The following is a 72089-nucleotide window of genomic DNA, read 5'->3' as shown; positions in this document are numbered from 1 at the left end:
GTTTTCACCAATTTCCTTCCATTTGGTTGCAATTCAGGCTCTGATTCCTACTGCCGCCTCAGCATTATGACGTCAACATTTCTGGTTTGTATCAATTGGAACAGCTTTTGACTGTAGTCTAGAGGCTATCCCGATCGGCACTCTTTGAAATGTTGCGACCACGGCGACGAGTCAAATAATTCTAATTCAAAATTCCGAAAACAACCGGATTTGCCCAAGTGGCAGCCACTTGGTTCTAAGTATACTACCACCTCGTAGCCGTGGACACAATATTTCTAAGATTGCCGATCGGGTATTACTGTAATGTTACTAAAAGCGTGTTTCTCGAATCTCATTTTAAGCAGGATGTCTCATTTATCCGAGCCGTACTAGTAGCGGAAACCTAAGGTACTTGAAATACGGTTGCTTTGTTATCGTTAGAGTCTCTAAATACCTTAAGAATAGTCATCCACAAATAATTCAAACCAAGTCCATACACCTTCGTTATGAGCTACAAACAGATCATTTGTCATTCGATCTTTACAATGTTGAAATTTCTACTCAATCTTCTTACCAACTCCATCCTTCATAACACAGCCTTTAAAAAATCATCTCCTCCTTTTTCTATGCGAACTCTTTGACAATTTGACAGAAGATTACAATTCCTTCCTTTAAAAACTCTCTTACCTGAGTTACAAGAAAGTGTTTGTACAATATTTGATATGATTTATTACTTACATACTAAGTCAGTACGAATATAAGTCAGTCTTAGTAAAAAGAATGTTTCTGTTTTGAGTTGAACACTCTCTTTTACATTCATGCTTCAGTGACATTGAAATTTTTCCTACCTTTTGCTGAAATGAAATCTGTCACTAAAGGGAATAACTTGTGTGATTGTTGATTATAAAGGCTTGAATTTTGATGATGAGATTTGTGGTACAATCAACTGTATTAAGGTGTAAGTGGAGGGAAGGGAAAGGTGTTGGGGGAATAGGAAGGTATTGGGGGAATGGGAGGGTTTTGAGGGAGTTTTGGGGGAATAAAAGGGTGTTAAGCGAATAGGAGGGTATTGGGGGAATAAGAGCGTGTTAAGGGAATAGGAGGGTTTTGGGGGAATAGGAGGGTATTGGGGGTATAAGAGCGTGTTAGAGGAATATGAAGGTTTTGGGGGAATATGAGGGTATTGGGGGAATAGGAGGGTTTTAAGGTAATAAGAGCATGTTAGGGGAATAGTATGGTGCTGGGGGAATTGGAGGGTGCTGAGGGAATAGGAGGGTGCTGAAGGAATAGGAGGGTATTTGGAAATTGAGAAATTAATGAAGAATTAGAGGATGTTGAGGTTCGATTCATTTTTGTATGAGATTATATCTATTTAACTTGTTCCGAACCAAAAAACCACTTCAAATTGATAGCATTGTTCGGGATTTTACAATAAAACTCAACTTTTTTTCAAAATTTCTATCAAATCCGATAAGCAAGAACAAATTCCCATACACAAAAAGATCGAAAACCAACATTAATTGATAGGAATTCTAATATACTATTTTTTTCATGTGTTTGCACATGGTTGAACTAATAAAAAAAAGTCTCTTATCTATCTATGTGGATTTTTATCTTTGACAGCACATGAAAAAAATATTCGACATTGAGTTAAGATGATTTAGTATTGAGAACGAATCACTTAGAGTAGAACGTGGATTTTGTGTGATTTTTTGGGAAATATTAAGAAATGGAAAGACGAAAAAGATTTAAAAAAAGACAAACAGTTTGTCTGTTCCTGCTCATCCTGATTACATCCTTAATTAGCATATTTTATATCTTATCCCATTTTGTATTTAATTGTGAACCTAAAATTGTGATAGCTGAGAATTTTAATGAAATTGAGCCGGAATTTTTAACAAATGGAACAATTTATTTTATGGAAACACACAATTCAATCGATCATCAGCTGACAGCACGAGAGGCTTGTGCTATAGAATCAGCAGGTAATTACTACGGCAGTGTTATCTAAATAGTGTGCAATTAGTGCAGTGGTGGGAAATGTTTACTTTTCACGTCATAATTTGATGGTAAGCCTAGCCGCCGGAAACCACACTCGGTTTATGGAATTTCCAGGTTACCCATGAATCGCAAGCCGGTCATAGCTTACCACCAAAGTGTGCACAAAAAAGACGACACTGTACTACGCAAATATTTAAAAAAATCAGTGTCTTATCATCAAATAAATAAACGGTTGCATGTTTTGTACAAATTGTACCTTTATATTAATCCCTAAAAAATGCGAATGTGAAGAAAGCAAAAGTCTAAGATTGAGTTGTGTTGGAACTAAATGATTCTATAACAAATGCACAAGAAAGGAATGACTAATTTTTAAAAAATATTTGTTATCAGATTCAGTGACTAACACAAATAATAATAAAACTAAGCCCTGGATAAATATTTTGACAATCAGTCAATAATACATATCTAAAGACGTAGACATGCATGAAATCTTCGAAAATTGTCATATCCAATGAATTGTTGAATGTGTTTACAGTCACAAATGCTGAATATATTTGTGATCCAGGATTAAACGCCCTTAAATTTCTTGGTATATTAGCTTAGATCAGTGCTTATCAAAGTATGCTCCATGGCACACTGTTGTGCAGTCAAAGGCTTCATCAAAAGAATGACAACCCGAAAAATTTACAATTTTCTGCATTCGAATTCAAAAAGTTTGAGAATCACTGGTGTAGATATAGGGGCCCATATAGATTTTTTTTTTTTTTTTGGTTGTTCGAATTATTTGAGGATTCTGACTTATTTATGTATATGTTGTGGAAGGTTATGTTTTGTTGAGAAAGGTCCTGATTTGTTGAGAAGGGTCCTGACTTGTTAGGGGAGGACTTCAACTTATTGGGGAGGAATCCGAATTGTCGGGAAGAGTTGCAATTTGTTAAGAAGGGTTTTGATTTGTTGGGAAGTTTTCCGACTTGTTGAGGATCGTTTTGACTGATTGCGGAGGGCAAGTTGGGAATTTCTACTTCTAGAGGACGGTTCCAAGTTGTTGAGTAGACTTCTGACTTCTCAAGATAAATTCTAACACTTTAAAGGCTTTTGAGGAATGCTCGGGTGGTTACTTTTATTTGAGGAGAGTTCGATACTCTCGAAGGAAGCTCTGAACTCCCCAAAATGATTCCATCCATCCCAAAAAGCTTCCATTATCTCAGAAATACTTCAGAATTTACTAATTTACATCTTAATTCAACTCATTTTAGCCTTCATGAATCCAAACGAGAAGATTGTCGTTCTATTCCTCACACCCGATGATCACATTCAATTGAGCAGCTGGAACGACTTCAAACCAATCCTCAGTTATAAAAATGTTCATCTTAAATACATCACAATGAAGGAATTCACAAAAGACACAAAAATTGAAAAATGGCTAGAAACAGAAGCACTAAAGACATCAAAATATATTGTCAGTCATACATCAGACATTCTTAGATATGTCTTACTATATAAATACTCAGGAGTCTACCTCGATCTTGATGTCATTACTGTTGATAGTTTGAATAATTTAGACTTACCCAACTATGCTTGCTATCATACAGATGGTGGTGTGATAAATAGTGGAATTATTAAGTTAAGTGGAGATGAAGGCAAGAAGTTTGCTGATATGATGATCAAGTAGGCATTGATAAATTCTATTATGTTTTAATTTCTAAACGTCCTACCTTATTTTAGTGAAATCGTCGACAATTATGACGGTTCCGAGTACAACAACCTTGGACCAGCTGTGATAACAAAAACAGTCAAAAAGTACTGCGAAGTCCTAAATTTCACTGAATTTTATGGATGTAAAGACTTTACAGTCCTTCATCAAAGCTCATGTTATGCTGTCGGATGGGATGAGTGGTACAAACTGTTCAAGGACCGATATGCTGATGAAGCTATGGACAAAATCAAAAAGTCTGTATTTGTCCATTTGTGGAACTCAACAAATAAGGGCAGGACGATATCGAAGTTTAATGATGCAGCTTTGAATAGAATAGCTGCAAAGTTCTGTCCAAAAGTTTTTGAATCTGCTGTGACAAGATTATAAATTGACTAATTAGACATTAAGTCTGTGATATTGAGGATGTTCGATTATTGGGGTTTAGGATGATTACTGAGTTTAGTATGACTATTATAGGTATATTTAGGTGGATTAGTGATCATTTACTCATTACGTAACTCGAAAATTTTCCGAATTGATCTCAATCTGTAAAAGTTTTATCATGCTACGGACATGTCGAAATTAGCCGTTATTTTTCGTTTGAATTTCAAAATAACCGCCAAATTTTTATTAATTTTAGTGAATTTTCATTGAATAACAAAGTTTAATTGAACATTTCTTATTCATAGATGAATCTTAAGCTTAAATAGATGATTAATACTGTTAAAATAAGACGGAATTATGCAAAAAATTCCAAATTCGACACAAAGTCGACTGGTTTCAAAAATGTCGACTTTTTTCGACACTGAAATGTCCGTAGCATGAGTTTTATATAGAATAGTGTCAGGGGTGGTTCTGACGTGTTAAGGCAGTAGTGACCAATCTGTGCGGTTCTGGTCCAGGTGGAATCAAGGTTTATCGCGAAAAATAAAAGTTGTCCCTCACTGGATTATGGTGTCGAAATTGGACATTATTGTAGTTACTTAGGGTTAAGTACAAGGTGCATGTGCGTATACAGGGGTTTTTTAGGGTCAACTCCCTTAAAAATGGGGGATACAAATTCAAATCCCTTAACCTATTAAAATATTTAATTCCCTGTTAAATACTATCCGAAGACCCTGGACTTGCTAAACCAGTGATGAGCAATCTTTTTTATGCCACGGTACACCTAAATGGTAAGCCTCGACTTGATTCGCACAGGACATGCAGTTCATAGCATTTAAAAGAATTTTTGATTGGACACTAGTATGTCAGGTTGCCCACCACTGAGCTAAACTATAGTCTGGAATCGGACCTAAGTCATTAGGATTAGTTGATCTTCAGTCTAACGACTAAACTACTACCTAAGTTCTGCTCAAGGGGAAAGCAAGTGGACCTAAATTTCTGCCCAAAAACCATTCCTCTTAACACTCCAATAACCCTATATCTTAACAAATAAGACTCAATAACCTTACAATCCTAAAGGCGTCGTTCATTTATTACATTCAGGGGGGAGTGGGGTCGGTAAATCTGATATAAACAATGGAAATTCCGAGAATTCCTTTTTTAAAATGAAATAAGTGAACAGCCCCAAATCTAAACACATAATATGACAAATCTAAACCAAATTCAAATAAGGAGGAACTGCCGTCCCTCCCAAAAGATATAAAATATTCAAATTTACTCATACAAAAAGTAAACAACAAAAATGTTTTTACTCAAACTTCAAGACAACACGATGCTGTTTCATCAATTCACACCTTTTTCGTGCTCAAGAATTTACTTGCTTTCATTTTCAGCTTCCGACGCCTTCCTTTTGTTATTACAGCTTCATTGTGCTTGTTTGAATAAAAGCTTTTTTTTCTTTTTTAATTCTTTAATAATTTTGTTGTTCCTTACGGCGATGGGAAAGGAATGAAAAAAATGAAATGAATACCAAAAAGCAGCATGAATTCTGATGAGAAATAAATGAATATCAAAGTAGACCCAGTGTTCAACTCAACTGTCTAGTTAGGATGGAAAAAAAAGAGCAAACAATAACTTAATTCTACTTTCTAGTCCCACGACGTCTGCTGTTCCTCTACAAATTGAATTTTGATGTCTATGTCCACATGCAAAAAAAAAAATCCTTTTTCTTGCTTTTACTTCCTCTTGTTCCATTGCCACAAAATACCCTTTTATGTACAATTGCATGTAATTTATTCCTTTGTTAACTATAATAAAGTACTGGGAGTTAAAAAAAATGTGAATGAAATTGAAAAAGACGTAATTTAAGGAAGTTTGGGATTATTGCTGTTGGCTTGGGAAATTTTTTCGTGGGTTTGTGGATTAGGAAATGGAAATGTAGATGGATTATTGCTTAGTTAGCTCTCATTCGAGCAAAACAAATGAAGAAGGTTCAACCCTGGAGCATTTAAGACTCCGCTAATGCATAACAAAGTAGCGCTCGACCAAGTATCACAGGCCTATAAATCCTACATTTTAGATGCGTCATCTTGCATATTTCGGCTTTACCTAATAGTTCGTCTAAGATTGCAGGTCTTTATTTTGCAAATTTTAAGCTTCGGACAAACCCTATAAAAGTGATACCACCAAATGGAAGCTGCCTCTATTTGACAGCTATATGGATACCTAACGGACTCGGCTTCCATTTGGATTTAATAAAAGAGCTTTAGCGGAGCCTTCCCCGATCGCCACTTAGCTTTAAGTATACTGCCACCTCGTCGCCGTGGTGGCAACATTTCAATATGTGCTGATCGGGTTCTTCTTTTTTGTTGCTCTAATTACGTACCTTAGTTATCGATCTTACTTACATCGCTGGCCATACAGATCATTTGTTAAGATAGCGTAGTTCTCTTAGCTTAATGTTAAGGATGGCGACTAGCTATGCCAACACTGTATTAACCAGAGCCTCGTTTGACTCAGCCCCACTGTGATACTTGAGATTGACGGTTTCCATCCCGATGAGGTGCGGTTGGTACATGGTGGAGTTAATAAGTGTGACATAGAGTCACATATATTGCTCGATCACCGTCTTTAGAAAACTATCACTTTCGTGATTTTTTTGATCACTTTGAATAATTCCAGCTGGATATTGAATAAATTGCTTTTCAGAACCAGGAAATCTTAAAAATGAAACATCAGCGAAAGTTTTAAGCAGTTTTAAGGTATATTGATGAAAATAAAGAGATTAGCAATCAAACCAGCGTAAATATGCCAAGTCGGGTTAAGTCTTATCAAAAATTACTCATAAGCCCCCGCTTCATGATAAATCAACCTCAACCTGTGCATCAAAAACAATAATATCACGAAAAGTTATTTATACAATACCACATTCATACTAAATTGTTATCCGCGTAGGCATTTATTGTTTTCACCGATGATGTATATCATAAAACGGAATCAAACAAACATATCCAAAATGTAGGAGTCGTCAACACATCCTACTCGTGAAAAACGCCATACCTGAACTTTACACAATAATCCACAAAGAGAAAGAGACATAAAAATAGTTATTTTCAAAAGAACTAAAAAATGAACAGCACACAACAAAAGCATGACATGTGCAAGAACACTGAAGTAAATTTCCTGAAATGAAAAGCTTGTAAATAACAAAACTAGTCGTAACATGTGCAACAACATTCTTCCCATAAATGAATGAATCTGAATGAATGAAAAAAAAAAGTTGTAACTAAAGTAATTTGTTAGGCATGCATGAATAAAATTCAATTTGTCGACAACTAACGTCCTATAAAGTGGAATGTTTATAAAGAGCAGGATAAACTGTGGGTGAGGATATAATGTGAAGCTGATGAAAGGCAAGTGTGCGTTATTATTAACAGCCGCAGGGGATCAACATGCATTAAACCTGAAAAGGGAAGCGTAACAGCGGTGGATGGAGCTTTTTTTAGGATTTTTTTCTCCCTTTTTATGCCGTCAACATATTCATTCAAAACAAGCACAAGAAAAGACACGTTTAGTGAAAGAGACGAGGAAAATTGGAGGGTAAGAAGAGATTACTTTATCATCATCAGCATCACAAAGAGGAATTTTTTAAAACAGGAAGTAAATTTAGCAATTTATTGTGTAAAAAGTGGATCAAGACGCCTTTTTAAGGAACAATAGCTAATTAATTTATGGACTGAGGTTTATGGAAGATAATTTATGGATTTTAAATTGTTTTCTTGCGTTTATTTATGTTTTGTTGATTTTAGAAGAATGGATTGTGCTGATTTAATTAATATTTATTGAATTATGCTTCATTTTAGGTATTTTTAGCTTTTAACGGAAATTTGATTTTTGAATTTTAAATGTTTAATAGGTTGAAGTCCCCTTACATAGTGATTTCCCCCTTAAAAAACAAAAAGTTACAAAATTTGGTACAATTTCAATTAAATAACAAATTTAAAAGAACTCCAGCAGAACTGAGCCTTAAAAATAGTTGCAGCAACTGTATATTAATCAATTTAACTCAATACATCTGGATTTTAACCAAAACAACAGCTTTACTTAGCATAAATCATCAAATTCATCTTTAAAACAAAAACAGACAGTCAATTAACAACAAACAGCCTTCCAACCACATTGTTCCAAGGAAGTGACAAAATAAAATTACATTTAAATACGTACACTCAACATAAAAGCACTTCTACCACTTACAAATGCGATATATTCATGATAAATAAATTTCCAGCTCTTGTACGGATAAATCAAAGAGCTGTACGCATCCTCTTTCATCCCTATTCACTTTTTGTGTCAGTGACATCCAACACAAGAACGTGTGTGCGTGTCAAGTGTGGTTTTATAGTCACATAAGCACAAAAAGTCAATAAAAATTGTCCCCCAATGAAGCACTTTCTTCATCCTTCAATGCTATTCAAGATCTATTCCTAAACAAAACATAGAAGTTGAAATTGAAACAAATAGAAGAGGATCTTAGTGTTTCTACTACGTAAACATCATGCACGGAGATAGATAGTGTTGATATCGGAAGTATATCGGAAACCGTAAATTGTCGAGACTTGGATAATTTTGCATTTTTGGCAAGAAGCTATATTGATCTGCAAAAGCCACGTACAATTTGTATTTGATTTGAAAGTGAAATTGCCATTCAATCTCTATGTTACCGCAAAGGATCCTGTTGATTGTTGTGGTTTCTTGGTAAACAATAAATTATCTTTTGACGGCTTGTGCCACATTCCTTTCTATTTTTATTCATGAATATGGATTAAATGAGCAATTTTTGTGAACATTGCAACATTAGTTGCCAATGAAGGTGGGATGTAGTCAGGAAGGTGGTTGGGGAAGGATATTGGGCTTCTGGAAGAATGAGTCAGGTTCGTTGAGAAGTGGACAACTTCAGCAAGTGCTCCACATATTCATTGAGGGGTACACAAATTCAGAAAAGGATGCACGGTTTCATTGAGAGGTATACAACTTCAGAGAGGGATGCACGGGTTCATTGAGGGGTACACAACTACATCAAGTGCTTTACAGGTTCGTTGAGGGGTACACAACTACAGCAAGTGCTTTACAGTTTCGTTGAGGAGTTCAAAACTTCAGCAAGTGATCCACAAGTTCATTGAGGGGTACACAACTACAGCAAGTGCTTTACATGTTAATTGAGGGGTACACAACTACAACAAGTGCTTTACAGGTTCGTTGAGGGGTACACAACTACAGCAAGTGCTTTACAGTTTCGTTGAGGAGTACACAATTTCAGCAAGTGATCCACAAGTTCATTGAGGGGTACACAACTACAGCAAGTGCTTTACAGTTTCGTTGAGGATTACACAACTTCAGCAAGTGCTCCAAAGGTTCATTGAGGGGTACACAACTTCAGCAGGGGATACACGGGTTCATTGAGGGGTAGACAACTTCAGCAAGGGCTCCACAGGTTCATTGAGTGGTACATAACTTCATAAAGCATTTCACAGCTTCATTGAGAGGTACACAACTTCAACAAGAGATGCAAAGGTTCATTGATCTGTAAAGTGGTTTAATAAGCTACAGTCTTTCAATATGACTCCCAAAAACGCTATCCTTAGTCCACCCACTCACATCACAATGTGAGATTCATTCCATAAGTGATAAATTAAAATGACAACTGTATCAAGTGTGGGAAATTGTAATTTATAGCCAAATAAATTGTCTTCTCTATAAACTGACAAATTGAATGACTAATGAAGTGCTTGCTATTATTTCGACTGTGATATGGATCCCATTTTTAGACAATTTTTTTTTGTGTGGAAGCTCCGTTTCATGTCTAATAAATTTACGAATCAATACGTCTGTCAGAAATTTCTTTTCTCTGTTACCACATGAGACATCGTTGTCATGTTCAATGCGAATTACCTTCTGGAAAGGCATAAAGATGACATTATTATGTTTGTATTTCTGTGGATAATAATACCACATGTATGTATACCCAAATGGTGATAAAGTGACAAAGAACATAATTTTTTGGAATTCATTCAAAATGTCTATTTATAAAGTTTGGTTATCGACTCGTTGCTTTGATGGCTTGAACCCATATCGGTATTGATTGGTCCTTATTCTTTCTGGATGGCTGGACAGGATGACTTGATTGCCTGACGTATAACCTTTGGAGCATGCTGAGTGAAATGCTCATTTTTGGGCATTTAATTGGTTGACAACAAACATCACGGCACCGACATGACTCACTTCCAACTTTATTGACGTCATGTCTTCAACACAGTGACGTAGTGGTACCCTAACAGCTAAAATGTGCAGTCCGGAGTAATAATCTTCACAGTATCAAGAACAACATCAGATTATTCTAAGAATTGTCATTGACGTTGGTCACTAGTCGTCCTTTGTAAGGATATTTATTGTTTATTCTTCCTTTACATGCTATTGACAACGTTGATTAAGATACCAAGAATTTTTACATGACTATTTGTGTACAGACATGCTATATTTAATTATATCTCACTACAATGTTGCTTAAAATATTGCTGTAAATCAGTGATGGGCAAACTGTGTAGCGGTAATGTACAGTCATGAACCGTATATCGTGTGCGGTTTTGATCGAGGTTTACCATTAATGGGGTGCTGTGAAAAATAGAAGATTGCCCACCACTGCCCCAAACGCTATACACAAAATTCCTTAAAGCAGCAAAATGTTACAGGTAATGTCCTTATATATACAGCATAGCTGTCATTCATTGAAAATATTCTATTTATAGACTTTAATATACTAAAAATTTCATAAATTTTCTTTTTAGACAACACAATTTTTCCTACTACCGTCACATAAATCATCAACGTAGAGTTCATTGAAACAACATAAATTTTACAACTGTGTAACATTGTGATAGCTATCTGTTTCCATAAAAAATGTATCTGATAATAAATAAAGGATATTTCTGTCTAACGGCTTGAAAAATATTTGAATTATGGAAAACATTTGTTTGACGAGAATTCACTGTACACGATTTGTGATAAGTGGGGATGATCAAAATTTTGCTGGGTTATTGACCTTAGATGTGATTAGAATTAGACATTCTAAAAGATTGATTGATATTTATTTTTTAACGGATTTTTCAAATTTGAACTTCTAACGGACTTTTGTAATTCAAATTTTTGCCGAAGTTTTTTCCCCTGCAAATCTTTAGTTTTTAGAAAATTGTGAATTTTTGTTGATTTTTGTTAATTTTAGTGATTTTAATTAGTTTTAAGCCTTAAAGTCTAATCCTTGAATGTTTATTGTTTACAAACAAACCTGTTATCAACGTAAGCCGAAAGTTGTAATCTAAAAAACGTGCTACCGCGTCAATATTAATCTTTAAATATAAATATTAATAAATATGATTATCGTCCGTACACAATAACAAGCTATACTCTTCATTGTATTGTATATTGATATGATAAGTGAGCTATAAAAATATTAAAAGTGCTTTCTACAGTCAATTCTGCTGCATTCGTTTTCAAGTTGTGAGAAAAATTAAACCTGTTAAGTGATTTTAATAATATTCATTAATAATGGCACCAAATGAGAATTTAACTGCTGTTCTACATGGAATTGAGGATCTAAGGATGGAGAATCAAGAGATTCCAAGCATTAAAGATAATGGTAATGCGTATTTATCGATATTTTGTGATTTTCATTACTGGATCTTTTCATTAATTTACAGAAGTCTTATTGGAAATGGATTGTGTTGGTATTTGTGGCAGTGACGTTCATTATCTGGTCCATGGAAGAATTGGAGATTTTGTTGTAAAGGATAAGATGATTATTGGACATGAAGCTAGCGGAATTGTAAGAAAACTTGGAAAAGACGTAAATAATCTCCAAGTTGGCGATAGAGTTGCAATTGAACCGGGCATCTCTTGCCGTTTATGTGAATTCTGTAAAACTGGAAGATATAATTTATGTCCTGACATGAAGTTCTGTGCAACACCTCCCTATGATGGAAATTTAAGACGTTTTTATGCTCATGCTGCTGATTTTTGCTTTAAACTTCCCGATCATGTCACGATGGAGGAAGGAGCTCTACTTGAACCACTCTCTGTCGGTGTCCATGCATGCAGAAAAGCTAATGTCCAACTTGGTGATAATGTCTTGATTTTTGGAGCTGGACCAATCGGTTTAGTGTCTTTAATTTGCGCAAAAGAAATGGGAGCATCAAAGGTCATCATTACTGACCTCCTGCAATCAAGACTTGATGTAGCAAAGGAACTTGGAGCTGATTTTACACTTACAATTACAAAAGGCGCAACTGAAGATGAACTTGCTAATAAAATTCATGAACTTCTCGGAAATGCACCAAATAAATCGATTGACTGTAGCGGTGCTGAAGCTACAAATCGATTGGGTTTGCAGGCTACAGCAAGCGGTGGATGTTTTGTTATTGTGAGTTGCTAATGACGAGGATTTGAGTTAATCAGATGGATTTTAATCCGAAGGATTTATTTTTAATCCATCGGATTTAAGTTTGATTTTCTGAAAATTAACGACATTTTCCATCATTATAGGTCGGTTGCGGTCCACCAGAAGTAAAACTTCCACTTGTCGCCGCCATGTCACGTGAGGTTGATATTCGTGGTGTTTTTCGGTACGCAAACGATTATCCAGCAGCATTAGCACTGGTGGCATCTGGAAAAGCCAATGTTAAGCGATTAATAACTCATCACTTTGATTTGACTGAAACACTCGATGCATTTGATACATCACGTTATGGAAAGGGTGGTGCCATAAAAGTAATGATTCATTGTCAACCACGCAATAAAAATAATCCAAAAGCATTTTGAGATCCTCAATGTGTAGTTGCAGTTCAGTAGATTTTTTTTTCACGACCAGTTGTGGGAAATGAATATTAATTTTTTAATATTATTTTTTTGTGGATATCCATATACTCACAGTTAAAGCTGTCGACCATAAATCATCTTCTGTGGCATGAATGTTGAACAAATAGCCAATAAAAAAAATTTTATTTTCTCGTGAATCCTTTTCGTTCATAAATTTAAATTATTTTTGTTTGTGCTTCTCTTTCCACAGTAAGAGTTATGTCCGCAATTTTTTTTGGGGTGAGCTGATTTTACAGGAATGTGGGTTTGAGGATGTTGCATCAGTTTGGATGTTGATTTTTTGATGAATTCTGAAAATTAAGTAAGCTTTGAATTTTTGAAAGTCGTTAAACTTTGAATCTTGAAAATCCGTTTGATTTTGAATTTTTAAATCCTGAAAATCCGTTTGATTTTGAATTTTTGAATCCTGAAAATCCGATAGATTTTGAATTTTTGAAAGCCGCTAATTTTTTGAATCCTGAGAAATCAAGTAAACTTTGAATTTTTGAAATTCGTTAATTTTTTGCATCTTGAAAATCCGATTGATTTTGAATTTTTGAAAGTCGTTAATTTTTAATCATGAAAATCTTTTAAATTTCGAATTTTTGAAATTCGTTATATTTTTGAATCCTGAAAATTCGTGTGATTTTGAATTTTTGACAACCCGTTAATTCTTTTGAATCCTGAAAATCCGTTAAATTTTGAATTTTTGAATCTTTAAATTACTCAAAGCCATTGATCCATGATTAAATATATCAGATTTTTTCATAAATCCTAAAATACTCTTCTGTCCACTCATCCATAAGTAATAGCTCTCCAACTTGCTCACTTTATTTATTTAATTCACTTCATCCTCATCAATTGAGATTTTTTTATTATATATTTTGCATTTTTTTGAAGTCATAAAAGAATCCACTTGAATCTGTAATAATTCCACACCCTCCATTGGCATCCTGCAGTTCAGGCTTTTATCCCATCCTCAAGTTAAAAAATGATCCCTTTTTTTTATTGTGATTTTATTTTTTAATGAATAATAAAATGTTGTTGTTGTTTTTTTGCAATAATAAACAAAGCGAGTAATGAATAGCATGTCTGCATTATTAACAAAGAGTATGAGCATGGAATCTCCACTCTTTTATTCTTTTGTGCAATTATGTTAGCATAACTTTTATTCTTTTTTTTCAGCATGCTTTCTACCTTACAATTTCAAATATATATAAATGAAATATGTCATGATATAAAATAAAAAAATTGGATATGATAAAAATAATTCAATGATTTCATTTTTTTGGAAGCTCCGAGGATTTAATTTAAAAATTGACGCAAAAAACGAATAAATTTTTTCATCCTTAATATCGAAAAATTCATAAATACAGGTTTGGAGATGGATAAAAAAATGTTAAAAAAGTAAATTTTGCCCCTTGTTGAGTTTCAATTTTCATTCCATTTAATAATTAGGCACTCGAAATATTATTCACTGGAATTATTGAATATGCTTGAAAATTTCATTTTTTTTCGATTTGAGTTTACGTCCTCTTACTTGATTATGGGGGTGGATGCAAGGTTGTAATTTTTATAACAGCATGAACGTGCTTTAATGTTTTAGTTGGATGAAGTGTTAACAAGAATTTAGGAACGGATTTGCACTTGTAATCCAAAAAGGTAGGGGAATTACAATTTAACATTACTACACATGAATTTGTTCAGATTTAAGAATAAATCAAAAACCAGAACAATTTCAAATTTGAAAAGTTCGTTAAAAATTCAAATTTTTCGTTCGTTCCTAATCTTAAATTCTTAGTTATTTTTAAACAGAATGGTTTAATTTCCAATAAATTTCAATTTCAGATTGACTCTAATACCTCGAATGTCGCGTTAAAACACACTTATCAAGCAGAGAACATTTTAAATCCTCATTCAAAAAATGACAAAATTTTCAAGCATCATTCAAAATTTCTTTTCAATATCCTCAATAACATTAATTTTTTTTGTCAAGAATATAATATCAAAAATTGCAATAACTTTTGCTTATAACATTAATTTCATTTTTTTAAAAAAGCACAATTCATTTCCTATAGAGCCATTCTAAGTAAATAATGATAGCTGACTATTTTGATAAAATTAAGTCTATTAATTTGCCAAATTCCAGATCTTGCTCATCGATCACTAGCTTTATAACTTCCAGAAGTGACATTAAATGGTAACTTTTTGTGACTTTTTTCAAATTTTTTGAATATTATTTGGTTGTTATTTTTTAAATGGTTTAAAACCGTTATTTTTTAACATTTTATGGCCATTTCTTACTAGCTTGATTTCAGTATTTTTATATCCTGACTAGCAATTAGACATTTATTTCATTTAGTCACTGGAAGTATTCATAATCTGATTCCAAATTTCAGCAAGTTTTGCTATAAAAGTTCAATAATTTCAGCACTTCGGCAATTCTTCTAGTCCAAAATTTCTTCATGATAGAATACTTAAAAATTCGCTATTAATACAGACATATTTATAAAAAATCAAATCTACATAATATGAGAAAAATGTGAGAGATTAGTACGTACATAAAGCGTTTAATGGTTAAAAATTAATGTTTTGTGTAAAAAAATTGTTTAACTTATCGTAAATATTTTTATAATTGGCTTGATTGCATGCAAATCCTTTCTTCGTCCGCATTATTTGTTACACGTATAAAAGCTTTTTTTTAAGTTATTTAAAAGAGAAATAAAGTTGTGCGATTCAATTCCAACATAAGTATGCTGCATTAGAACTTTCTTGTATGTGAATTTTTTTCAAAACATCCTGAGTCTTGAGGCTTTTACTTTAATTGAGATTTTTTTCCTGTTATTTTGTTGTAAATGCTTTAAAACTTTTTCATTATTGTTATTTTACTAGGTTGGCTAAATATTTTCTGTAGGAAGAAGAAACGCACAGCAATATGTTAGTGTTGAGGTGTTGAAGATGATTGAAGTTAAATAAAAAAATCTTAAAAAATTGTTTAATTTTTAACGGCTTTCAAAAATTTAAAATTTTTAACGGTTTTCAAAAATTCAAAATTTTTAACGGTTTTCAAAATTTCAAAAACTTTAAAAATTTTAGCACCTCCCAAAACTATCCCAAATATTGCACAAAACCTTCAATCATCTTCAATACCTCACAAAAATTATTATTTTTTTCATTCATTCATTAATCAACATCATAGAGCATCCACTTTAATCCATTGTTGGTGCGGTTGGTTGGTATGTATAAACAGGATAGCGTGGTGCAAATGTATTTTGATTGCCCATTAATCTTGTATGTTCAGTATCATTCTTATCTCTAATAGTTGTTGCATGGAAATCAGCTTCACTAAATGTTGGCAATGGAATATTTGGATAAAGTGAATTATCGCCCATATTCCATCCAACGGCACCTCCTGATGTTTCAGGTGAGACTGGTTGTGTAGGCATCATTGAAATGTCAATTGATTGTTGACCAGATGGTGGTTGTGGTGTGTAGTCCTTTAATGGAATTGTTCCGATTGCTAAAATTGTGAAAATTAGTTAAATTTGTCATTTTTAAGGAATAAGTCATGCTTACTGATAGGAATAACTCCATCCAAATTTGTGTGCATTCCAGAAACTTCACACACAACAAATAAGTCATAATGTAAGTCAATAATGCCACAGTTCATCATATTAGATGCCGGAAGTGGTGGAATTTCCAAGCTTTGTCTTATTGTTCGTTGTTCGCCTTTATTGAATGGACCTAATGCTAGTTCCCCGATCGACTTTACATCCTTTTTCGTCATTCTAGGAGAAGTTGTATGGAAAGCTGTATGCTTTCTAAACTGAAACTTGACTTTCTCAAGATCTACATTAGATTGATTGTCAATTTCCGCAACAATCGGAATTGATTGTCCAGAAACATATCCAGTCACTGGAACATTGACGATTACACTCAATGGCTGAGATGCACAGCACCAACAACAAAAAGTCTTCTCCATTTCAAGTTTGAATGGCTCACGAGCTTTCTCCATCATGTTCAAATCAACAGGTGAGATTACCGTGAATGCCATTTTCGTATCCTGATCAAATTTCCATGGTCGATCTAAAAAACATCAAAATTATTTAATTATATTTAATTAAATATTAGATATTAATCTTCACCTAGAGTAACCTTAATAGTATAACGGACATATCCGAATTCTCCTTCGAAGCTGCTTGGCAGTTGTTGAGGTAATGCACATGTGAATGGAAAGGAATGAGCTCCAGCCGGTAGCTCAGTTTCAGAAGCATTTACACTACCAAGTAAATAATAAGAAATTTGATAATATTCTTCATTTCCAGTTACTTCCTTGCGTTGCTCTTCCGTCTTTCCTGTTTGCTCATTTCGGACCGACTCTGATTCCGTCCATTCCGTTTTAGCTTCTCCTAAAAACTTTATCTTGATTCCTAAAATTAGAAGCGGAATTATGCGACTTAGTAAATTTTTAAGGTCAACATAGTTGTCATTATTTAGTAAATAACATTATAAACGCACATCACTTATTAGAAACAAAGTGGCATAAAAGATACAAAAATAAACATCGGATTACTTCATCGCATTGGAATGTCTTAATGATTACAGTAGAACCTCTGATCTTCTAAAGCGATAAATTCAATCAAATATAATTGAATTTAGTCTTTATTTGACGATGTTACGGTCCAATTTCAATTTAATTGGCTCGCACATGCTGTAAAAATCGTGAAGACGTGTCAAGGTCACATAGAAAAAGTTGCTTCATTGTATTACTCATACGCCATAAACTTGCCAACATTCTTTGTGCCAGAGAATTTACTGTATTTTCGGTGTTTTAATTTTCTCATCAAATGCCATCATACATGACATTAATATTCACGTCATTTAACTTACCTCGAACCTTTTTTGGCGAATCAAAAGTGTATGTGACAGTTCCATTAACAGTTTGCCTGCAAAATTGAATTAAATTTGTTGATGAAATTTTTTTCCATTGTAAATTTTTGTAAATAAAATGAATTTTGATATTTACCCAGCATAATACGTATTGATTGGTGAATCTAACTTAATTTCACACTCTTTAAGACCCATGCTGATTGTTTAATGTTAATAATTACTGTTGTAAACTGAGGAAATAAGTTTTTTTGATTGAATTAATTTTTAGGAGATTCCCAGAGATTCCGCAATTCAATGTAAAGGCACCTTTACTGGTTGAATTTTTTTGAATTTTGGATGGTCGTTGGGCATTTTGTAATTAAGGTGGAAATCTTTTGGTTGGACATTGGAATTGGATAAATAATTGAAATTTATGCAAGTTTGGTTGAATTGATCATTTAATTAATAAGAATTGAGCGAGAAAAAATGAAACGAAATTTTGTAAACAAACCTGAAGTTGGCTGCGATGATTTGGTAGAGCATTTTTGAGGGAAATATTGTGAAGGATACAAAGTTTGGTGGAAATTTGTTAAAAGTGAAATTTAAAAGAAATTGTGAATTAAAGTAGAATTAGTAATTGTGTTTTCATTTAAAAAGTGGTTTTCAATCAATCGAAGTAGGCAAATACGAAAAAAATACATTGTTTACATAAATTTTTTCAAGTGAAAATTTTTGAAACTTCCAGAATGTCAAAAACTTTCATATTTGAATTAAATTTGAATAGAATAGTTTAGATAGTGCTTGTAGTCATTCATTGTAGTTAATTCAACCAGCTTAAAACAATAAGTAGTGGATAATAGACAGAAATTCTTAAAATTTGCAAATTTCTGCTTTTTGAGCTCTAAAAATTTAATTGAAATTGAGTTTAAAGCATAATATTCATAATAATTAAAGAAATTCACAAACCGACACCTAATTTTCAAAATATTAAACATTAAAATAAGAAAAGAAACCTGTTACTTTATTTTTAAAAATAGGTAGATGCATTTCTTCAAAAACTTCATGTTCAAAAAATAACGGTTTTTAAAATTTCAAACTAAAGTTTATATCTACATTGCATCTACAATTTAAAAACAAAATATATCATTTCGGAATTAGACGAAAAGTGAAGCAGTCAGTCTATTACAAAAGTTGACTCGATAAAAACGTGCAAAAAAATTATCCGAATGAAAATTTCAAGATAAAGAAACAAATATTACATCAGTTTTGTTTAATTCATGTTGAATATGATTAGTTTTTGACATTCAGATTTGTGATTGAGTTTTTCAATTAATAATTAGTGTTCAAATAAGCATTTTCTGTTCAATTTTAATTAATAATAAGGTGAGTTTTTAACAAAAACATTTTTCTGTATTTTTTTTGCAAAAATTTTTTTTCTACTGTGTCTATAAAAATATGGAGCTTTGGAACTGCTTTCCGTCACTCATTTCCAAACAAAAACAATTATGAGTGATTATTAATGGCATTTCCATGACTAATAATGACTAGAAAATTTCCGCAATAATCATTTACTGTATTTTAAAGGAAATAACACGTTGTGGCTTACTATTTTTAAAATAAAATATAAGAAAAATTTCAAAATGTGCATGGCGAAGAGATTCTTCTTCTTTTTTTATAGTCGCTAGTTACACACATACTATTTCCGTATATATTTTTCCATTGTGCGTTTTCTCTTGCTCTGATCTACATTACGGCTGTAACAAAATAATACAAAAAAAAACAGAAGAAATTTATATGAAGAAGAAAACAGACAGCAATGGCAAGCAACAGCGTTTAGTGTCGTTGATCTATGTAATATAGAAAAATTCTTAAAATAAATCATTTTGTGATGTTAGAGAAGAGAAATTGCAAGGCAGAGGAATTAAATTCAAGTTTTGTTGAAAAACCAGTTTTTTATACTTTTTGTTATTGACCGGCAACAAGAGGCTTATTTTTCTGCGTTGCTCGTTGCCAAAACTCATTATAAGGAGAATAAAATAATAAAAAAACAGTCTAAATGTGAGAGGAGTGAAGTACTATTATTAATACACATATTATAAATATGATGTAGGCATCGTAACCAGTTTAAGTCAGTCAAGTGATTTTCTTTCTTTTCTACACACAACTATCTCCATTACATTATAATGCTGATAAAATACTTTTCATTTTCTTCATCCACATTCGATCGTTTTCGAGTAATTTACAGTGCATGCTACGCCATTTTGATGCATTTAAATAGCATATAAATGCGTCTATTATGCTTATTTTGACTCTGTGGCTTCATCTTGTTATTTCTTTTTAATCGTTCTTTAGACGATCTCAGCCATTTCATTTTATGGGAAATCATTGTTAAGCTGTTCAAAAATATCGGGGTCATGTATACGATTTCAAAGTGAAGAAAAAGTAAACAAAGTCGATTTCCCGCTGAACCTTTATTTGAAAATATTGAATACAAAAAAAAAGTTATTTTTGGAAGTTGTTTTATTAGGTAGGAAAAAAAATGGGATGAAGTTTCTGTATTGCCGGCATATTTTTAAAAACAATTAAAATTTAGGTAACGTAAATATTTTGGAAATAAACTTAAATAATGTGAATAAATTTTTATTTTGGGTATTTAGGTAATTTACATTTAAATTTACAAATTATTTGAGGATAAGATTCAAGGAATAAATTCAAAAAACTTGATAGTTTTTAAAAATAATTGAAATGAGGCCTTTCAGATAGAAATGCGAAAACCACAAATTTTAGAAATTGGACGATATTTCTAAGACTAGTAAATAAAAGTATGACATATTATATATTTTTGGAAAGGTCTTTCTTTTAGGTATCCAAAAAAATTAGTTATAGTTTATAAAATTGTCCAGGGTTGGAACACAAGAGCTTTGAATCATGACAAAACCATACTTTTTAATCACCCTAGTTCGGCATGTTCCAATAACTCAAAAATTTTGTTGTTATGCTTTTATAATAGAACATCCAGCATACTAAATTGCAGTGAAGAGATATTTTGAATACAACTCTGTACAACTGAAAAATCGGTATTTCAACTCTGCATATTTTTACATGACATTTTCACAAAAATCAGCATAATTAACCACAGGAAACGATTTTTTGAATGATCTAAACGGATTCTGGTAGACAATTTAAAGCATAATTTTATGAGCATAAAAGTTTTTTGATTACATACATTTTGAATTTATAAAATACGTTAAACACATTTTTTCAAGTAAATTTAAGTTTTCATTTATGTTTCACTTTTTATTATTATTAATTGATTAAAGCATACTTATTATGTTTATTTTATTACTATGATCTTAATTTTTATAAATTAGATAAGAATTTCAATAAATCTAAATTACGATAATATTTGGGTAAAAATGGAAAAATGCATAGAAATTACATTTAACGTATTTTATAAATTCAAAATGTTTGTAATCAAAAAACTTTTATGCTCATAAAATTATGCTTTAAATTGTCTACCAGAATCCGTTTAGATCATTCAAAAAATCGTTTCCTGTGATTAATTATGCTGATTTTTGTGAAAATGTCATGTAAAAATAGGCAGAGTTGAAATACCGATTTTTCAGTTATACAGAGTTTTATTCAAAATATCTCTTCACTGCAATTTAGTATGCTGAATGCTCTATTATAAAAGCATAACAACAAAATTTTTGAGTTATTGGAACATGCCGAACTAGGGTGATTAAAAAGTATGGTTTTGTCATGATTCAAAGCTCTTGTGTTCCAACCCTGGACAATTTTATAAACTATAACTAATTTTTTGGATACCTAAAAGAAAGACCTTTCCAAAAATATATAATATGTCATACTTTTATTTACTAGTCTTAGAAATATCGTCCAATTTCTAAAATTTGTGGTTTTCGCATTTCTATCTGAAAGGCCTCAAATTCTATCCAGAATTGCACTTGTCAATTAATCGTTTAGAAATTCGGTTCGGGATTTGCGTGACTCCGACTTGATGTTGGATTCGATTTAAATCAATTACGGCAAGTTAGAGTCACGTCGACCTTGAGGCCGGATTTTGAATGTCAATGGCATTGAATGCAGAAAGTTGGGTTCGGTCGAGAACAGCAAGTCTGCATTTTAGATACACAGAACTGTATTTTTGGGCAATACGTGAGTTCGTCCATTGCTACAAGTCTGCAATTTTAGACTAATTTACTTACTTACTTCACTGGTCGCACAGATCAATTGTGATCCATGTCTTCTCACAAGAATCGCCTGAAGCTGGCTCTATCGCTATTTTAGGCTAATTCTTGAACAAACCTGAATCCTTAATGTTCAAAAATCATAAATTTGCATCTAACCATGTAGATATTTAGTATCTTAAAAGGGAACTAAGCTTAAATAATATACACGAGCCTCCGTATTTCATCGTATATTATATTTACACATAGTAAAGTTCAAAGATGAAATAAATATTTTCTAAATAAATTTAATTAATATTGCTGACTTTATGAACTTGCTTCATTTGACTTACATGAATGTAGACCAAACAAACAAATTTCTCAATTAATTAAATATATAAGTCCAGTTAATAATTAAAAACTCAATTAATAGAATGTACAATTTCACTTTGTTTTGAGATTGATTGAATGTCAAGCACTCTTTTGGCAATTGTCAAGCACTTAAATTCGTGTTCTTCGCTCAAGATTCTATCGTCCTTGACGTTATCTTGATACGATACTTTTGAGAAATGTTAGAATTTTAAGTAAAAGAACATTTGAGCAATTAAGTGGTAAAATAGACATTTTCAATGTCATTTTTGTGAAAAGGTCTAACTTTCCACAGGTAGTCAGACCAGACATACTCAGTTTGGTTTGGATCTTAAATTTATGAATTTTTAAATAATCAGCATAAATGTACAAGTCTCTAAATGTTAGTACAAACCACAAAATACCAAATTATCAAGTTCCAAACGTGATCCAACAAATGATTCATTAAATTATAGCCATTAATATCATTAGAGCCTTAACAACTTTCAAGAATTAAAAATTAATATAACTTTATTAATCAATTCATCACGAAATGCGTTGCAGTCATTTACCTTTGAAGGAAAAAACGATCAAAAAACCAGCATTACTACTTCCATATCATTTTACATTGTTGCTTTTACAAGCCTCTCTTATTCTCCCATTTCTTTTATACACATAAACACTAATTTACATTCAGTGTCACTGAACCACTTGATATGATCAGCAGCATCATCATCAAATATAAATATACATGAGTCGAGACGTCTCTATGCGGACGAAGATTTTTTTTTGTTGTTTTTTTACTCTCTGTTGAATGTTAAATGGTGATTGGTTAAGATGAAAAACGTACTTGTTGTCCAAAACCGGCTGCATCTGGAACAGCTTCATTCATAAGAAATGACAAGTTTTTTGTACAAAATTAGCTATCATTTTGACTCTCTTTATGAAGGACATGAAGATACTGTTATCATATACTTGCGATAAAGTGCCTCGTCACCTGACTACCTCGTGATGAATCTTATCACTTTTTTTTGCTACTTTATTATTTTCGTGGTGGCAAATTTTGATTGAGTGATTGATAGGTGTTCACGTTATTTGTAATTGGACACGTGAAATGCTTACTTATAGATAATTACCGGGGACATTTTTTATCAAAAAATAATAGCCATAAATGGCAATTTCGCGTACACAAATTTTTGATTATTATTTGTGGGCTGTTTGTGGAACAAGAAAACTAGTTTCGATCAAAACAAACTCATTAGTCATTAGATTAATAGTTTGGATGGTGACATGAGTGGCTTTTTTATGAGGTCACATTGGATTTTCATAGAAATTGTCGATAATTTGAATATTTGTGTTAATATTAGATTGACCGGCTATTAAAATCTTGTCGTGTTCACTTAATGGTGTTATTATGTTTGGACTTTCTTATTCTTAGATTGCTGTGAGATGGAGGATATGGCCTAATGGACATTTTGAGCTTCTAAAGTAGTCGCTGTTCCATGAATGAGCTGCAAAAAGTAATTTCGAGTGATCTAGGCCTTAAAATATAAATTTCTAAATAAATTAGACAAAAAAGTAATTGTTTAACAGTGAACTCATAAATCTCTTATTTAATTAGATTCGAACTCACAACTCATTGAAAATTTTATCAATTCTTCTCAATTTCCATCAAATCCTTAAACAATTTCTGGCTTAAAGTCTTATTTTAACATTGTATATGAAGAATATTTTCTATAAAAATGCCAATAGCTTCCCCATTCAAGCATTCTAAGCGGAAGCCTCGAATTACATTTATTTATAAAAATGGCCTTTTTTTATTTCAATCTATTTATTGCTGATGGAGCAAAAAATCAATGAATAAGCTATCGATACGATGATTGATTTAAGTTATATTTGCGAAAGTATAAAGTTACCGTAAACAAGATTTGCAGATTTTTCTGATTAATATGTTCTGATACCAAGTTATTAAAAAGGTTGAAAAAACACATAAATTTAATTTTTTTAGCTCATTTGTTTGTTCGGTCAGTGATATTTTGTAATACTAGAGTCCAAGATGACCTAAATAAATATGAGATACTGATGAGTCTATAAATGAACGGAAAACATCATAATTTTATTATTGTCGTCAACAACGATTGCACAAATGTCAATATTCATCATGATAAAGAAATATTAATGCTTCTTTTAAAACTAATTTCCCCATAATTACTTCATTTTCATCATTTACTCTGATCAAAGATCAAATTTTTATTTTTCAAAACTTGCCACGTAAATTTCCAATTCTTTTCGCCTTTTTGGATGTCGCTTTTGTTTGTAACCTTCGTGACATATCACCGACTCGTACCGTCATCCAAAACACGGCTTGTGTTGTTTTTATTTTTTTCATTCTCCTTTTTTGGTTTTCTTTCTACCAACGACGACTAAAACGTACGAGAAGTTCCATTCAAAACAACAAAACAAAAATTGCATGAAAACTTTTTTCACTTTGAAGCAATTCCTCAATTGTTTATTGAGGAAAAAATAATGAAATGGCTTATCACTAGTTTTTTCTATGCCTTTCATAGTGCATTAGGGGTAGTATAGAGATGATGGATGTCAATCATGTGGATGATGCACTTGATGCAGTTTATAAACTTTATCTTGTGAAGATTAATGGAGTTTATTTTGAGATTTGAACCAGAGTTTGATGACATTTGTGAATGTAGCCTTCAAATGAAAGCTCTAAAGCTTCATAGTTAGTCTGTTGAGTCTCGAACACATAATCACTGTGTCGAGTTCATATAGTTAAGTTCCGAGCTACAAATCTTCCATCTGATATTCCAAACCATCCAAATAAGCCTCAAGAACGTCTAAAATATTCCAAAAATCCCATTCCATGATTAACGTCACTTATGAACGACTCCCTATTGACAATCTGAACTGAAAAGAAATTCTTCAATGTTATTAAATGAAACTTAAGTTTCATAATATTTTTTATCGTTGCTACGATACAGTTTATATTTTGCTATATTACGCCGTAGTGGGAACATTATGTTTATTATGCACAAATCTTTCATATCACTCAAAATGTTTACGTCATGCCAACTATAATTTCTTGCAGTAAATGCCTGTGTTTGTGCCTTCTTTTTAAAAAAAAGTAGCTTTGTTTTGTGAAATTAGCAGAAAAATATGGCAAAGAGCCGTCAAGTTTGCAACTAAATATGTTAATAAATATTTACGAATAAATAAATTTCTAGAATGTTTGACGAGGCGGAAATTCGAGAGGTTCTTTTTTTGGAATTTTCGAGAGCTAATAATCACCTGAATGAAATTAATTTTTAGTATGCGTGGACAATTTTGTGAAATTTTGTTTCACTGAGTATGGATTATTGAATTTTTGATGACTGCTGTTAAGTACTTTGAGATGTTTGACATTCTTAAGATCGAGGTCTTTAAGATGAGTTGCTTGTGATGTATTCAAGTGGGAATTGGTGGAATACTTGGGGAATTTCTAGATATATTTGTCCAAACATCACTTAAATATCTTTCAGCTTCCCCAAAAACATAATAAGAATCCTCATATGAAGCATCATTTCAAAACCGATTCTCTAAAATGTGGTTATGAGCCTCATGGATCAATATCAATATTTCCTTGCTAAACTTTTTCGAACCCTCATTTTTCTGCATCAAGCTTCATTTATTTTCAGTCCCAATCAATCGATCATGCTACCTTGAGCTCTATAATATTTTATTTTTTTATTTTCTTCTTGATTTTCTAAATTCAATCGGTTGTTTACTCCAGTTGCTAATAAGATTTCTAAAGCCTTGGCATGGCTGATTAGACCCATAGGATTGAAACCATATGAATCGATATTTATTATATTTATAGTGAATCATCTTTACTTGAAACTAGAGCTCAAAGTTGACTCCAATTTTATATTAAGTCAAGTCGAATTGAACCGACTTTTCCATACAAAATCCGAGTTGACTTCGAGGTTCAAACAGACCAGCAGTTAAAAAATTAGTTCCTACATATAAGTCTAGTTTTTAAAAACCCAAAATCCACACAGGCATCGCCATACTAAGTGGAAAAAAATTCAAAAACATTTCCATTCACAAGCTTTTGTTTAAAAACAAAATTTTAAAGTTTACAAGAATAGTAAGCACAAAAAAAGGTTTACATAGAAATGCTAATAATAAGAACAGATAATAGTCCAGTAGTTGCAACGCTCCCACGTGTCAAAAAAATACAAACATGCAATTATCATTTCAAAAAACAAACTATTTGTTGCTAATAAACAGAGTCGATGGGGTTAAATAAGAGGAACATAGTGCACAATCCATTCTATTGTCTATATAGACTGATAAGGAATATTAGCATTGCTAATAAACAATGCACAACAGTCGTAATAGGAAAAACTATAAAAAAACGTGCATTATTTAATTAAATTTACATGAATCATGCAGGAAAAACAAATTGCACGTAGCGTCTTTGTTTTCAATTTATTATGTAATCCCGTACGGTGCCTTACCTTGAAAATCTCAGTTGTGCTATCACATTCCAATATCTTTCGTCTGCTCTTCTTTACGTAATCAAAAGGAAAAGTGAATTTAATTGAATATGCATGAAAAAAATTAAAAAAATGTGTCATAAACACCGATGAGATTATGCAAATAATTTCCTTACCATATGCCTCCATCATCCACAAACGATTTTTTTTGTATGGCTTCACTCATAGCAACAAGGCTTCATGTACATATTTGACACGAGATATTTTTTCCTCATCGATAAAAAGGAATAAGGAAGTTCAAGGGAAAGAAAAAAATTGATGACCCGAGAGGCATACATATTTATAATTGAGGATGTTGATGCTGTTCTTCAACAACTATTGATACTGTGAAGTGAATTGCATTTATTAGAACAAGGATTATGCAATTTTCATTCTCATGCTGTGATGCCATGGTAATGTAAATGAAGCTTTAGAGAGAAATGCTTTGAAAAATAATTCCAGTATGATAAAGGTTAATATTGTCAGAAACAAGCAAAAAAACAATTGAAAAATAATCCCAGGAGGTTTTAAAATGGAATTTTCAATTTTGAGATGAAGCTTTGAATCAATGCTGGGGTTGATATTTGTTTGACTATACCTTTGTTAGTTATTAGCATGGAATTCAGTAAATGGACAGGCTAAAGCTCTTATTCTAGACCGATGGCTTGACCTTATTCTGTAGAACTATATAGTCCCCACTGATTTCTGGTTGACTGCCCTAATCGATTCCCTAGCTGACCAATTCACCAAATTTCATCATTTCTACTCAAATTCGACCATTTCGTGACTACATTTTGCCCCTCGGGCATCCAATCACTATGGACATTATGAATATTATCAGTACAGACTGAACCTTCAGGCATTGATTTGCACAGCCTTTCACATGTCTATTAATGACATTTACATTGATGTCAATATTAATATCTATTAGAATCATCTGACAACAATAATAATTCCATCAAAAAGCCAAATAATAAGTGAACAATTTTGACAAAATAAATGTCACATAAGTCTTGAAGATTCCTAAATTTGTCAACTACATCTTGAATGATGAATGATGACTTGAAAGAATAAATAATATCTCATAATCCAATTTGAGTAGCAAAAAATATTCTTTTTTATGTTCATAATGCGCGCGTGTAAGACAAATTGGAATGCAGAGCTTAGACATAAAGAGAGATAATTTAATATTAATAAAGTCGAAATGGAAAGCTCTTTTTTGGGGGCGGTTTTTACTCAAGATTTTTTGCTAAAAGTCATCAAATATTCTTTACTTTCTCGACATTTTTGACTGCTTGAGTGAGTCATTTTAAGCGAACATTTGTCAAAGTGCTCTTAAAGACCTTCTATTTAAGGAGAAGACTAATGGAATTATTTTTAAAACCCGATGAATTATAAATGTCAACCTTTTTATTTTGATTCGTAGTAATCATTTCTTTTATTAAAGATAAAAACTTATTACTCATTCTTTATCTAATCAAATGAAGATCAATCAAGGATAAATTACGATGCTTTTGCGTCAAAACGTGATAATAAGCTTAGATGATAAATGCATGTCTTGAGCCTTCAAAGTATAGATAAAAAAAGTACTTTGTTGGTGAATTTATGGCATGTTTTTAATCAACATTTGAGTCATTTCGTGACCCATTGATGCAGAATCATGCGTTAGTCACACCTTAATTTGTGAAAGGCATTGTAATTAATGAATTTATCAGTTGTGAATCATTTTTATAAAAGATTAGCGAAAATTGATAAGGAAATGCTGAGAAATTTCACTTTTATCAATTTTTTGCTAATTTTAGATTGAATAGATATCGGAATTAGATTTTAAACCTTTTGCTCACAGTGGTTTTAGGTGATGCAGTCATTTAATCAATGATTAATATAGAAACAATGTCAAATTTCGAATTCAAAATTGCGATGTGGACATTAAGAATTTCTTTACAAAGAACAATCAAATTAAGTAATTGATGTAAGTTTGAACTTTAACTGACATTTGTTCTCTTCATTAATAAATAATTTACAATAAAACATTTTGTTTTTGATGATTCCGACTTGCAAAGAACCTTTTTGTTCCATCAACCAATCCTCATTCCTTTCCAATCTCCGACCGCACATTATTATAGCTTCATTGTAATATTCTTCTTTACTGTCACGTGTAACCATCAACATAAGTTCTTCATTATACACGAAAAAATCCAATATTTCTTTTTGAAATGAATAAACAGAACCTATAAATAATTTATTAAAGATCAGATAAATTCAAGTCCATCTTTCGAAAGATATGAAGAGGAAAGCGAAAAAGTACACAAAAGTTTCAAAAGCTCACGAATGCATTCACTGCGAGAATAAACAACAAACAAAACAAGCTCCAAATTAATTGATGTGAATCATTTGTCAATAAATTGTTATTTTTGTTGATTAATTTCTTGCATGATTAAGTTCACACAAAAATAATCATTGTCAGCATTATGGCGGTCACTTTTGTTGTCTATCCGACCTTAGCGTCATTGATGATTTTCATCAAGTAACCAAATATATTGCAGACATGAATAATAAATTATACAAATTGACATTGACATTGTCGTGAATGAAATTATGAATTTTCACTCATAAAAGCTTCTTTTATCGATCGTATCTATGTCTAATGTCACCCTATACACAGTGTATTGTTCTCATAACTCTTTTATTAGACGTATACACTCACTTTATTGTCTCTATAAAAATCCAATCAAATCTAATTAGGCGAATATATATGGGGAAACTTTATCGAAACATGTGCAGCATACGCGCGAAGAATTATTATTAATAAAGTGAATAAGAAAACATGAACGGAGGCTCGTTTCGAGCGTATTTTTTTTCGTATGTATGTCATGAAGTTTCATCTTTTCATTTTCTTTTCTTTTACTTGAAATATTAAGAAAGAAATCTCATAAATATCTTACTTTTTCGAAATTTTTTGCGTATCTTCTTTTGGCTGTTGCTGCTGCTGATGGAAAAAATTGTGCTTTCATTATTTGATTGTAGTTTTTCTTTAATGATATTGCATTTGATTTTAAACAGAATTGAATATTGACGTAAATGTTCAACATTAAGTGGAAAAAAAATTTAATCTTTTTTTATTCTGTAAAGCAAAATTGTAAAATATTTTCAAAGTAAGTCATGGAATTGTGTATTCAATCTATATACTTCAAATAATTAGCAATGACGCACGTATAATAATTTAATTAGTGTAAACTTTTATTGATGTTTATAGTGTGAAATATGAAACTACAGTCATAACAATTTCAAGGATTACATGTTTGTGTATTAAATGGGAGTTATAATTGGAGTTCTAAGCGCCATTTGAATAGAAAGCAAGTCAATTGTAGGCAAATTTGTGCCAAATCCTAAGAATTATAGTTGTACTTTCTAGTGCTTAGATACTCAACTAGAACTTCAAAGTCCTTTCTCTTATGGTTGCCATTTAGCCAAATAGAGTTCGTTGTCTATTTGGACTCCATATGAAGAATATTCCTTCTTGTTTGCATCGCTCTTGCTAAGTCCGAGATTGTGTTCGTAAGTTCAACGTTACGGCGGAACTCGACCTATTTTTAAGGCTACCTAGATTACATTCTCACTTCCGTATATCAACTATAACCATAGAAATCACTTATCAAAGTCAATCTTCCTCTTAGCTACTCGCCGCTCTCAAAATCTGCCACTAATCCCTAGATTATCGTACAAAAATCGCAAAAAAAATCTTTTCATTATCTAATCCTTGAGATCAAGGCTCAATCTGTGTTATTGATATGATTCATGAAACATGGTTCATAAGGCATAAACAATTTAATTCACTTACTTACTTTAATCTGATACAAACTCTCGAAAATTCCTAACCTTAATTCCATTAAAAAATTAATTTACTCACCAACAAAGTATCTGTCTTGTCAGACTTCTTATCTAATTCTTCTTTCAAATTCAGGTTATCTTTCAAAATGAATAGGAAAAACGTGTCACAGCAAGTTACTTCAACGTGACCTAATACTTTCTCTTTGAACATAAATACTTTTTATAAGTCTCAGCTGTAATTAAAGACGATAATAAAGATTCCGTCATATTTTTTCATCTCATTTAATTTCTGCGTATTTGATGATAAATAGCTTGATACTGATACAACCGTCTGGTCAGTAATAAACACAATATAGCTCGTATAAACATTAGGAATTTCAATCAGTTCAGATTGCATACATTTTGTCTGTCTTTTTCTCTTCGCGCTCGAAAGCGTAGGTCAATCTCTATTGTCGATTGCTTAATTTTCTCTTTTTTTCATCATCCGAATAGAGTTTTGTAATAGGACAAAAAAAATATAAAAATAAAATGTTTCTATATTTATCAAAACTAAGTTTAAAATCTGTGAATTACAAAACGTGTCATGAAGATAAACTTATAGTTTATTGATTCTAGAGATCTTGGAAGCGTGACAAAGACTTGACTATTATGAAGAAGCAATTTTCACTTTTAAAGTAAATAAAGGATATTTGAAAATTTAATGAAACATGAGGAAAAAATTAATATTTCCACATTTTCAGTTAATTAAATTTTTCCGGATATCATTAAAATCATTCGTCGAGATTCAGATGTTTAGACAGATTTCCTGAAAAGTTTTGCGGTTTTTTGGCGAATTTGGATGGGTTTTTCCATTTGTAAACAATTTATCGCACTTCGCGCCTTTTTAATCGTTTAATTCTGTTTTATAAGTCATTAAATACGTTCAATTAAATTCTCAAAAAGGCTTGATGAAGAGTGTAAGTACTGTCAGCTTCTTTAAGAATGCATGAGCACTCAATGTGTTTTTTAAATGAATAATATTGAAGTTTCAATTACAATACGTAAGGGTTGAGCACGTGCATACAATTGGAATGTGTACAACACATTAAGTTGTCAATTAACATATCTTCAGATTTGTGGTTCTTTTTGTAAGATGCTTCATGCCACAGCCTTACTTTCATTCCTGTTGCTATCGATCTAGTTGTCATGCCCACATTTAAACATCACATAACCTCAAAATACTATAAATCATCTTCAACCGACCAAAAACATCTTATCCAAGTGGCATGGTGTGGATAATCGCATTTTCAGCCTTAAATTGGCCGTCAAAGTGCAGTCAGAGCAACTATGTGACACCGTCATTAGGACTTCGTATTTATTCCCTAATGAGCACCCTGTCCTACAAGCCATAAACTCAAATACGCTGATGACCATAAAAACGCCATCTAATCATTCTATACCGCTCGGTCAAGATCTTTATCTACATAATCAACTCAAAAATTCCCCACTTGATAATAATACCCTACTCTAATCTTAAACCAACACAATGACTTTCAATAATTAATAATTATCAAAAAAAAATTAAACTTATAATTTATTCTAGACGGTCTGTGAGATGATTTAATCATCAACATTTCAAGGAAGTAAAACAAACTCAATTTAAAAATGCCTATTAAATGAAATTAATCAGACGTCAGAGCAAGAATGTCACGCGACAATTTAACTTACTGATAACTTTTGCTCAATGTCGGCTGTGCAAAATAAATTAAAAATTGATACGTTTTTACACGCTATACCAATCATACTTTATTTATTGTATGTTCATACATGTCCAAATTGATAACAAAAATAAACGAAAAAGGCACTTACATTGCATGCTGAAAATAGCGCAGTTTATTGTTTTTTAAGAACAGCTGATTGGATAAATAAATATTTATTATGGCAGAAAATTTACGAACTTTAGATGCTGTGCCTGTGTTTATAATTTGAGTACAATATTGTTTGGGATATCTGCAATTATTGTGGCATGTGCTTTGTGAATGCTGCTTATTTAAAAATGACTCATTCATTGGTCATACGACTGGCTTTGTTCTGAATGTAAATATTTTTTTGGAGATTATGTTTCATCGTAAAAATTTGAGATTGTCGACTGGACTTTATAATACACTTGATTTCACAACAAGTTGCCAAGGCTGACTACAATCTTTGTTTGCTAATTTACTCGGAAATGTTTTAAGAATTAATTTTTATTTAAAGTCGAAGAATATTGAAATTAGATTCTAAATGGAGATAAAAACAGTTTGTTAAGAATGATGCTAAAAATACTATGGATATGATGATATTTTTGGGTTGAGGATGATGAATAGTTTAGTGGGTTTATTGTGTTTTCAGATGGTTTATCCCTAATTCTAAGAATTATAATTAGAAGAGAAGAATTTTAACATTTTAACCTTTACTGTCTGGCAATCTGCATACTATAGTGCAGTGGTCACGATGTATCACATACTTAGTTTTAACAGAGGTCGAAATCGACTTGAGTTTGCTCTGGTTCGCAAAAAACTGTTTCAAATTTGAAGCAAACCTTTTTCTGCTTGCTGTTGTGAAGTATAACATTTCATACAAATTCCACTAAATTCTTTCAAGCTCAATTTGGGTTCGACCTCTAAATTTAACTCAAATCAACAATTTTTCGAAAAAACAAGATATAAAAAAGTTAAAAAAAGTTTGGTACAAGAAAATACAACAAATAATTTTGAATTAAAGGATTCGAACCACATTCTAGGTCATAATCTTTATATATGTCAATCGGCTAACTATTTTTACACTCAGTATAGTAACAGAATCGCAATTATAACAATTTCTCTATTAAAATGACATTCAACCTCAAAAATATCAAAAACTCATCAATCAAATGACAATTACATGACAGTCACGTCACAAATTTCTCAATACAATATTTTAAAGTATTTCACTAGTCACATAAAATTAAAAGACAAATTGCACAAGAAACCATAAATTTCAAGCTTTCTTTCTAAATTTACGATGAAAATTTTATGGAAAATGTCGAAATGAGATTTTCTCGAATGTAAAATATTGAAAAAGTCGCCATAAAAAAATTGCTGTTATTGAAACTATTTTTGAGAAGCACTTAATATTTAGTGGTTTGGTTTTTAATATTTTCATTGGGTTTTTGACTGGATTGTGTAGACATAATAAGATTTGAAGTTGAGTTTTATAAATGGAATTGAATTTTAGAGATCAATAACACAATCCATCCAGAGGTCGTTCACTTATTACGTAATGGGATGGATCGACATTCCTAAGAGCATTACGGCATTGCTCTTTACCGTGTAGGTCATGCAGCTCTTTGGCATGCTTTCCTTTGCTGATTAGTTGATCCTCTTTGAACTTCCTAGACTGTTCCAAAATTTATTAAGGATATTCTTTGAATTTTCACTCAATCTAGTACAGCTTTAGTAGACCAACACTTTCTCTCTCCAAAACACAGTCACTGACAAAACAAGCCCCCATTTCGACTCATTCAGCATCTGTAGCAAACAATAACACTCAGCAAACCCCAAAATAGCCAATAGCCATTAAGATGCATAGTAAATTTCAATTGGCCATTACTGATATCTTGAAATCTTCAATTTTCGCAAGGAAGTCATAATGATTAATTAAAATTATTTTATTGAGATCTTAAAATAAAAAGCTGTTAAATATTTAAAGATAAAAATGGGAACACACGAAAGTCAAAAATAACATTCAATACATGAAATACTGAAGATTTTATTAGAACAATAAAGATAATTAATCAGTGACTATAAAAAGAATCTTTTTTGTTTATATAAAGAAACGTCAGTTTTATGGATGTTTACAGCACAGAGAATATTTTAATTAGAAATTTTCAAATTTACCAGCACGTGAGCGTGGATGCTTAATCTCCATGCGGTATTTCGGCAAATAATTTTGTATTTATATTGGTTTTGGTAGACAGCCACTGCAGTATTTTGTCACCAAACAGTCAAAATGTATAGAAATTGTTAGAATGTTCTATAATTCATCACATATCTTATCAAGTCTTATCACAGTAACGCGTGTGTGTTCCAATTATTTTTTCGTCGTCGACTTAAAACACGTTTTAATCTATAAACACACTCCCGAAAATTCCTCGAAGAGAAATACGCTCTAAAATTATAACAATATAAAGAGCGAACAGATGATGATGTGAAGACAAAAAATCCATTATTTGCGAAATGAAAATGATAAGGCAAGCAAGAAGAAACGTAATAAATAAAATGTACACGAAAAAACACTTGAAAGTCGATTGAAAGGTATTTATCGGGCATAAAAAATAAAATATTTTATAAAAGTTTTTTATTATTTAAAAAAAAAAGAAATTTGCGGTGATGAAACTGAAGCTATAAGGTGTAAATTCTAAAAGAGGGCGGGAAAACTTAGAAAAATTTCAATAAAACTTTTTCATTTTGATTGCTTAAAACAAAATTTTGATAAAAGTTTGATGAAAAGTGAACATAACCTCAAATGGAATCTGGGTTGTCATAGTAAGATTATTTTAGTAAAAAGTTTTAAGGAGTAGGTGGATGCTACAAAATTAATTTTGTCTAGGAATTTTTATTGCGTTTTAATTTATTTTATTTAAAGCAGGAGTTGGCAGTCTGTATTGTGGCATGATACTCTTCAGTCCTAGACAACTCTCGCGACACACTATACTTAACACAATTTTTAAGCGCCACATTAATATGGCAAGATGTTGAGTTTAATGTCTATAATAGAGCTCGAATTGACTCCGAGCTCTGATTTATATTCATGAAAAAAAGAAAGTTTTACGACGCAATGTGCCGCGGCACACAGTCTGTTAATTATTAGTTTAAAGTCTCACATACGTAATCTTCTAAGTCGCAATTATAAATAGCTCTTTATTATTAAATAATGCAAGTTTTGTAAAATCTAAATCAGCTGTGAAAACAACGATTTATTTTTCACGGCACATCCTGTTGGTAAGCCTTGACCAAAACCGCATGATTCATGGCATTTCCAAATTATTTTTTTGAGGATACACAACTTTGTTGCGCCACATATGCTGTTTTCGACTGATCTAGGCAATAAATTTAAATAATTTTAATAAATTTTAAAGTTTAACAGATTTTAAAATTTCAAATTTTTTTACTGATCGCAATAAACTTTTCTTTTCTTATTAAAAAATTCAAAATAAATCAGCAAATTTGTATTAATAAATTGATTAAATTTGTAACTTTGAGGCTTTTGTACATCTGAAGGATGCTGCTTTCATTATGCAAATTTGTTGTTATTTTTTGATAAAGGTTTTTCTTAAATTACAATTTTAATTAATGCTAAAAAATTTGAAATTCATGTTTTTTATGAACTTTTGAATAAAATTATATGTCCAATTTATATAACTTTGTGAAATCAGGCAAACCTTTATATCCTCTAAAAATCCACAATTGGTCTCACACAGCCAGATTCAAAAATTTACATACATATTTCACAATAAATAAATATTTTGTTGTTTGCAAATTTTGCGTATTTTTAACCAGGTGTTTTAAATCAATTCCCAATACACAAGCAGAACAATAGCCATTTTATTCTCAATTTTAAAAATAATTGAATATTAAAAAGCGGTAAAATTGAAAATTTATTTTAATAATTCAATATTCTAAAGGACTTTAAAGCTTTTAAGAAATAATCAATTTTTTTAACAAATCACCCCTAAAAGGTTACGGAAATGTCAAAATGTTATAATGATAATAGGCTTAAATGGAAACAATATATTTCATTTTATTGACTTTCTTTTAATTCACCTTGAGAATTTGAGAATTTCAATGAAATTTTTGTACTAGAAGGCACCTTGAATTAAATTTGAAGGTTCATTTAATATTTTATGTCTATTTTCCTCTGATTATGGATGGAAAATTAGACAATATGATTCCTATGAGAATTGATTAATGATGATGGATTAGGTATGGGGAGTGGATGGGGGACTGGGGAGGGTTGAGTATTAATTTCAAGAATTTAGGGCGAGTTTTGGGATTTTTTTCTTGAAAATTACTAGAAAAATAAAGAATTTTGTCTAAAAAATGGAGAGGGTATGCCGACCCCTCCCCCTGAACGCGCCCCTTCCTCTTTTTAAGCTTCTAACCATGCAAGGTCAATGATTAAATAATAAATTTAAAGCTTAGAAGAGAATTTTTTATTATTTAAAAATGTTTCATAAATTTGCCTCTCCAAGTCTCTCACCGGAGTGAGATATAAACGAAAAAGAACATATCAGTGAGTGCTTACGCAACTATTGAAACAAGTGGCACAAAAAAAATATTTTTTTTGAGAGTTTCTCACATGTCTTACGACTCACAAAAAATAAAGACTGTCTCGGTAAAAAAAAGAAAAAAATATTGAATGAATTTGAGGCCAATATCAATCTTAAACTCTACGTCGACGCTTCATCACATCTTTCCACAAGTGCGCCACAAAAAAAAATAAATTTCTAATATAATTCCACATTCTTCTTGTAGCCTGTGAAAAGCTCTTTGGAGAAAGCACAAACGAGGGTAAAAAAAGATAAAAGAAGTGGAAGTAAATTAGTGCAAAAGTTATTAGATTTTTAGTGAAATTTACGGCGCATTTTTTGGGTCATGTGTTGAAGTATTTCGATAAAGTTTGAAATTTTGTGACAAGGTTTGTGAATTAAATGAGGCAAAATTTTGTGAATTACAAAAAAATCAACATTTATAGCCTAAAAGTGCCTTAGTTCATTCAATATAACAAAAAATTCTAAAAAACACGTGGTTTTTATATGAATTAAATTCTACTGCTTTAATCTAGAGTGCTTTGATTATTAACTGGAACAAATTGGAAATTGTGTGAAATATAATACAAACTGTTCAAGTGGGAAGGAATTGAGATTATAACTTTTTACAGAATCTTGTAACTGTGTAGATGTGGTTTAGTTACAGCGATTTAATTATTCGCAATTTATTTGATGTTTATTCTTCGGAGTTCAAAAACAGACTGAACTTTTGTTTGAAAAAGGGGGCTTGCAACTATGTTAATTAAAAAAATTATTCAAATCTGAAATGTACGTTATAACGTGAATTGAGTTCTACAAATCATACAGAAACGTATACTGCGTAGAAAATGCCGTGTGTCTTTGTGCCGGCATGACTAAACCTGATTCATATCATACGACTCAATACAAAATTCGTGCCACTTTTCTATTCCACATAAAGACTAATTTGATATTTAGTTCCAATAAATAAAGTAAATTATTACTTTTACATCGAAGCTAGTCTAACAAATTCGCAGTATATTGTGACATAACTAAATCAACTTCCATTTCCGTATCAGTAATACCACATCGCTAGTATATGATAAAAAAAACTTGTTTAAACATGAAAATAATCGACCAGCCATAAATGACAACAGCTGTTGTTCCTAAATTTTGTGCTAAAAAAATAATTTTTTCTCTTGACATGCGACGAGCCTTCAAAGAAGAACTTTTCTTCCATGTAAGCTTTTGCGCAGTACGTTCCACCGTACAAAGCTTTATTTTTTTCCATTACGACGTACGTGTGCCAGTTTCTCCTCATTCAAACATTTCTCATACATCCTTCAAGCAGCAGCAAAAAAAAAGATTTTTTATTTCACACTTTTATCGTGTAAAAAAATGGAATTTTTATTGAATGAGCAGGCAACAAGTGTTGATTATTGTAATTCGCAAAATGTTGCAATTAGTGAACGTTATAGTTGTCATTATGAAATGATAATCGTGTAGTTTTCCTCCTTAAATTTAGCATTTTTTTCATTTCGTATTGTGAGTGCATTTGAAGAAGAAAAAAAAAAAGAAGAAAATACGCCATCATGATGAAATGTATGGAAGTTCAGTAGAACATAAAAGTTTTGGTGAAATCGAAGAGAATTAACAAAGTTTAAAAAAAGAGAATTAAAGCTTTAAGGAAATTTGTATTATTTTGGCAAAAGAAGTAAAAAAAAAATGGGTCATCGATCGAATGCAAGAGTATTGGAAAAGCACGTGAGGCTTGACTCGGAGAGTGACCCAAGTGAGTGTGTATGCGTGACTCAATTCTTAATTATCCGTCTAATGACTTTCTTTCCTTTATTTATGTGAATAAATCATGAGCTCCAATATTTTTTTTTCATGACACAGTAGCTTGAAAATATTTTTTTTTTCATTCATTTTCACATGTTTTGTTTTTTTTTTCTTTTTTCCTTCCTCAATAGTCATGATGCCTTGGATGGTACCATTTCTTCGTTTTTCTGATGACTCATTGAAGACATCATTCCAAGAACAGCTGAGTTTAATGCGAAAGAATCGCTTGTTTTGTGATGTTATTTTACAAGTTAGTATTAATTTTCTTTATTTTTCAATCAGGGGAAAATCAACATTTTGAATCAAAACAAATCTGAGCAATCGCAACATTTCTTTTATGTTTGTGTATAATACACAACCTAAAGTCAATGCTCTGGAAGTAGTAAGGTCATTTAATGTGTGTCATTTTATGCAACGTAACAGATTTTTATTTTCAATTGAAATTTTCGATCAAAGTAAACAATTTTAATTCACATAAAGTTGATTCCCCTGTAATTGACAAATTATTATCATCAATACTTATCAATTAACATGAAATATGCAAAAAATCCAATTACCAATACCAATACAGGTTGAGAATACAGAAATTCCAGCACATCGTAATGTTTTAGCGTGTGTATCACCTTATTTGATGGATCTTTTCAGTGCTGAACAGGTAGATATTAAATATTATTTTTACATTTGTATTGAAACTTATGGATTAATAATTAATTACACAATAGAACACATGCAATGATGGAAACATTCCAAGTTATCGTTTGAATGGATATATTACAAAAGAAGGTTTAAACATTCTCGTTGAATATGCATATACAGCACTATTGGAAGTGCCTGAAGATATGGTGAGCATGAGAAACTTTACATTTTTATATCCAAAATTCTAACTTATTCCTCAAAACGTGATTTTAGATTAAAGACGTTTATTTAGCCGCATTTCAATTACGTATCGAACGTGTTGTCAACGAATGTGCAGCTCATTTAGTATCAGACCTGTCGTCTGATACATCCATCGAAACACGTTCACTTCCAGGGATTAATCGTAATAAGAATTTCGTCAGTAAAGTGGATCAATTCATATCGGAGCATGTAAGATCATTTAGACAAAAAAAAAAAGCCATTTAATCCAAGGATTGGTAACTCCAAGAAAAATTTATTTTAATAAATTTAATTTATTTTATGTATTTTTTTAGCACTTTTCAGCCCAAAATACTCAAAATTATTAAACTCTCATTAATTATATCACAACCTTTATTAGGACCGATTTTTCTTAAATTTACCATAACTTGAATATGTTTTTTTTGTAGCTGTAAATTATTCAACTGTATTTCTAATGCTCGATTCTTTTTCATTCTGGTAGTTTGCGGAGCTAACACAAACAACCAGCTTCCTACAGCTTCCATCCATCCAGATCGAAGTCCTACATCAAACAAAGCAAGAGATGGCCATGGTCGCTGAGGACAGCTTGTGTCGTTTGGTGCTCGATTGGATTAAGCGCGAGATTAGCGATCACACTGCATCGGTAACTTGAATATAAATATAAAAAATAAATATATTTTGCGCATAAGAAGCCAATTTTTTGCATATAAAAAATGCGTCTAGAGGAACACGACAAATATTTCTTTTTCTTGTAGATCGCTTCATTGAGCGAACGTTCACACATGTTGTTCCTTGCTCTTGACAATTCATTGCAAGATGTCTCGGATCTGATCGGCGAAAAAGCAAATTCCGACTTGGTGAAAGACTATAAGAAGTTGGCACTGAAAAATCCGAGTAGTAATCCGAAACAACGTCGCAAGTGTGTCTCGCAGCCGGATAGACCACGTATTTTGCTCTACTCTCGCGATATTAGTGATCGAACTTACGACGAAGTTGCATGCGGCGATGCTGATTGGAATGTTATATCATCGATGAAATTATCGGATCATACATTTATATCATTGGTCACATTAAATGGCAAGCTATGTCGTATATCCATTCAATTACGTCTTAATAACATAACTGTATCAACATCCGAAACAACATCATCAAATGTATCATCAACACCATCACCAATTCCTCATAATGATAGTAGCATCTCGCTTGATGCCAGATCAGATATTGATAGAGCTTTTGAATTCAGCAGCATTGATCAACCTGAATTATTCTGTGAGATTGCAACCATGTCTGAAAGTAAATGTGGACTTGGTGTTGCTGAACATGAGGGACAATTAATTGTTGTCGGTGGCTACGGACGAACAGAATGCTTAAAATCAGTTGAAAGCTATTGTCCAGTTACAAATCGATGGACTGAAAAATTAAGCTTAAATGAAGCACGTGGACGAGTTCAAATTGCTATAATAAACGATGTCGTATTTGCGGTTGGCGGCTCAAATGGTGTTAATGAATTAGATACTGTCGAATGCTTATCATTGATTGACAGTTTGAGTGATGGAAAGAAGAAGAAGTGGAAAAAATGTGCTAATTTGCCATTCCCTCGATCAAATACTGGAGTTTGTGCATTAAATGGCAAAATTTATTGTGTCGGTGGCAATTCCACTGGACAGAATGGAATACGACAATGTGATGTGTATGATCCGGAAACAAATAAGTGGACATCAATTGCACCACTTAATACCGGTCGCTGTCAAGCTGGTGTTGCAGCATACAATGGAAAATTATGGGCAGCTGGTGGTAGTGATGCATGGAACTGCTTGGTTACAGTTGAATGTTATGATCCCGAAGAAGATACATGGACAAATGTCCCACCACTCTTAACAGCTCGACGTGGTTGTGGCTTGGCTGAATTAAATGGAAAAATGTATTGTGTCGGTGGCTCTGATGGTTCACAATCATTAAAATCAACAGAATATTATGATGAAGCAACACAATCGTGGGTGTTTGGACCATCATTAATTACAGCACGATCAATTGTGTCTGTTGCAGCAATACATAATCGTCTTTATGCAATTGGAGGATTCTCAGGCAAGAAATTCCTCAACACCATTGAGTATTTTGATGAAGAAGCAAATGAATGGACAAAATTTGCAAAACTCCAACCAATAATGACAAGTAGTAGCTCAAACATAGATAGCGAGGAGGAAGACAAAATTGATATGATTCGTAATGATTTAAATGAAGATGTGATTAAAGATTTAAAGGAAAAAGCTACTCTAAAAATATCAGAAAAGGATAAGATACGAGAAGATGAATCTGAATCTACAGCCATAATAATGCCTCTTTAAACAGTTCTTTTTATTATTATTTTGAATGCACGTTAGTGCTCACTACATATACTTTACATTTCTCCTCGTTTACTTTTATGCATTCGTATATTTTGATGAATAATTATTAAAAAAATAAGGAAAAAATACATACATACATTAATTATAAATTGAAGATGATGACATGAAGAGGGGCAAAGAACTTAAATGCTCACATATTTGCGACCTTGTTTTTAATGGATAAAATAAATAAAAAAAATTAATATTCAACAACAATTTTACCTATTATAATTTTTTACATGATATGAGGAACGAAATACTTTTTTATATACACAAAAAAAAATCATGATAATGAATAAGTCCAATTTGATATGTTAACTACTTAAACAATGACCTACATATGATATATGCGTGGGGCATAACATTGAGGTAAACTGTCCACGAATAATTGTCGATCCATTTTATTTTCGGATCACATCCTTACAGCCCCCCTAAAGTAAATTATATAAAATAATGTCACAGATTTTACGATTTATCATGAATTAAGGATAGACGATACGAGAGTTTTAAAATTCTATACGTAAAAGGGGGATATTAAGTATATTGAAAGTTAATTGAGGATATGCTGACCATTCTATATAAAAAATAATTAAAAACACAGGAAATAAAGTCTTTACAAAAAACATAAATTGCTGAGGAATTTTTAATGAGACTCTTTGTCTACTACGATTACCCATCATGGGGTATCCCCCATTTCATCTTTCATTTCCCCTCCCCCATCACCCCCTCCTTTGTATTTTTTAAGAGAATTTATACATAAGACAGAAATTAAGATTTTTTGTGGAGGAGCTAAAGGATATAAAAATTAAATAAAAATATTGAAATTAAATGTTTAAAAAGCTATTTGTGACATTGCACGACTCAAATGTCCCTTCTTTTTCTCTGTTTCGGTGAACATTTTTGAAATAAAACTACTAAACAGTGTTAGTTTAATGAAAAAAACATAAATTAAGGATTTTAAGCATAAAAACACATTTAAAATAATAAATGATAATGGTCCTATTTTAGGTTTTAAGCTTCTACCCGAACGACTACACATTCTTAATTTCCTAAATATGATAATTTTCTTAGCAATTAGTTAACATTTATCGACTCTTAAATATGTAAGGAATGAATTTTTTTGGGGGGTTTGGGGTTGCTTATTATGGGATGTGAAATATTTTGATTTATGTCCTCATATCGACTTGCAGTCCTTGTGGACGAGCTGTGGCTTTGAATTTCATGCAGAAGAATTGAATTCTCACAGCTTTAGAGCTTTCTCTTCCAATAGTTTGTCCATCACTTCCTAAATCCTAATACAACAATACAGGGACATTCGGAGGTTGAAGCAACGGATGGGAACTCCTTCCCAATGCAGGAGCGTAGGGTAGGGCGATTTTGAAGGTTAATCAAGAACCCCCTCTGTTTTTTGGAGAAAAATCAGAGAGTAGCAAAACAGTAACCTGTGACAGGCAGAAACTGTACAAATTCTTTATAATTTGTGTGGTTTTTCTTACAAAGCCATTCAAATTATCGAGAAATTGTACGGTTTTTACCTGTCACAGGTGCCTGTTTTGCAACTCTGGAATAAAAATCCAACCTAACCTCAAATAATTTCAGTTTACACTCCTGCCCCATCAACATCCATAATAAGCAACCCAACTCCCCAAAAAAAAAACTATTTTAAATTAGACTTTCTTTTTTGACTTTAAAAAACGAGGTTTTAAGCTTTTTCGTTTCCTTTTTTTTATCTAAAATAAAAATGGACGATGAATTTTACAATAGATAAATTTAAGATATTTAACAGAAAATCAAATCGATAAACAAGTTGATGAAAGACATTAAAAAACAGAAAAATTGACAATGCAAATTCAGAAGTAAAGTAAACAAAAATCATCAAAAAATTTGGATGAAAGCGAGTAAAAAAAAAAAGAAAAAAAAAATAAAGATAAGACAAAAAAACGCACAGATAATTTGTTGTTATTTCACTATCAGTTCCTTAACATTATTAACATCATTATTATTTACAGCAATCTCATTTACAGATAGTGACAGTGTTGCCATGACTCTTGGTTGTGCGTCATGTCTGACCTCAAATATTATCAGCAAAACTTTGTTGGATGTTATCGCATGCACTTGAAAAAGAAGTTTTTAAAAAGTATTGTTTTTTATTCATAAAAACTTGACAGACTATAAAGATAAAATAAAAAGAACCACTGAGTGGCAATAAAAATTATTTATGCGACTTGGTTGGCTTTGTTTGAGTTTTCATTGAGAATTTGATAGTCGTTGATGATGAATAGAAGTAACTTAGAGAGAGCTTTATAGTTTTAGGAGGAATTGCAGTTTTAGATATTGCATGGTGCTTTCCCGATCGGCACACAAGCGCCGAGTGGCAGCCAAGTGGCGACAACCAAAAATTAATCGCCGAAAAATTGCCATTGCCAAATTTGTCGCCATTCGGCTGCCACGCGGCGACCGTTGCCATCTGGTGCCGATCGGGTTTGTAAATTTTCATGGTTATGGATCTGATATGGAGGTGACCAACTTGAATAAATTAGAAAATCTGTGGAATTTTGGGATACAAAATGCTTTTTTGCTCCAATACTGAGCATTTGTGTGCCACGGTAAACAAGTATCTAACTTGATCTAATAAAAAAATCAGTCAAGATCCCTAACAGACAAGGAGTATGCTTTAATAACACTACGGTATCAAAGAGCGACCTTTAGTCTGTTTAAAAGCACAGCTGAAATATTTTAAATTTAATAAAATAATTTACAGAAAGCTTTTTTCCAGATAGAAAGTCAGTAAACTCACTTGATCTTCGTAAAAAGTTATGCTTAGTTCTTGATTTCAATTTCATGCAACGGTTTTGCAAAGTTTGAATATTCGAAGCTTTCGAAGTCAAAAGCTTGATTGAAATATGCATGTTGAAAATGAAACATTTTCTTTTCATTTGTTCTGAAAGCACAGTAAATCACAACTTTATAATTATTTAGGATTATTCCAGGATTATTCTCCATCGTTCTATATGGAGTTGATGGTTCCAGAATTTTAAAATTAAAGCCCAATTAGCCTAAATGTAAAGAATTCAATTGCAACTAAGTTTATTGCTTGCTTAAAATTACCTTTCTAGAGTTTAGTTAGTTAAACAGCTAAAATTGGGGAAGGAATCCAAAAAAAGAGAACCTCGTGCTTTGGCTATGTTCCTGCGGAGTACTAATGGACTCTATACTTCATGAAGCTTCAAATAAGAGTCGGGTAAATATGATAACTCTTTGTGAATTGCCAATACGAATACGAATGTCTCCGCGAACGCATTAGCGGGCAACTTAGGTGACAAAGTTTGTAATTTATGTTGCCTAAGTTTGTAATTTTGCTGGATTTTTGCTCAGACTTTTGTCACATGTCACCTAAGCTGTCTGCCCTCCGCGACGAAATTACCGGTGCGACACAATGTAAAATTTTGCAGCCACCAAATTACCACACGGAACTCGAGGTAGACCGAAAAACTCCTGAAAGGAAGCTGTTGATAGAGACAACATTGGCAATTGGCAGGCGGGAGCCAGCGATAGAACCAGTTATAGGCGACATCTGCGAAAGGTCATGGATCACAATTGATCTGTACGGCCAACGAAGTAAGTAAGTAAGATAGCCACACGGAGATTGGAATTCATTTAAACCCTATTACCTAGTTTGTATTGCTCAGGCTACTCGTCTTTAGAACTAAAAACTGCTAAAAACACAACTTATTAAATAAAATGGACAAGCCACTGGATCAATGGATAACAATTGATAAAAATCGTGTAATAAATTTAAAAATATCAGTTTTCATAAAATTAAGAAGCGCATGAAAACAAATTAAATGCAAATAAAATCAATAAAAATTAAATCCAAAAATTGTTTCTGTTATATAAATTTGATTCTTTATTTCATATCTTACCGGAAAAAAGTAGAAAGTCATACATAATAATAAAAAAAGATTTCAAACAAACAATGAAATTAAATATTTTTAATTACTTTATAATTAATTAATAAGTATTGAATATATTCAGAAATATGATAATAATAACTGATAAAAATATAGAGTCGACTAATAAATGCTCCGAAAAAAGTTTTTCATAAATATAAATAAAATAGAAAAATTGTTATACATAATACGTATATTGCAAATTGATTACATGTAATATCTATAAATTCAGGTTTAATATCATAATCCACAATGCCTTGATTCATCGAAATTTTATTGTACAGTTTTTCGATTGACATTCCAAAGCGCACTGAGATGATTTTCGTCTTAGTTACATTTCTAAAATTTCTGTTTAATTTCTTTTAAATTTTACAAGTTTTTTTCTTATTTGTTTCCTTATATCCTAATATTGCTACAATTGATTGCACAAATATCATTATTATTGCACTTTAATGTATTGCACATTAGCCCGGCCAAGCTAACATAATTGTCTTGTCGATTTATTAACAAATAAGTTCTCGTGTGACATAAAATGTTGAAAAGAGGTTAATAAATTGATTGCTGGATTGAATATTTTGGTCAATTTGACAATTTTTACGCAAAAAATATGAAGAAAAAGGTTCTAAAATTCGAATTTAAATATAGTTTCCTAAACAGTACAGCATGGTTGTTAGGTCACAGTTAATTATTTCACTTTATTAACTCCCTAACATGAGAGTAACGCTCGTAAACATGCTCAACTATAGGGTTTTCAATACCGGTACTGAAAAATTTACTCAATTAGCATATTTCAGTTGAGTGAGCTCTTGACAGCATGCTCTTCCTCTGTGAGGGACAGAAAGTCGCATAGTTGCCCTGACAGCACCATGACGACCCATTGTGCTACTCACAATTTACTAAAATTTTATCGTCAAAAATTCAAATTTAAATTTTTCACAGAGTTCGAAGTCAATTTGGATTTTATATGGAAAAATTCGATTTAGGTCGACTGGACTCCATTATAATTCTAGTTGACTTTAAGCCTTGGCCAAACAAAATTATTAGGAAGACCCAACTGAATTCTAAAATTTATCAATTTTTTTATATTTTACTAACTTAAATATTAACGTTTTTGTAAACTACAAAACAACATTCCTCAATGAGCCACTCCCGATCGGCACAAATTGTAATGTTGCCACCACGGCGACGAGTCGGTCGTATACTTCAAGCCAAGTGGTTGCCACTTTGCAAATCCGGTTGTTTTCAATATGTGCCGATCGGAACTGAGTTGCTCATGGGTATTCAGGAGGGATGAAGAGATTGTTAAACCCCTCTACCACACTTTGCCCATTTCCCTATTTTTGGAAAAAATCTTTAATTTGCTAGAATCATGAAAAAATCCCAAAATTCTTCTAAATTTTGACAATCAATACAAAAAAACTTTAATACTCCTCTGGGCAAACTAGCGACATCCCTGACATATCATCCCTCCATGTAGAACCAACAAAAAATCCTTCAACTATTCAGATCATTAAGATCCAGAACTGCGAAAGATCCAGAGCTCCCGAGTCTTGAAACCCAGGATTGATATTGCAATAATTATATACCGAAGTACTAAACCATTCCGCCACCGATCCACATCAACTCACTCAAAATCCAACCATAACCTCAAAAATGACCTCCATCAACACTGTATCTCGCACGAGAACTGATTAACCTTACTGAACTAAATATTTTTTCTATCTATTTTAAACTTAATTTAACATTAAAAATCATTCATTCAAATATTGCATACGAGTTTCTTTGTATATAGGAATTGAAATAATATTGCATATAAGAATTGCACATAAATTGTAATTAAAAAAAAATAGAAAAAAAAAAAGAAATATTTAAATTTCTTTCGACTTTCTCTGTTAAGCACAATAAGCATAAACAGATGAACGTAATTATTGTAGAAAAAAAAAACTTATTACAGCAGCATACATTTACGCATTAAAAGTATTATTGCCTTAACTAAGATTATCCGATGATTAATTATAAATAAAAAAAATGTAATTACGATATATGTAAGATAAGCAATAAAAAAGTGTAAAATTAATTTCAAATATCGAAGTCTTCTAATTTACATTTATATTGCATTTTTATTACTTAAATCTAGACTTGAAGATGAATGAAATTAATTTCACAATTATAAAAAAATCCCAATTTTTTCAATAACCCAATTGTTTATAACTACTTAATTCAACTAGAAATTTTGATTTGCGCACTTTTGCAGTTTATGATTTTGCTTTTAGTCAATTTTTGCGATATTTTCTTTAATTCTGCGATTTTTAATTAATTTTTTGTAAATTTTAATTGAAATATTTTCAATTAATTTTGTAATTCTAATTTTATATTCTGTTAAGAAACGCATGGTTTACTATATAAATTATGGTTTACATAGATTATACTCAATTTAGTATATTCAATTTACGATGTACTAAATATAGTATACTTAATCTATGATATTAAAGACTCATTAGAGTATACACTATAGTATGCTTTACATTTAGCATAGTATACTCGGCATAGTGCACTCGATTAAGTATATTTGCCAAAGGATACTTGACTTAGTATACTTAATGTAGCATACTTGAGATAGTATACTTGATAGTATACTAGTATACTTTAAATATATATTTGACATAGTATACCAGATTTAGTATACTAGACTTAGTACACTAGACTTAGTATACTAGACATAGTATAAATTATTATTAGTTTACTTTAGTATTTTGTAGCATATTACATGCTAAAATTGACATAGTTAACTAGACTTAGTATGCTTGATATAGTATACTAGATTTAAAATACTTAATACACTATTCTTAGTATACTAGACTTAGTATACCATGATTAGTTTACAAAAACGATTGAGTATACGGCCGTTTCCGTTTTTTTCTGAAAAACGGCCGTTAACGCATAATGTAACAATACGTAAAATTGACATAGTTTACTAGACTTCGTATGCTTAGCATAGTATACTAGATTTAAAATACTTAATACACTATTCTTGTCATAGTATACTTCGCAAAGTATACCTGATATAGTATAGTTGGCATGATATATTTAACGTAGTATATTGGATTTACTACACTTGACAGAGCATACTTAAAACATTACATTTAGTTAGAGCAATAATCATATCATTTTCCAATTGTAAATGTTTGATCTTCCCAATTTAAACACTTACATCGTGATTAATGAAATTTATATTCTCCCAATTTGAGCCTTAAACTTTAGACTTTGTCGCTATAAATCTAGAAATCAAGAATTCCAAAATTTGAATTTTCTTGATTTAAAACTTAACTACTACTAAGTAGAAAACTCAATAACTTAACTACACTAATATAATTCCTAAATTGCCCTAAATCATCTGCAAAAATGCGCTTAATTTTACCAAATTCTATTTTTTCCTGCAACATCTTGCTTGTAATAAATTCAACAATTTTCAATTTCCTTCACCATCTTTAACAATAACAAGTTTAACTTGATTGTACATAAATTAATAATAATATGTAACTCAAGAGTCTTAAGCTAAAAATAGTCCCTAACAGGCAAAGAGCTTGCTCTTAAGAGCTGAGGAAGCTCATGCTCGAGCATGTTTATTTAGTATATTAAGGTGAGCAAGCTCATGCTTTTTGCCTGTTAGAGACCAGAGTAGCATAGCAGGCATCTGTGACAGGCAAAAACTGTACAAATGTTTGATAATTTGAATGGTTTTTATTACAAAGCTATACAAATTTACGTTACGAAAAATTGAGTACGGTCAAAAAAATTTGATATTTTTGATAATTTATTTGAAAAATTAACAGTTTTGTAAGAAAAACCATACAAATGATCAAGAAATTGTTTGGTTTTTGTATCTCACAGGTGCCAGCTTTGCAACTCCGTTAAGTATTAATCTAAAAATAAATTTAACTAAGGAAGATAACCAAGTGAATCCTCAAGTGATGCACTAACAGGACGTTGTCCAATTGGTTGATAATATCCATCAGATTTTAAAGCAGCGCGCTTATTACTTAAATCTAAATCTTTTCTTAATATAACATCATTAGAACAATTTGCCTTTAGATAATAATCGTCATTTTTAGGACTTAAAAACTTCTTATTTTCATCAACGGTATCATTATTATTATTATTATTATGGTGCTTCTTATGATGATGCTTCGACTTATGTGCCTTAATGTCTTTCGATGGCTGTAAGCTTGTAATATCAGTCGTTTGACTTAATTTAACATCAGCAAAAACGGCAGCCATTTCGACACTTTTCTTAACACTTAGCGCTTCTGTTGGCTTCACGTGCCTACCACTTCCATTTGCTGTAAACAGCTCATAATCGAGTGCCAATTTATCAACTTTACGTGATCGATTCGGTTTACTTTTCCTCGTACCACCTTCACCTATGTTAGTTGTGCTGTTATTATTGTTGCTGTTATTATTATTTATAGTCAATACTGTATTGTTGCTGTTGCTCTTTTTCTTACGAGACTTTCTATCATGCAATGTGCAGTAACATCTTGAAGCACTTGCACAACTATCAGAATCTTCACACCATGTTGTTGATCCACCTTCAACTGTTTCGCCCATTGAACAATAGCATTTATCGTCAGAATTGCAGGATGGTGATCTTCGTTCCTCCTCAGCCTTATTCAATTTTGCATTTATATCGCCAGCCCCTAGGCTACAATAGCACCTGTCTGCTGAATTACATGTACAATTATCGGAATCGTAACTGCATTCTGAGCATGAGACATATCTGAAATAAATAAGGAGGGAACAATGAAGTTACTTTGTTGCTATGGATATTATTGGGGATAGAATAAAGCAGTGCTGTAAAAACTGTGTGCTGTGACACGGAAATGTCATGAACTGTGTGCTGTGACATGGAAATGTCATGAGCTGTGTGTCATCAATTATATGCTGTGACACGAAAATGTCATGAAATGTGTGCTGTGACACGGAAATGTCATGAACTGTGTGTTGTGACATGGAAATGTCATGAACTGTGTGGTGTGACACGGAAATGTCATGAACTGTGTGATGTGACACGTAAATGTCATAAACAGTGTGCAGTGACACAGAAATGTCATGAACTGTGTGCTGTGACACGGAAATGTCATGAACTGTGTGCTGTGACACGGAAATGACATGAACTGTGTGATGTGACAAATGCATCAATTACTTACCCACTAGAACTATTACGATTATGTCCATTCATGGCTGTCTCAGCACGTCTAACAGAAATTTCAGATCCACTCGTACCAATCCTTGATCGATTTGTTCTCTTACTCTTGCCTTTTGATTCACTTTCAATGACTTTACGTCCATCAGCATTCAATTTTGTCGGCGACGGAGACAAACTGGGCTTCTTATTCCGAAATTTTCCCAACTTGAAGACATTCTTAAGGCCAATAGCACCGATTATTTTTGCAGGATGACTCAACACGTTGCTGTTCTTCCTTTTCAACTTTTTCTTCTTTTGTCGTCTCATAATACTTTTAGATCGCTGATATAGCTCATCTTTTGTCAATGTCACAGCAAGTTTCAGCAAGAATTCCTTATAAATTGGCTTTAGATCATTAAATGACATTCCATCTGTATTAATTATGGCATTTAAGATCTCATCAAGTGAATGTAAATTTTCTTGTAGTCGAAACTCATTAAATAATTCAGAAAATCCAAGCGGTGATCCACCGCCACCATTATTTGCACCAGTTACTGATTTTCCGGTTAAATTCCTCCTCGTTGCTCGCGATTTGTAACGTGTAAGTCCGGCTGTGTTGAGGAAACTTCCCGAACGTGGAATGGCAACTTTTGTCAATATATCTCCATTATTGCCATCTTTCAAGCTATATGGATCTGTCTTTTCGGATCGTCCTTTACTTAGACGACGTTCTGTTGATGATTTGGACTTTCCCGATAAATTTCCATCGCCGCGACGTGAACGATCTGGTCGACGGTCTATGAATGAAATTAAGAACATCAAGAATCAATTAAGAACTGTTTGCAAACACAAGGAAGCACAGGATCAAGAAGAATGAGTTAAGCAGAGTTGGAAAACAGGCAACTGTCACAGGCAAAAACCATATAAATTCTTGGGAATTTGTATGGTTTTGAAAAACGAAAAATCTTGGTAATTTGTATGGTTTTGTAAAAAAGAAAAAAGAAATTTTGGGAATTTGTATGGTTTTGCAAGAAAACGAAAGAAATTTTGGGAATTTGTATGGTTTTGTAAAAGAACCATACAAATTATCAAGAATTTATACGGTTTTTGCATGTCACATGTGCCACATGTGTTTCGCAACTCTGGATTAAATCATCTCAGATGAGAATTATTAATCAACTAAGCCTCATGTTGCAAAATGAACGGAATGTAATTAATTAAGTTAGTACTTTCAATTTCAACAACCAAAAATATTAATTAACTTACTTATATTAGGCGGATTAAGAGGCAACGGTGGTGCTTTCTTTGAATTACGATTCTTATTGACCTCGTCAGATGATGTATCAAAATCTGGATGTTGACCTTTATTATTAATATGATTGCCACTTCCAAGACTTTGTATAATATCGCTGCTATCACTGCTTAATGAATTTGATGCGCTACGTTTCTTTCGAGGCGGTCTAGCAGGTGGCGGTATGGCTGGATAGCTATGTTTACTTCTTGTACTACCACTACGACTGCCACGAAATGATGATTTTGTTGAAATTAATGCATTTGTTGCTGCTGAGCTACTTGCGATACTCATACAGCCGATTCCATTACGATTTTTTGGCTTTCTGGTTCGCTGATTCTATTTTTTTAATCCACACAACAGCGAAATAAGGTAAAAATAGAAAATGATGTTAGTACTGCTTTAATCAGTTCCAAAATTTGATTCACTTTTACCTGACTACTGCCCATATATGCCATTAAACTTTGATATAATGTTGCAGCTATAACAATGGCATCCTCTGACGATTGACAAATAAATCCATGGCATTCTAATTGCTTTGCAATGTTAGGCGATTTCATAACAACAGCAAAGAGCGGTGAATGCAGACTCGATGAGAGTCGTCTTTTGTCAGCGACACTGTGGATGGATAAGGGGAATTCTATGTTAATCATGTCCGAGAGGGTGTGTTTTTGGAAAAGGTTACAATTTGACAAGAAGTGGCATCGAATGACACTTGATACATGACGTTGAATGTCATGTGACAAATGACTTTCCATGACACATGATGTCGTGTGACACATGTCATCTTATGTAATATATCACATAACGTCGCGTGTCACATTAGACAAAAAGTCGCAAGTCACATGACACATGACGTCACATGCCATATTACACATAACATCGCATGTCACATGACACGTGTCTTCGTCACATAATTCATGTTTTCATGTAACTCATGTTGTCGCATGTCACATAATTCAAATATCACATGACACATGCAGTTGCATATCACATGTCACATCATAACCTCAAAAAATCAACAAAATACTAACCTCAACGGCTTAAACAGAATCGCCTTATCAATATTCTCCGGATCTGTAATTAATGGCAAGAATGCAGCACCACCCTCACTTTGTGATACAACAAATTTAACAGCCGACCATACGGCAATATTTTGAAATGGCGTTATTTGTTGATCACGTCCATTTGCCAAGCTTATTCGTAATCCTTTTGGACTTATATCAAGTGTGCCAGAATTTTTTGTCTGCAAAAAGGATGAATAATTAACGGAATTAATAAGATTCATAAATTAATTAATGATATAAGTTCAGTAAGCACTAAAATGATGATAATTTGAGCACATTAGTGCCACACATCGAGAATAATTCAAGACAGACAAAATGTACAGTGACTTAAGTCATGTAGCAGGTGCAATCATCACCGTATGATGTCTAATTAAGATGATAGATAATTTTCCAAGTCTATGTTATGTTCTGTTCCATTTTAATGACTCGATAACCATCAACCTCTTACCAGAATTTAATTTAATTAAATAAATTAAAAATTCTTTACAGTTCTTTACCGTATTGCTTATGGGAGATGAAAGCTCATATTTTTGGGGAGATTTAACAGACATCAGTAAGCATTTCTGCATCATGGTTATGATGATGTGCCAAAAACCAAGCTCATTTTTATAACTTTTTTATTTTGTTATTGCGGCACTTCAAGATCGATCGTATCTTATGGAATGGAATCATTTTTACAGAAATTACAGACCATGTGTGATGATGATGATGATAATCATTTTAGGGCAAATATCGGGTTATTTAGCATAATTTTATTGAAATTTGAGATTTTATCTTTGAGATCTAATTTTTCAAGGTATTAAGTAAATAAGATTTAGTCTATAAGATTGATGTGAAAGATGGCACATGCTATTGGAATTTATATCATGATCTATTGGGTATAAGGTTATCAGAGTCGGTACACTGTCCTTCATCAGATCAATGAATTTTCTTGAGAAATTGAGAAATGTAGGTTCAAAGCCCTTCATGTTGATTTAACAGAAAAGATATAAATTCCGAATAATGGATCCCGGGGAGGAATCGAACCCACGATCAAACACTTTCTGTCAAAGGCTCTTACCACTGAGCTATTGCAGGTTATTCAACTATACGACAAAATGGGATATATTAATTATACATCATCTGTTTCCTTCTTACTACAGCACTACCAATGGAGGATTGACTACACCGTTGAATGGCAATTAGAGGAATCTCCAAGGAATCTCATTCCAAAAGTTCTTAGTGTTAAAGTGTCAGAGATCTTCTGATTTCATCTTCTAAGCGCGGATTCGTCCACTTTTTTATGAAAATTTTAGATAGGGCAAGAAACTTTTGCAAATTTTCGTCCCGTATTCGGTTTATTAAAAGCCTACTTCTTATAATTTCACTAAACAAGATCAGATTGATGTTGAAAATGCTTGTTAGACTAGTTTGTGTGTTAAGAATCTGCAATCGACATGTTCTGAATTATATCATTTTCATAATTATAAATGGCACAACTCAGAATCCTCAGAGTCTCAAAATTATTGAAAAATAACCCAAAAATGCGCACTATGCATCTTCATCTCCAATAAATTTCCAACTTGCTTCAAAAAACACATTTTTGATAATATGGAAAACAGAAACCTAACTGCACAATACTAACGAAAAAGAAATGTTTTATTTAAAATTTAATAAATTTTCATTGTTCACTAACAGACTCGCTGAAATCTCATCTGAACACAACAAAAAAATACTTTTTTTTGGTCTGAATTCATTAAAACAATTTTTTTATTGCTTCTGTTCATGTCTGTGTGGTGCTTTATAGCATGATGAATGAATAGAGAGGAGTAATAAGAAATAAGAGCATAAGTGGAGATGTACATATGTAATTAATGAAAGGTATGAGCAAGTATAGTAACAATATGGAGATGAATATTCAATTAACGGCTTTTTATTTCATTTTCTGGTCGAGAACAAGCAGTTGTTGCTCTATAAAATGAAATTAAATAACATAACTCACCTCATGTCCAGCATTATTCAAATACAGTTGCCTCAGCGGATCCTGTAGTCCAACTAAACTCGATACTTTTGTCGTCAATGGCAATGATCCTAAATAGTGAATTGAAAAGCAATTTCCTACACTCGCTGTCGGATTATCATTTGCAATTTCGGTAAACATTTTCTCAATTTGTGCTTGTACGCTATTTTTAACAGAATTTGACGGCGATACATTATTAAATTCATTTTCTGTAATTGCTTGTAAGCGATCTTGCGATTGCCTGTTGCTTCGGCCACTTATCGATCCGCCACTTATCGATGAGGCGCGTCTACGTTCACGCAACGATCGCTGACTTATGATTGATCTGTTGGATGACATGGACAGAAAATAATTAAATTATTAAAAAATATTTTGGGGAAATTTTCATTTGGAAATCCATAAACAGCACCAGCAATATACAACAACAATTAGATTAGGATTTATTTTTATTAGATCTAATTAAGCGTGAAAATTGTTTTCATTTTCATTTCTTGTAAATCGTGTGCCTCAATGCTTTATAATCACTTCAAAGACAATGCCTTAAATTCATTCAGCTCAAAACTTTTTACGGCAAATTGATTTATTAGTGACATTTGGGCTGTTAAACATTTTATGAATTAAAAAGAAATGCTTTATGTCTCTTTGAGATTGTTACACAATAAATGGAGAACAATGGAAAGATAAGAGACATGAATTTAAAAGGTGATGAATATTTATTTACATTTTTTTGAGGCTTAATATTAGTCAAATTAATTTACATTTCTATTGTTGGAATGGGAATGGAGAAGAATTTTGAGAATTTTTATGAAGAATGTTTGCGGATGAAATTGAAATTATTATAAAGCGAAAGTTTTAGACAGTTTAAGTTAGGCTAAGATTGGGTGTTGCTTGCAAAACTAAATGCTTGCATTTCCTGTATTAAACGCGTACCGGTCGGCAGTTTATGTTTTCAGCTTCATTTTGATACTTATTAACTTAAGACAAGTCTGTATAGCAGTAAAATGAACACCTTCCCAACAACATGTTCTGAACGAGAATTGAACCGGATTCTTATTATTTCCAGTCAAATGCTTTTCCATGAAATCATCGGAACTATGCAAAACGCAGAATGTCAATTTAAACTATTATTCTGCTCTGAAGGGCTTTCTAGAAGTAACTCAGAATTGTATGAGGCTTTGAAAGTATTTAGGAAGAGGCTATTGAAAGACACAATATTGTACTTGGTACTGGTAATTGGTAGATGGAATCCAGAGAAAGAGGCAGGTGTGGGAGCCGTCTGAAACAGGTCATTATTCACAATTGATCTGTATGGCCAACGATGTAAGCAAGTAAGAAAATTAATAAACAGCATATAGTGAATTAGCATGTGCTGAATAATAGCTTGAGTGACAAACTTAAGATAACGAAGACGAAGACTCCATTACTGAGATTTCATTTGTGTCGCATGGATGGTTATTTACAAATGATGTGGATTTAATTAGAAACTCCAATATTTCACTAATTTCTCCAGTCAAATGCTTTTCCATGAAATCATCGGAACTATGCAAAACGCAGAATGTCAATTTAAACTATTATTCTGCTCTGAAGGGCTTTCTAGAAGTAACTCTATCGAAAATGATAAAAAGTAGCACTTTCGAATTAAATCAAGTTCAAGTTGACAGAAATACGTTATAACCTGGTTATAACTAGTTAACATCAAGCTAATATCCTGTTGATTTCTACTTCTAATACACTGTTGCCGACTCATGATATGTTTAGCATGTCGCTGCGGTTAAAAACTAGAATTTATCAACAACTTTATCAATATTTATCAAATTGACATTTCGAAATGTAAAATTAGAGAAAATTTTAGTTAAAGCTGTTGACTACTGTTAGAAAGCTGCATGCTGAGTATCAATATAGAGCATAATTTCTTGTAAATTTCACTAAGTGCATTAATTAATATCAATTTTCTAAATAAAATATGTCAAAAAAATACAGGTGAGTCTGCTTTTAAACGGGATGCAACCTGATAAGATGCACGAGTTTGAAAATAAAAGTTTTATATCAACAAGCTGTAGACAGGCTTGAAATGGAGACTAAATTTTAATAAAGCCATTAATTATAACTTTTCTGACAATTTAATTAATTACAGTTTCTATTACAGCAACAAGGATTTATAATAATTCAATTTTTCTAGATCAACTGCTTCATATCTTAATCTCGGTAGATTCACTGCTAATTAACACAAAGTCATTTACACGACACAGTCATAAAACAACATCATCACTGGAACTGAAGTAATTATTCTCACACCTCTGCCTACATAAAGAATTCTCTACGTTCCTTTTTTTTTCAGCATATTTCAATCAATGAATAATGCTCACTAATTTATCAGCACTTCCAATTAAATTAATTATTTTTAATCATTTAAAAATTCATTAAATTTACTTTTTTTGCTGCATTGATTTCAATAAGCACAAATGAATGGCATTTTGAATTATTTTTTGTTAAGCAGAACTGATGAATGCGAGTAATTAAGCCTACACTTCATTAAATATTGCAACAAGAAATATTGTTGATATCCTCCTATTCCACTTGTTGAATATTAGAGATTTAAGATAAATAGTGCAAATTAGAAACAAAAAGTTCAGGTAGAGAACTAGATTTTATAGGATGTGAATGTTGTGTAGAGCGTTTTGGATGGAATTAAACTTTTTCATACAATAAGGGTGCACCTTCAACATCCAACCAAACAATTTAGTAGTTCTTATGCACCAAAATTCAAATTTTAAAAATTCAAAAATATTTTAAAAGCACTTGTTGAAAACTTTTTAAAATTTTAATCATTATCGCAGAAGGCACGCGGTAACATGCTGATTAAGAGCCTGATCCACTCATAACTCGACAGGGACATGATGCCTCGCTGGTTTTGGATTTTCACTAGAACTTAAACAAAACTGCGACAATCCCTATCAGATATTGATCAATACAATCATTGTCCTATGAAAGCATGTTCTTAGTTTATTGTATAGGAATAGCACTAAGAATCAGAATGTAATAGATACTCGAACAGACAAAGAACATGCATCTTGAGTATGTTCACAAAATTGACCATGCTCATTTATATCATTAGTTGAGTTTTGTCTATTAGAGATAGTCAAGAGATAGTAATCAGCCTTATGAGAAGACTTACTTACTTACTTCGCTGGTCGTACAGATCAGTTATGATCCATGACCTCACAAGGGTCTATAGAGGTATAAGAGGGTATAAGAGGACTAGCAAGGATTTATAATTCAACATTTTCAAATGCAACAGTTTAAATTCTCCACAGTTAAGGAATCATTCATAAAATTTTTATTGTTCCTCTACTGAACAGGTTGCGACTAGTCTGCGTTATGTCTAGTAATAAATATGACATTTAATTGATCAAGTTCCATAAATATCAAATTAATAATTAAATGTAATGTAGACTGATCGCAGCCTGTTGTAGACATGTTTAGGATGCAACATCTAAATCTGATATCGGATGCTAAAATCTTGGCTTAGACACCAACCAGGAAGGCACACGAGACAGAAAAAGGCGAAAAATCAGTCTTCAGGACATAGTCGTGGTGGACTTGCATCGGATAATTTGGCATGTTTAAGCCATGCAGATTTCAGGCCACAGCCATCAAAAGCACATACTAATTACAGCTTGCCTAAGTAAACCACTAAGTCTATCATTGACTCAAGAAATAAAAATACAAGGTAGATGACTTAAAAGTGCCAATTTAATGACATAGATTGACTTAATTAACATTTGATTAATATCTCATAATCAGACACTTTGAACAAGTCAATTCAGATTGCATAAATATGAGTCTTAACATAAAATCATGATTAAGAATTGTAATCACTGAATTCACATTAAAAATGCGCCACAAACCACACATCTGTTGATTCTTTATCATCACTTCTAAAGTTATTAACATTAATGATGATCTCTTTCTGCCTCATTTCTGTACACAATTATCATTTTTTTCATTTAATTATAATTAAAAGTATCACGTTCACGCTAGAGATCCATCTTAATGTAATGTAATGCATCCACCAAGCACACACAAAAAAAAACAGCACCAACCAACACAAAGTTTTTTCATTAAAGGAATTGCATAATGCACTTCATTAAAGTAGTTAAGTGATTGCAATTCATCATATGATATATAATTTCCTTCTTACTTTAAGTGAATGCTCACAACAACCACGGAACTATTTTCAACTTCTTCGTCATCGTCGTTGTCAATATCACAATAATTTTGAGAAATTTTTCGGTGCGTTTCAATGCTTTGAATGTTAATTTTGGACATAAAAAAAGTCTTTGGATGACACTTTGAGGTTCACTTCCGAATTATTGTATTCATAGCTTTACGGACGGAGCCACTAAGCCTCTTTACACTCGAATATTACTTCACTAAATGCCGCACTTGAACTTGTTGAAATTTCTTTTTTCCACAAAAAAAAAATATTTAAAAATAGTTTTAAGTCTTCAGGTGGTACCACACAGCACACAGTTGTTACACATTCAAACGACGAGCGATTAATAACAAAACAATGAAAAATCGAAAATGTAATTTAAAGAAAATGGAAACAAAAAATCGAGTGAATATGAAGAAGTACGTGAAACTTTTTTGGGTATATGTGTATTTTGGCCAATTTTCTGCAGCAGTTACGATAAGTTGAGAGAGAGAAAGATGGTAAGTCAATTGATGTAAAAGAAATCTTCATTTATATGCTCAATGGCAAGTATTTTGGGGGGATTTGAGGAAATAGCTTAAAATTTAAGCGCATCTGTGGATCAAATATTCTTAAATCATATTCAGCTTTACTTAATATTGAGCAACATATGTCATGTTTACAGTAAATTTGATCAATTTTCAGTAACTGTCCTGATTTAATTGAGCTTTTTTAATTAAAATAAGATGAGTCAACAAATTTTCATTGAGGAAATTGGATTAGAGGTGTTTAGTAACTCAAATAGGTGGAATTTGATAACTAATTGGATGTTTAGTCCGTTAATAAATTTAGATTTACATTATTAATCTAATTTGAGTCTCAATATAGCTTGAATTATAGAGTTTTAGCTAGATTGAATAATAATTTACTAACAATTACCGAATTTCCTACACATAACCGATTAGGAAAGACTTGTGACAGATAAATGGACAATGTACTTGAAACCAAGCTGTCTGCCAAGTAGTAGTCAACTTGAGAACATCATATCAATTTATGTCGTTGGAGACATTTGAGTGCATTAGCATATTTTGGTATCTAATCCCAAAAATTAATATTTATGGGCAAGCACACAACATAAAAGTTGGGAAGAATCCAATGTCAGACCAGTGTGAATATGGGCTGAAACTAGATTCAATGAATTTCAGTATCAGACACGACTCACATCAGTCTGAGCTAGGATTTTTCCGTCTTTTTTTACGCCTTGTTCCTTCTTGGTAAGTTTATGGTATTAGGCACTACAAATTTCTCATACTATCTATAATCTTGCCTATAACTAACAAATTCAAGCTCTGAAGATTGCCTTTCATCCTAAAAACTGCATTTTCACTAAGTATACCCCATTATAGACATAATGCCTCAAATCCCCAAACACACTACACTTCATAAATTCAAGCTAAAAATCTACTTTTAAAGATGAACTATAAAGAGAAGCAAAAAATACATTTTAAATCCCCATTTTCATTTCTTTTCTTATTTAAATTTCATTATTATAATTTTCGCAGCATGTCTTAAGCACAAGATTTCTTCTAATTTACTCTAAGTATGCTCCAATGATTCATTCACTTTTTTTTTAACTTAATTATTTTTTTCTTCTTTTCATGTCACTTAGGTGAGTTGATGGTTTAAAATATGAATGTATGTATATAGCTTCCTTTATTTTGCTTATGTGTGGATTATTAGTTTTTTACTAGTAGTTAATTCTGTTTAATATATTTAAAATATTGAATGGAGTGGGAGGAAGAGTTGGGTAGAGTCAATTAAAAACTCTGGATCACTTCTCTAACAGACTCATCTAAATGAGCATGCTTCTTTGACTGTTCGGTCTTTCCATTAGAAAAATCATACCTTTGAACTACACACTAAGTATAAACTTAAAGAAAGCTAGACAAATTTAATAAGAATCCCTAACATGCAAAGATATCGCTTTTAGGTGCCGAAGTGGTCGTTCTGTACCATGAAAGGATACTCTTTGCGTGCTAGGATATTGAATCCAAATCTTCATATAAAAAAAACCTTGAGCTATTCAGATCTATTGAGATCCAGAGCTGCGCTAGGGCGATTCGCGGCTAAAGATTGTTTAACGAGTGAGGGCGCGCCAGACCACAGCACTCAATAGACCTACAGTTTATAGTGGGATCAGAACCACTTTAAATTCTCATATATTGACTGGTATATTGACATTCGAAATCGATTTCTGGTAAGAATCGAACCCACGTCCCATCAAAAAGACAGGATTATAGATATTCGGTCTATTGTCGGACCATTCAGCCACAGGGGTCTTACTCTTTTACTAACAGATTTCCATCCATATGGCTCGAAACCCCAAATGCTATACCAATCCTACACCACATCAAACTCAGGATGCTCACATTATACCAGAATATTCAAAAATACATTACAAATAGACAGTTGACTTGCCGTTAACTAGTTATAACTAATTTTTGTCCAGCCGGGATATTTTAATGACATAACGTTTTCAGTTTCTATATACAGAAAATGGGTAACTTCTTAGAAAAATGGAAACTGCATTAATAGATTCCATACATATGTACAGCTTCTTAAAAACGGACCACCTTATGTATATAAATTCGATTTTATTTTAAGAAAAAGAAATTAACATCTCAATATGAGAAGTTCCATAAAATTTTTGTAGACAAAAGCATTTCTGAATCAGCCAGAACTAAGTATTATAATTGCCTAATAATACAATGGCACATAACGTTAAAAGTTGTATATTGCTTAGTGTTTTATTTAACAGCATATAATCAATAATTTCCTATTTAGATCTCAAAATGGGAAATTGTACAGAACTTATTGTTCCATTTCTAAATGTAATTTCATTATTATATATAATAACAAAATTTAATTTCCACACATCTTGAGATGAAAATTAGGTTGATCGTCCAGTAACTTATTATTGTTGCATATCCAACAAATAATAATGGATTTAAATGAGATTAACAATCAAAGCTTACCGTGAATCATCGAACATTGCATCAATTCGTTGTTTATAAATTGAATTCTTGCTTACGGTTGATACAGTTTCACACATTTCAAGACCCATACTGCCCATACTACCACTACCGGAATAATGTGCTGTTGTTGCTGTTAAATTTGCACCTAATCCACCATTCGCTTCAATTAATAAACGAAAACCCGATGCTGATGATATACTTCCGTTGATTGATTCCAATTTTTTTGTTATAATTGTCGTTGTTGTTGTCTTGATGGATGAATCACCTCTGGTCATGTTCTTTGAAACTGCCGTCACCATATTATTTTCTTGTGTTGGAATGGTTGATGAGTTTTGGACATAAACTTGCTTGAGAATGCACAATTACATGCTCAAGTCTTCAATATGAATCTAAGTCACTATGTGCATCAATATTTCCAAGAATCAATGACAATTCTCAACTTCCGTTCTACAATTTAATGTATAAATGCACAATACAAAACGTGATGTAGAGTATATCCAATATTATGGCGTTATTATTGTAATTATTTGATGATTATGCTCACAAATCACATGGACAGTAAGAGAGCAACAAGGTTGAGATGAATGTGTAACAGCACCAGATGTTCTATAATTCTATATATCTCCAGCAAGTGATTGTTGGAAACAAAATGTATGAAGAAGTTTTATGAATGAAGAGTTGAGGTATTTGGGTTAGATATGTGGCATGAGCTAATTATGGATTCTCAATTCTATTCCAATAATGGTAAGTTGTGTAGCAATAACTGGCAATTAACACATATCCAACATTGATTTTTCTTGTCTTTCCAGTTGATCAACCTTAGAAACTCTTGTTCCTCCGTCTTGCCTTTTCGTTTTCGCTGACGATCTACACATATACACTTTCCAATGGCTTTGGCAATGAAGAAGGCATAAATGATGAAATTAATTGCCAATATCGTCGACAAATGATTCGTCTTCGTATATTCTTCGTATGGATTGTTAATTATACAGAAGCTGAATGAAGTAAAATTAATTATTTATAGAAAATATCCAGTCGTACTTTATTGATGATGACTCTAAGGCACAGAATATAGAATACGAAACAGAAGTGAAGAATTAACGGAAGTGCAAAAACTCATGCAGCAGCTGATGATCTCTTATTTTATCATATTCCTTTTTTTTTTTGTTATTACAGCCTTTTGGGCTTTGTCAGCATGCTCTCATGGTTGAGACTACTTTTTTATGGATCTATAAAGAGAAAATAATAAGAATTATGAATTAAAAAAATTGTTTACTAATCGTAAATTATCAGTTTATGATGATCATTTAATGTTCTTAATGAGACTGTTAATTTTAGTAGCAAAAAATAATATGAAGCTATTGTTTAGTGCTGCTGCTGTAAATTAGAAATGTCATGACTTCCAATTATCTTTTTTTATGTATCTAAGTCATAAAGTTATTAGTATTTTTATTATAGTTTTGTTTTAATTAAGTTTCAAGTAGCACAAGACTGGCACAAGCTTGAGTCCCGAATAGCACAAGCCGACTATCTTGCATAGTCGGCTATCTTGCATAGTCGGCTATCTTGCATAGTGTCAGATTCAAACCGGATCCGGAATCAAGCCAAAATGAATCTGGCGGAATTTAAACTGAATCTGGCACCAAGTCAGAGTCACGCCGGCTTGTTGCCAGATAATTTGGATCGAGTAACTGACGGATGTTATCCCGGAAAGTACACGACGTAGAAATGGCTGAAAATCCCTCAGACCGACTTAAATCTGATCTGATTCCGGATTTCATGGAATCTAGTCTAAAGCCAGAATTGCGCTGATTTTGTGCCAGATTTTTGAACAAATTTGCTTTCCGGCCTCAGATCAGACTCAAATTGATCTATAACCAGATTTTCGACCATTTCTATGCCCAATGCTTTCCAGGATTGCATACATCCTGTGCTTTTCGAATATCCATTAAGCTTGAACATCATTAGCAAATATTATTACTTAATAACTTCAAGCTGTTGACCCTTTCCGTACTCCATTAGTTCCAATAAAATAAATTTGCATTTAATATAGTCACTAACGGAGAATTTTTTCTCACATGCCCATTCTAAACTCAACCTGTTCGCAAATCAGAAAAAGCATATGAAAAGTAACATGCAACACGTCTGACAGAATATGATGGATATGACTTTTTAACCATTATGATAAATAATGCAATGACATCAGCAGCTTTTTTTATATTGGAAAATGCATAAGCGATAAATCAATCAATCATTTTAAAATTGTCATCGGATGTCATGTATTATGGGATGAGTGAGATGATCTTTGAATGCATTTTTTATGAGGTAATTCGAATAGGAAGTCTGGTGTGTAGGCAGAGTGGATGTCATAATCATTTAATTTGTTAGGGATTCCAAATGCATTCCTGATCCTTGTCCAGGAGAATATCTTGGTTAAAATAGTTTAGTAAATAGACTTTTGACTTCACATCCTCTTCGTGTAGGGAATTAAAGAGTTTAAATGCAGAAGAACCAGTTAGGCTATTGAAGTCTGACTTTATGTCTATAAATAAGTGAGGATGTTCAATTTTCTTTGCATATTCATTAGCATTCTTGTTATCTGTTAAGGATAGATGGCATTTAATTATTAGGGCGATCGAAAAATGCATGGAAAGGAGTTGCTGACAGTGGCAAGCATCATAGCTTGCCTAAGGCGCTATTTATCGGAGGTTGTATATTACAATTAATCAATATAGTCAGCAAAATAAGGAAGATAAGGCATTCGACTTTAATTTTCAAAAAAATCAATGTTCATCTCCATCTACTGAGCATTCATGTAAGCAACAGCTCAGACGATTTAATATAATTAATTTCCAATTTCTTTTCAAATATTTGCCTCAATTCTATTGACCCGTCAGAACCATTGAATGCTGTCCATAAGAAATTCCATATTTCCTCTACTCCTTACTTAATGCAACTTTCTACCAAGTAATGAACTTATGTCCACAATAAAAAAGAATTGTCTCAAAACCAATTTAAACCTTCAAATTACCATTAATATCCACAATTGTCTACTAAAGGTAGCACACATCGATAAATATAAATTACGTACATTAATGTACAATAAATTTATTGAGATGTCACTTACAACATCGGCACATTCACGAACACGATATGCCGTTAACGATCAGATAATAATGATAATTGCAAATTATTTTATTTTTTCTGTACCTTTTTACTATTTCTCTTCTCATGGCTGTGCATCTCTTTTATTTTACTTTTTTTCAATGCGACTCCTTTACGAGCAAAATTTTTTAATACTTTTATAGAGAAGTTTTTAATCATAGATGGAAAGAGTTGAATGCAAGTTGAGAAAACGAACCGTATGAATCTTAAATATTATTGATAGAAACGAATTTCTGAGAAATATTGTAAAATGTCTACAAGTAAGAAAGCTACAAAGAGTTGTGGAATGGAACGCATTTTTGAGTTCGGATGTTAAAAGTTGAGTGTTTTCAATTCTTAGCCTGTTCGGGATACACTTGCTAAGTAATTAGGACTATCTAGGAGTAATCTGACTAATCCATCTTAGATGCCTTACGTTACCCTACTCCACTATATCCTAGGTACAATTGAGTATACAAGGGAGGCTGAGAAAATGGCCTAAAGCATTTAATTGGTGAATGTTTTGAGATTCATTAGGGTTTATTACAGCTTCAACAGATTATATCCGAGAATAACTAAAGCAGGTGCCTTGGCAGAAATTTATTGAGATTTGGAATGTGCCTGGGGTAATTTAAATTGTTTTTGTATAAATCACAAGGAGACACGCACCAGATCAAAAAACTTGAAAATACCTAGCAAATATGGAGGATATCCTTAACCCCCATTTTTCCCTGGATGACTTATTCCCCTGGATTACCCTTTTCCTTTTCTTTTTGAATCTAGACTTGAGCCTTGTCAGATCAAATTATGCCTTACTCCTTGTTTTAGATGAAATTCCTCAATTTTGTCTCATTTCAGATAATATTGGCAATGCCCAGGGAACCCTTAAATGCTCCGCCACAGAATTTTCACTTAGCTAACCTTAGGTCCCATAACATTATCATCTTCATAAAAAAATCAAATCCGACAAAAATTTCTTTACAACAATTCCGCCATAAAAAGAAGATCAAAAGAAATAAAGTTATTAATTTGATTATATGACTCATTGCCACAACCGTCAAATAAATTGCCCGACAATTACAACTGATCGAATGAGTACCCCAACGATACATTATCGTCTATGAAGCGAGCGCCATCGTCAAATTACATAAATCAACATTAACATGTGTAAAAAAAAAAATTAGCCATAGAACGATGGATATAAAGGAGAATTGAAAAAGGTTATAAAAAATGAAATTAACAATTTTTCAGCATGAATGGAAGAAACAAATCGACTGAACAATGAGAATAAATATGGATAGAATCAATAGAAAGAAAAAAAATATCTTCACACGATGCAGTATGGAATTAATTACAATTCGATATAAAATAGCTGGATCATTATGAGAAATTCAATGAAATACATAAAAAGTGCTCGCATTTTATCACACAGCTCATATTCTTTGTATTTGGCAATACGGCATGAGAAAATAATCAATGAAACAGCAGTGAGTGGTACACAGACTGGTGAGAGGGTCATAAAAAGTTGTACATACGAGTAATGACTAAAAAGTAAAGAGATGTACTGTTAATTTTTGATATTTTGGAGCCAAAAAAATATTCAGAGTAACTTTTTGTAAGAAGATTAAAACAATTAGGTAATTTCATAATTGTGCGGTAAGACGGAGTAAAAAGAGAACAGAACAGAGGGGAAAAAAGAGAGCTAATTGAAAATCTAAAGAAAAACTGTTTCAAAGGTTCATTAAACTTGCTTTATATATTTTTGATCTTTACATAGTATTGAGTTGGAATAATTGATTATTGAACGCATTTTGTACTGTGATGGATGCTTTTGTTTTGATTTGTGTGTATTTTATGAGATTTTTGTTTGATTTTGATGATTTATAGATCATATTTCATTTTCATCGGTTATTTAAAGTTCAAATTATGAAATATTTTAACAAAATTCCTGATTCTTTCCTGTTTTTCTCACTTGAAAAAGTTTTTTGTCAATTAAATCCATAAATCAAGGTTTTAAGATTTCAAATTAGTAAGTTACTGTTCAAAAAAGTGGCAGGGATCAAATAGAATCGTTTAAAGATTGAAATGAAAGCCAATTGATGAGAAATTTAAGAAAATAAATATTCCAGGGGAGAATCAACACAAAACTTCTTTGAATTAAACTTCAGAACTTCAATTAACCTTTAACATACAAACTGAATAGTCACATCTCTTCCAAAATTCTCAGAATCTCAATTCTTAACAAAACCTTCCCATTCCCTTCACATACTTAAGTTCTTAACCACAAAAATTCTCATTCATTTACTTCATTTCATTGATTCCTTTTAATTTTCATCGACAAAAACATTCTTATTGATTCCACTCGATACTTAAGAAGTTCATGTGACGATTAAAATTATGCAAATGACTTTTTTCAATCTCAGACGAAGAAATCTCTTTAAGTCGGTGTAATTAAAGATTAAGATAACACAAGAGGTGAATTACAATGTGAGGAATCAATTTGTTCATGTATATTGAATGTGATCTGATATGGAATTTAGTGGAATTTGTAACATGATCAAAATACACATGACTTTTTTTTTATGTGTATAAAATGAAAGTTATTAGCAGTTGAGGGGCCGTTCACTTATTACGTTACGCAAAAAAACGAATTTCTAGACCCCCCCTCCCCCCCTCGTTACAAAATGTCGTTACAAAAAAAATTTTTTGGTTGAGACTGTTACAAAATCCTAGACCCCCCCTCCCCCCTAAAAAGCGAACGTAATAAGTGAACGGCCCCTGATGAGCTTATGAGATAATAATTATAATTTTTTATGTTAGACAAAGTATATTTACAGTAAGAAGAGTTTAATATTATTTACTTTAACTTTTTGATTGAGGCAAGACAAAAAAACAACAACAAATGTTGTGGTGCATTATGAGTAAATTGCGGTTTATGATTGCTTAATTGTAGCATATAATGTTGTTGATGTAATTTATCTTTTGTTTGTATTGCTATCAATCATTGTGATATATTGCTAATGATTCTTTTGTGAATTTGTAGGTTTTTTAGGTAGTTTTTGTTGGGTATTTGAGGAAAGTTTGAGTTTTTTGATGTGCATACTTAGCCAATTGCAAGTTTTGAGTCTATATCATCCGATTTCTCGAACGGACAAAGAGCGTACTTGACCATACTCACACAAAATTGAACATGTCAACTTATATTGATTGAGTATATTCATGATCACACTCCTTTGGGTGAGTATGCTCATTTTTTGTTAGCCTAGACAGCACAAAGCGTTGAAATTTCAGAAAATCCAGCCTCAAGTCGACTTAACTTTGGTCTGAGGCCGGATTTAATCGAATCTGTCCTTTTACAAGTCTCAACAGCCGAAGGTTGCAATCTGTGGAAAGCGCCATCGGCAGGAGGTTGACTGGTATACTACAAAACCCGGTTTGACCCCAGACTTTGCTTGAAATCATCTCTTGCTATCGTAGAACGAATTTTCGACCATTTCTACGTAGTGTGCCTTTCAAGTAGTGTTTATCCATCCAACCTGACTATTCTTTAAACTGTCTAGAATGTCATGTAATCTCATTCAGAGGACAATTATTACGCGATCCATTTAACATTATTAAACCATGCTAGATTTGATCCAATCTACTTAGATCTACCGCTTAATAATCTACAATTGTCCTCATTCCCTACAAATCAGTCACTAGAGTTATTTTAATACAAATTAATATGCGCACAGCATTATCTTTAACATCACATCAATAAGATGCCATAACTTCCGTCATGCATAAATTTCTTGCTATATATACTCATCAATAATAGCATTTGTGCTACTTAAGCTATAATATTCCATACATTTTGTTATTTAACGATCAATTAGTTTTATTTCCTGAGGATTTACATATTTTAATAATCTATCAATTAGAGTTCTTAAAACAGTCTAATGTATGTAAATCAATACAATTAAGTATGATTGATTTTGAATTGGCACACGTTCATTATGCAAATGTCTATAATATTAAATCATATATTGGATTAATAGGCATATATTATTATTAAATAAAGGAATTAGACCATGAAGTCTTCAGGCTGTTCTTATAAATTCTTTGCATTTGGCTCTACTCAGTGAATATTCAATTTGAATATATATTCAAGTGAAATATCAGACAACTTGATTCTAATTTTTATTATCATTATCTTAATGAGGATGTCTGTGATTTTATGTGAGGACTTGAGCGTTTTAAATGCTTTTTTAATTCGGCAATCAAATATTCTTAACCTAAATAAACAGTGGGATAAGATGACAATTTATAGGGAGATGCATTTTTAGCTGTGCATCTGGTTTTTTACTGTACATTGAGCTTGAACATTGTATGCAAGGACACCATTATATTGCCATATTAAAAGAGCAAGAAGCGAAGTTGTTCTGATTGCACCGTGACGGCTGATTTCAATTCATATTTACGGTGATAAATATAGTTCGGCGCATTGTGCTGCTTAAGTTTCTATTCATCGTCAATCATGTTTTCATTAAATGTCTGAAAAAATGATCAATATCCAACAAGTTGACACAATCGAGGACAATTTTAAGGAAACTTGAAACAGTAATTACAACACAGACACAGTTTTAGAAAGCAAAGGACAAATTGATTGTTGACAAAATGAAGCAGAGCTTGAAATCCATTCGAATTTTGTATGGAATCGACTTCGAACTTTAAAAAGTTGACTTCTAGCAATGAGAAACTAGCTAAAAACAGAAACTTGTACATCAGCCCTACGAATCACTGTAGATCAATAAGAATTCCTCATCAGAACTCGAATTTGACTTTGATTTTGTATGAAAAAATCGATCCAAGTCGACTCCATTTGATCTCCGCTAATCATCATCAATTAATTAAAATATCAGAAAATTGTCACTCTATACAATCCTCAATAACAATAAAAACAGCATAAAAATATTAATGGACATCCCATTATCCACAGCTTAGGTGTGAAAGAACAACAAAATTTTATTGCTTATTAATGTGCTGTGTTTATTTTGATCCTCAAAAAAAAATTCTGAGTAAATTCCATTTAATGCGCTTTAGGCAATCAACACTTAATAAATTTCTTTGTAACTTATACCTTAAATCAGGAATCTTTAATTTCTTAAGTGACCGTTAAGTTTAATTAAGAAAAAATTAAAATTTATTTACAGTTTTCAAATCAATCCTTTCCATAATCCTCACAAAGAAATTCTTAAAAGGCCAAAGTCCCAAACATCAAAAAAAACTTTATTTTCATCAATCGATTCCATTTAGCAGTTAGTGATTAAGATAAAAATTTAAAAAGATTACAAATTGTCAATTTGGAATTAAAATGATCATGTACTACAAATTTCTTTTTGGATGTAATTGTCATAAATTTTGTTTTAAACATGCTCACTTAAATGAAGATGCCAAATGAAGTCTCATCAAGTAGTCATTATCATTCCACTTCAATAGCATTAACATTACGTGCAAAAATTACGCTTTTGAATAGGATGATATTTTAAGCGAAATTGGATTAAAGTCTCGTATTATGTTACTTTTCTTACTACCGATGGGATTCTCGTTTGTATTGTCTTCTTACTGTTCATTCTGAAATCGCATTTCGGCTTATTTACTTTAGAATATTTAAGATATTTTTATTGCATGAATTGAGAAGGATTTTTTTGCAAGATTTTTAGCCAATTTTTGTGTCAAATTAATGTTATTTAAAGTCAAATGATTGTGGATTGAACCAGAGTTCAGATTTTATGTTGTTTTGTTGTTGGTTTCGACATTGTTGGACTTGAATATGGCCATATCTACAGAAAAAGGGAACTGCAAAAAATCGACTTAAAATTTTTCTCAACTTGTTTTTTTCAATTTTTTTCTAACTGCTAAAAATTCTATAATTTGATTTGGTTTTATGAATTTAAATACTAATAAAACTATAAATATGGATGTAAAAAACATCACAAAGATGTAATATCTTAAAAACGTGCTGTAAAATGTCTTTTTGGGTTGGAAAAATTAAAACAAATGATTTTTCGGAGAATTAATCTAACGGAAATTTAGATTTCAAATATTTTGTATACTTTTTTTTG

At 32.0% G+C, this 72089-nt stretch overlaps 5 protein-coding genes across 7 annotated transcripts; 3 read left to right on the top strand and 2 right to left on the bottom strand.

Annotated features, from left to right (window-relative positions):
• The first annotated feature begins 1636 nt into the window (after positions 1–1636).
• LOC139100993 (lactosylceramide 4-alpha-galactosyltransferase-like) lies at positions 1637–5901 on the top strand. The gene is made up of 3 exons (XM_070653816.1): positions 1637–1964; positions 3237–3648; positions 3706–5901. Exons 1-3 carry the CDS (start codon positions 1709–1711, stop codon positions 4061–4063), a joined length of 1026 nt encoding a protein of 341 aa, XP_070509917.1. The 5' UTR covers positions 1637–1708; the 3' UTR covers positions 4064–5901.
• A 5495-nt stretch (positions 5902–11396) lies between these two features.
• On the top strand, positions 11397–13122 carry LOC139100954 (sorbitol dehydrogenase-like). Its single transcript, XM_070653740.1, has 3 exons — positions 11397–11750; positions 11812–12530; positions 12653–13122. Exons 1-3 carry the CDS (start codon positions 11660–11662, stop codon positions 12926–12928), a joined length of 1086 nt encoding a protein of 361 aa, XP_070509841.1. The 5' UTR covers positions 11397–11659; the 3' UTR covers positions 12929–13122.
• Positions 13123–14041: 919 nt separating this feature from the next.
• Positions 14042–18165, bottom strand: LOC139100904 (arrestin domain-containing protein 3). The gene is made up of 5 exons (XM_070653677.1): positions 17991–18165; positions 17855–17910; positions 17110–17394; positions 16541–17050; positions 14042–16484 (listed from the first exon to the last, which is right to left on the bottom strand). Exons 1-5 carry the CDS (start codon positions 18047–18049, stop codon positions 16174–16176), a joined length of 1221 nt encoding a protein of 406 aa, XP_070509778.1. The 5' UTR covers positions 18050–18165; the 3' UTR covers positions 14042–16173.
• An 869-nt stretch (positions 18166–19034) lies between these two features.
• On the top strand, positions 19035–42748 carry LOC139101015 (influenza virus NS1A-binding protein-like). 3 transcript variants are annotated; one of them, XM_070653860.1, is made up of 8 exons: positions 37083–37427; positions 38543–38809; positions 38991–39109; positions 39431–39514; positions 39582–39701; positions 39769–39945; positions 40217–40378; positions 40491–42748. In XM_070653860.1, exons 2-8 carry the CDS (start codon positions 38743–38745, stop codon positions 42078–42080), a joined length of 2319 nt encoding a protein of 772 aa, XP_070509961.1. In that variant the 5' UTR covers positions 37083–37427; positions 38543–38742; the 3' UTR covers positions 42081–42748. The 3 variants fall into 3 exon arrangements, with proteins under 3 accessions (XP_070509963.1, XP_070509961.1, XP_070509962.1); XM_070653861.1 differs by having other exon boundaries at positions 38524–38809; XM_070653862.1 differs by lacking the exons at positions 37083–37427; positions 38543–38809 and adding an exon at positions 19035–19216.
• Positions 42749–50000: 7252 nt separating this feature from the next.
• LOC139100955 (uncharacterized) lies at positions 50001–63170 on the bottom strand. The gene is made up of 7 exons (XM_070653741.1): positions 62842–63170; positions 55594–55936; positions 53580–53791; positions 52980–53163; positions 52521–52884; positions 51277–52051; positions 50001–50846 (listed from the first exon to the last, which is right to left on the bottom strand). The coding sequence occupies exons 1-7, from the start codon at positions 63138–63140 to the stop codon at positions 50009–50011; spliced, it is 3015 nt and encodes a 1004-aa protein (XP_070509842.1). The 5' UTR covers positions 63141–63170; the 3' UTR covers positions 50001–50008.
• Positions 63171–72089: the final 8919 nt, after the last annotated feature.

This window comes from Chironomus tepperi, unplaced genomic scaffold (assembly GCF_022539635.2).
Source record: "Chironomus tepperi strain 1889 unplaced genomic scaffold, CSIRO-AGI_Ctep_v1 contig_73, whole genome shotgun sequence".
In the NCBI taxonomy this organism is placed as follows: domain Eukaryota; kingdom Metazoa; phylum Arthropoda; class Insecta; order Diptera; family Chironomidae; genus Chironomus; species Chironomus tepperi.
The sequence above is the reverse complement of the archived record's forward strand: the minus strand, read 5'-3'. Positions and strand labels throughout refer to the sequence as shown.

Excerpts from the sequence above, each read along its gene's own strand:
- LOC139100993 (XM_070653816.1), top strand. The coding sequence starts at position 1,709 with ATGGAAAGACGAAAAAGATTTAAAAAAAGACAAACAGTTTGTCTGTTC. Across the intron at positions 1,965-3,236 it reads TTGTGCTATAGAATCAGCAG|CCTTCATGAATCCAAACGAG; the intron begins GTAATTACTACG and ends AACTCATTTTAG. Across the intron at positions 3,649-3,705 it reads TTTGCTGATATGATGATCAA|TGAAATCGTCGACAATTATG; the intron begins GTAGGCATTGAT and ends ACCTTATTTTAG.
- LOC139100954 (XM_070653740.1), top strand. The coding sequence starts at position 11,660 with ATGGCACCAAATGAGAATTTAACTGCTGTTCTACATGGAATTGAGGAT. Across the intron at positions 11,751-11,811 it reads TCCAAGCATTAAAGATAATG|AAGTCTTATTGGAAATGGAT; the intron begins GTAATGCGTATT and ends ATTAATTTACAG. Across the intron at positions 12,531-12,652 it reads GCGGTGGATGTTTTGTTATT|GTCGGTTGCGGTCCACCAGA; the intron begins GTGAGTTGCTAA and ends CCATCATTATAG.
- LOC139100904 (XM_070653677.1), bottom strand. The coding sequence starts at position 18,049 with ATGGGTCTTAAAGAGTGTGAAATTAAGTTAGATTCACCAATCAATACG. Across the intron at positions 17,395-17,854 it reads TTCGCCAAAAAAGGTTCGAG|GAATCAAGATAAAGTTTTTA; the intron begins GTAAGTTAAATG and ends TTCTAATTTTAG. Across the intron at positions 16,485-16,540 it reads GGATGGAGTTATTCCTATCA|CAATCGGAACAATTCCATTA; the intron begins GTAAGCATGACT and ends TCACAATTTTAG.
- LOC139101015 (XM_070653860.1), top strand. The coding sequence starts at position 38,743 with ATGGGTCATCGATCGAATGCAAGAGTATTGGAAAAGCACGTGAGGCTT. Across the intron at positions 39,702-39,768 it reads TGGAAGTGCCTGAAGATATG|ATTAAAGACGTTTATTTAGC; the intron begins GTGAGCATGAGA and ends ACGTGATTTTAG. Across the intron at positions 40,379-40,490 it reads TTAGCGATCACACTGCATCG|ATCGCTTCATTGAGCGAACG; the intron begins GTAACTTGAATA and ends TTTTTCTTGTAG.
- LOC139100955 (XM_070653741.1), bottom strand. The coding sequence starts at position 63,140 with ATGGTGACGGCAGTTTCAAAGAACATGACCAGAGGTGATTCATCCATC. Across the intron at positions 53,792-55,593 it reads TGAATAATGCTGGACATGAG|ACAAAAAATTCTGGCACACT; the intron begins GTGAGTTATGTT and ends TCCTTTTTGCAG. Across the intron at positions 50,847-51,276 it reads AATCGTAATAGTTCTAGTGG|ATATGTCTCATGCTCAGAAT; the intron begins GTAAGTAATTGA and ends TATTTATTTCAG.